This window comes from Lactuca saligna, chromosome 3 (assembly GCF_052625555.1).
Source record: "Lactuca saligna cultivar CGN05327 chromosome 3, ASM5262555v1, whole genome shotgun sequence".
In the NCBI taxonomy this organism is placed as follows: domain Eukaryota; kingdom Viridiplantae; phylum Streptophyta; class Magnoliopsida; order Asterales; family Asteraceae; genus Lactuca; species Lactuca saligna.
In genome coordinates, this window is record NC_136419.1 from 121,728,823 (window position 1) to 121,800,911 (window position 72,089).

Genomic DNA, 72,089 nt, shown 5'->3' on the forward strand with positions numbered 1-72,089 from the left:
GTCCCTTACTCGAAGGATTATCCGAGCCTTATCACATGTGATTGTATTCAGGTAATGGCTAATTGGCATCACCAAGAGGCCTTCAACAGCTGAGGACTAGGTTGGGTGAAGTCAGAGGTTTCCTAGGGTAAGCATAGGATAGGAGCAGCAGAGATCAGCGGTAGTGAAAGGGACCTGGTGGAATCAACGCAATCCTTGGAGAAGGTACAGATAGATGTGGAATGTAGTATGGGCCCGTACTACTGAAAGCAGAGGATCCGTACCTGAATCGAGGAATGCCAAGATAAGACCAGGGAACTGGTAGTAATTGTGATCCCTCCAGAGGTATCAGTATCGCTAACAGTTGTCATTTCTTTTGTATTTCAGAATGGTGGTACTACGTTCGAGGCCAGCAGTTGGCAGTACAGGAGAGGGATCAGGTTCGGGATCAGGTTCCGAGCCCGTGGATGAGGGTCTACGCGAGTTCATCACGTCTGATATCACCAGAGGCATCCTTGAGTCGACCCCCATCATCTTCGGGTCGATCAAGGAAGGGATATTGGAGTTGATGGAGGATCGCCTCCGGGCATTCAGGAGCGACATGGCATCTGGCCAGTCGGGATCTCGCACGCTATCCTTCAAGGACTTTCGGGGTAGTGGTGCACCAGATTTTCATGGGGCGAAGGACCCAATAGCTGCCAGACGACAGATTGTCGACATTGAGTCTGCCCAGATGATTAGCTTCTGCCCTAAGGGGTCGAAGGTGAGGTTCGCAGCGGGGTGTTTGCGAGATCGACCTAGGGATTGGTGGGAGTCTGTGGGGGACTCATTGGGAGCCTCGGCTGTCGAGGCTATGACTTGGTCGGACTTTGCGACTAGGTTCAGGGCGGAGTTCGCGCCAGCTATCGAACTTCAGCAGCTGGCCAGGGAGTTCTTGGATATGAGTCAGACAACAGAGACTGTGGCGGAGATCACTGCCAAGTTCCGGGAGAGGGCATTGTTGGTGCCCCAGTATGCGGGTGATGAGGATATGAGGAGGACCCGTTATCATGACATGATGCGTGCTAACATTCGGGAGCATGTTAGCTTTTCAGCTTGCCCTACCCTGGAGTCCATGATTTCCAGGGCGAGGGAAAGGGAGATTGATTTAGAGCACACACGGAAGAGGAAAGCAGAGGCGGGGTAGGTGGTTGGGGCTTCGGGGAAGAAGCCTAAAGGATCAGATGGGAGGCCGAAAGGCCAAGGAGGACCGGGCCGCTGTGGGAAATGCGGTAGGACGCATGAGGGAGCATGTAGGATGGGATCAGCAGGCTGCTACAAGTGCGGCAAGATAGGGAACTTTAGCAGGGATTGTACTACTCCTGTTTTTGCTATTCAGACATCGGAGTTGCTATGTTTTCACTGCAACCATAGGGGCCACAAGAAGGCCAATTGCCCCCGGTTGACAGCATCAGCACGACAACACCTGTTAGGGCGCCGGCCCCAGCTACCCTACGGATTACAGATGGCCAGCAGGGTAAGGCAGAGGCTCCAGTGGTGAGGAGCCGGGCATTTCAGCTGATGATAGAGGAGGCACGCACCGCACCCGATATGGTGACGGGTATGATTATTTCCCTCTACTTTATTTTTATGATGCTATGATATTGATATGTGCTCTATGTATATGCATTAGGATCGTTCCATGTGAATGGTATTCCTGTCCAGGTGTTGTTTAACTCAGGTGCCACCCGATCATTTGTTTCCCTTACGCTTAGCAAGAGGTTTACTGAGTCTTCGAGCATGTTGGATTGCCCTTTAGAGGTAGAGATTGTCGATGACGATCGGTGCGAGCATCAACAGTGTTCAAGGATTGTGTTTTGAGGATATTTGAGGGGCGCTATTTAGTGGATTTGGTTCCCATCCTGTTGTGGGGGAACAAGGTGATTATAGGTATGGATTGGTTGAGCCCTTATGGGGCGGTGATAGATTGCACGCAGCAGCTAGTGCGGATCAAGACCCCGAGTGGGGGAGAGTTGGTGATTCTCGGTGAGAGGCCACAGCGCGGACCTGCGGTATGTTCAGCAACGAGAGCTAGGCGCTACCTTCAGCAGGGTTGCGCTGGATACATCGCGTATGTTATGGATACCCAGGAGATGGGTAAAGCGACGGCGAGCGAGGTTCCAGTGGTGCGAGACTACGCTGACATGTTCCCGTAGGAGCTTCCTGGGATACCTCCGGAGCATCAGATGGAGTTCAGGATCAATCTAGTGCCTGGTACGGCTCCAATAGCCAAGGCACCCTATCGGTTGGCTCCTCCCGAGATGCAGGAGTTGTCTACGCAGCTGCAGGAGCTGCTAGACAAGGGGTTTATTTGACCGAGCAGTTCACCCTGGGGAGCCCCGATCCTGTTTGTGAGGAAGAAGGACGGGTCACACTGGATGTGTATAGATTATCGGGCGCTGAATAAAGTAATAGTGAAGAACCGTTACCCACTCCCGAGGATTGATGACCTCTTTGATCAGCTACAGGGAGCATCTTGGTTCTCCAAGATCGATTTGCGTTCGGGTTATCATCAGATGAGGGTCAGAGAAGAGGACATACAGAAGACCACGTTTCGAACGCGCTATGGACATTATGAGTTCGTGGTGATGTAGTTCGGGCTCACCAATGCTCCTGCCGTGTTCATGGACCTCATGAACCGCGTGTGTAGACCGATGTTGGATCGGTCTGTGATAGTTTTCATTGATGACATCTTGGTTTATTCCAAGACACAGGAGGAACATGAGGAGCATCTGAGAGAGGTTTTGGAGACCCTGAGGAGGGAGAGCTTGTATGCCAAGTTCTCCAAATGTGAGTTTTGGTTGCACGAGGTGCAGTTTCTTGGGCACCTCGTCAACCAGAACGGGATTTCAGGAGACCCGACCAAGGTGAAGGCCATGATGAGGTGGGAGGTTCCGAAGTCTCCATCCGAGATTCGGAGTTTCCTAGGATTAGCAGGATACTATCGGAGATTTATTCGGGATTTCTCCAAGATAGCCGTACCCCTGACACGGTTGACTAGGAAAGCCGTGGTCTTTCGTTGGGGGCCTGAGCAGCAGGCAACATTCGAGATTCTGAGACAGAGATTGTGCGAGGCGCCTATCTTAGCCCTGCCCGAGGGCGTAGAGGATTTTGTGGTATATTGTGATGCGTCAATCTCAGGCTTAGGTGCAGTATTGATGCAGAGGGGGCATGTCATTGCTTATGCCTCGAGGCAGCTGAAGCCTTACGAGGCAAACTACCCGACGAATGATTTGGAGTTGGGGGCAGTGGTTTTCGCCCTCAAGATTTGGCGACATTACCTCTACGGGGTTCGATGTACCATTTACACGGACCACAAGAGTTTGAGGTACCTCATGGATCAGCCGAATCTGAACATGAGGCAGCGTCGGTGGTTGGACGTGGTGAAGGATTATGATTGCGAGATCCTTTACCACCCAGGGAAGGCCAATGTGGTGGCCGATGCACTTAGCCGCAAGGCGGCACCGATCAGGGATATTTGTATGAGGATGACTGTGGTGAATCCCCTGGTTGGAGCGGATTCGGGAGGCCCAACAGGAGGCTATGAAGGAGGAACACCGAAAGAGTGAGCAAATAGTGGATCAAGTCACCTCCTTCGATTATGATAGTCGGGGGTTATTGACACTACACCGTAGGGTGTGGGTGCCATATCATGGAGGTGTGCGCCAGATCTTGATGGAGGAGGCACACAAATCCTGATTCTCTATTCATCCAGGGGTGACAAAGATGTATAGGGATCTTCGTCTAGACTATTGGTGGCCCTGCATGAAGCGGGACGTGGCGTGGTACGTCGAGCGGTGTTTGACCTACAGGAAGGTCAAGGCCGAGCATCAGAGACCGCACGGCAAGATGCAGCCGTTGGATATCCCGTTATGGAAATGGGAGGATATTACAATGGATTTTATCACAAAGCTTCCCCGGACGGCGCGAGGAGTGGATTCGATTTGGGTCATCGTGGATCGATTGACCAAGAGTGCCCATTTTATTCCGATTCAGGAGAGTATCTCGGCCGAAAAGTTAGCCAATATCTACATCAGGGAGATCATGGCACGGCACGGGGTGCCAGTGTCAGTGATATCGGATCGAGATGTGCGGTTCACTTCCGGGTTTTGGAAGAAGTTTCATGATGAGTTGGGCACTCGTCTGCACTTTAGCACCGCCTTTCACCCGCAGACGGATGGTCAGAGTGAGCGGACCATCCAGACTTTGGAGGATATGTTGCGGGCTTGCGGGCTAGACTTCGGTGGTAGCTGGGATACCTATCTTCCCTTGGCTGAGTTCTCGTACAACAACAGCTACCACGCGAGTATTGAACATCCTCCATTCGAGATGTTGTACGGTCGGAGGTGCAGGACCCCGATATGCTGGGGTGAAGTTGGCTAGAGGGTCATGGGGAGCACCGAAGTGGTTCTCAAGATGACCGATAGAATCCAGTAGGCTCAAAGCAGGCTTCAGACTGCGCAGAGTCGGCAGAAAAGTTATGCCGACAAGCGTCGATCAGACCTGGAGTTCCAGGTCGGGGATATGGTTCTCCTACAAGTGTTGCCTTGGAAATGCATCATTCGATTCAGGAAGCAGGGCAAGTTGGGCCCGAGATACATTGGTCCGTTCAGGGTTGTAGCTCGGGTGGGCAAGGTGGCATATAGGCTGGATCTGCCAGCCGAGCTCAGCCAGATCCACAACACCTTCCATGTCTCCCAGCTGCGGAAATGTCTCGTGGATGATTCAACGGTGGTACCATTAGAGGATATACAGGTTGATGACAGCCTGAATTACATTGAGCACCCAGTCGCAATCCTTGACCGGAAGTCGAAGGATCTGAGGGTGGAGTTAGTGAAGGTGCAGTGGCAGCACCGAAAGGGGTCCGAGTGGACTTGGGAGCCGGTGGAAGAAATGATGGAGCATTACCCCGAGCTGTTTCAGGATCGAGTAGCAGACTTCGAGGACGAAGTCTAAAATAAGTGGGGGAGATTTGTAGCACCTGGTTTCTGGTACGTAAAATTTATCTTTGTATTTTCATTTTTAGCCTTGGACTCAGCGAGTTATAGGCCCGACTCGCCGAGTAGAGATGGAATCCGGAGCATGTTTAAGTTGGCGACTCGGCGAGTCCATATTCCAGACTCGGCGAGTCACCGCTGTCTGATGAACCCTAATTCCAAGGGTTTGCCCCTATTTAAGCTAGCTTGTGCGACCCAAGCTCGCCCTCTTTCACCCTTAGAGCGCCCTACATCATACCCTAACTCGTTTCTTGTGAGATTGAAGTGATTAGAGTGATTCCTTGAAGTTTTGGGGAGAAGAAGGAGAGTGGAGCAAGAAGAGGAGAAGGAGACCAGATATCTTGGTGCTATTTCAAAGTTCTCTGAGGTATATCTCTACTTCATTCTGTTTGCATGCTTAAAACCCCATTAGAGCACCTTTTGAGCTCTTCTTGAACCTTTTCCAAGCTTGTGCATGAAGTAGAATTCGTAATAGGTTGATTATCCACTAGGACTAGTCATGTTTGAGCTCCAGAAGCTCAGATCTATAACCTTTATGGGAGTAAATTGCTTGAATGTCCTAGATCTACCTTCTTAGCCATTATTTCGCCTATAATCCCCATTCTATGCATTTCTACACGTAAAGTTGGAAACTTTACGTGTAAATCCTGCCCTAGGAACCCAGATCTATGAATGGCATGAGCTGGATCCAAGCAAAATCGTGTGTATAGTTTTTGCATGTGGCCGACTCGGCGAGTCCAGTCGCGAGTTTTCGCATTTGCGGGTGGAGAGTAGTGAGTCATTGGCTGTGACTCAGTGGGTCGGAAGCCAGACTCACTCATGAAGTCACTCGGTGAGTCAATGCCACGACTCGGCGAGTTCAAGGCAACCTTCTTGTCTCAAGAACAACTCGGCGAGTTGTTCATAAAACTCGGCGAGTCACAGCTTAGAGTGTTCATCGGATGAAGACGAATTCGGCGAGTTGTTCATACAACTCGACGAGTAGAGACGGAATTATGGTCGGACGAAGGGAAAGGGACTCGGCGAGTTGGCAAGCCAACTCGGTGAGTCTAGTCAACTGGCAGTTGACTGTGACTTAACTCTTGATTTGTAAGGGTAAATGGTCAATTTACCCTGAATTCGGTTAGTAGTATTTGACTAAGGGTTTTGTGGAAATTATAGTCGGAGGATTTCCGGAGCGGCAGTAGCAGCAGACAGTCAGTTCCCACGTAGATCGACAGTTACTTAGAGGTGAGTTTCCTACCAGTAGGAACGGGTCTAAGGCACCAAGGCCAGCCTGTATAGACGAGATGTTAGTATTAGAGTGTGGGTCGAGCTCGTATCTCTTGGTTGAGTTGATTATGATATATGTCGGTATGATAGAGTTGTCTATACTTGTTGTCTGTGTGATACTTGTATATTATGGGATAGCGGCTGAGTGTGGGCAAGGCTCGTATCTCTCCGAGAATGGAGTGTGGGCGAGGCCCGTATCTCCCAGATAGTGGAATGTGGGCGAGGCCCATATCTCCCGGTTAGTGGAGTATGGGCAAGGCCCGTAACTTCATGAGTGTGGGCGAGGCCCATATCTCCTAGTTGTATGTTGTATGCTTGCATGGTATGAGGTATTATGGGGGAACTCACTAAGCTTCGTGCTTACAGTTTTCAGTTTTGCTTTCAGGTACCTCTTCGTCGAAGGGGAAGGAGTTGGCGCGGTAGTGGTACATCACACACACACCTGCTTGTATTTCGCATTATGACATCTACCTGGGAGATTGTACTCTGACATTTTTATGATTATGACAATGTTTTCTGACATGCAACATCTTTTGTGAAATGAAATGGTTGTTGAATGATTTATCTCTAAATGTTTTGCTAAGTACATGTTTTAAAAACGAAATTCTTGGCTTGTATTTTTGGGATGTTACAGGTAAAATGGTCATTTTACCCTTAGAAGGATTCTTAGTTTGTTTGACTAAGCATTATCGTATAGAGTTAGTCGGGTAGTCGTGGGAGCAGCTAGCAGATATTCCTCACGCATGAGTTAACCATTCAGTTTGAGAGGTGAGTTTTCTCTTATAGGAACGGGTCTAAGGCACCAAGGTCAGCCCGTTTATGTATGATTGTATGTGCCAAGGTTAGCCCGATGTAGGTTTTATGTTCTGGACTGCAGTCTGATGTCCGGCGGGGCCTGGTGCAGTTAGTATGATTGATGTCTTCGTGATTCTTGCATGTGTATGATCGTGTGTTCTGGACTTTGGTCTGATGTTGGGGCAAGCCCGAGGAATGTTAGCTTTCTTATTGTGCTTATGTCTATGTTTATGTTTATGTTATGCTAATGATATGTATATTGGACTTTGGTCTGATGTCGCGCACGGCCCAATGCAGGGGTTAGGCCCAAGTTATGCCGGACCTTGGTCCGATGCCGGGCGAGACCCGATGTCAGACTCATCTGATGTCGGGCGGGGCCCGATGCAATGGGCTAGTACCAATATATGATTATGTGTATAGTATGTGGTAGCTTGGGGAGACTAACTAAGCTTTGTCCTTACAGTTGTCAGTTTTGGTTTCAGGTACTTCCACTAGCAAATGGAAGGGCTCAGGATGATCGCATGACACACACCACAGTTTCAATTTGGGATTGTTTTAGACTCTGATGATTACTTATATGATTTTGATATAGTTTCTAACAGGATGTATTCAAGATACATGATTCTTGATTTTTATAACGATGATGGATGGTTTGTGGTTTTATTAATGATTTAAAAATGAAGTTTTCGGCTTGCATTTTTTGGATGTTTCAAGTTGGTATCAGAGCCTTGGTTTGAGGGATTCAGGCACACTTTCGGGTGTGTCTGAACTCAAACTAAGGAATTGGTATAGAAATTTTCAAAAGAAAAAACATTTTTACAAAAGGATTTGAGAAAAGGAAAGAGTTTTAGAAAAAGAGAAAAGAACTTTTAAAAGATAAAAAGGATGTGGTGCATGCAATCAGCCGAGCTCAAGTAAATACTCCGAAATTCCCCATACAAGTTATGTTGTGATATGATTCAACTGTTGGATTTTACCTAAAGCAGCTTGGAATTGCAGATGCTGAAGCAATTTTCATTCATGTGGGGGATTGTTGGAAAATTAATTTTGTTAATTTACAAAAAAAAATGGATTTTCTCCATTTTTTAGCACAAATTTTGGACTCTAAATATAATCAAAACGAGTTATTGATTATATATTCATGTTCTCCTCCGTGATATCTTCATTTTGATATATCACACGTCCAAAACAGATTAAAAATGAATGAGAAATTACTTTTCAAAGTAGGGCAATTGGAAGAGAAAGTAATGAGTTAAGTGGGTTCTAAAACTCATCCCACATTGGTGGAAGAATGAAAAGGAAATTGGTTTATAACTACAAAGACTAGCTACCTTTGTAAGGCTTATTAGAACCAATGCTCTCTCTTACGCGTGCACCCAGAGGTGGGGTGCAAATGCAAGCCAAATTGGCTTCAGGCCACTGAACTTGTGTGCAAGTGCGCGTCCTGCGAGCACGAATGCACCACCACTCGACCAGAAAAGTTCAAGGACCTTTTTTGCATTTTTTCCTTTTGGTTAACAGTTACAAAAACGAATTAAGAGTAATTAATCATAGATTACGGTTTTGATTTCTTGATTAATTTTCTTATTTAATTGTGACAGTTACAATTTCGTTTTAATTACATCGGTTACATTGGGTAGTATATATACAACGCCTATGTGACTGATCCAACACACCGGATGCAACGAAATCACTCTCTTCCTCTCTTACGTTTCCGCTTCATCTTTTCTCTCTTGCTGCAACCAAGGTATAATCCAGGCTAAGTGAAGGTTCGGACAATCTAGAAGAATTGTTTTCTACTGTTGTATCTTGGGAAGCAAATATCCATATATGGCAAATTTGTTTTAAGTAAACTGTGTTAAACACAGGCCTCAGTCAAGAATTTTGTGGTTTTGTTCTTTCGTACAATTGTGGGTTATATTTTCCTAACAGTTAAAATCTTGTTAAGAGGAGTCATCGCTTGAAATTTAAACAATCACACACACATGCTACAACAGATCTCGATCGATTATGAAATGGAAACACAAGAGGTGAGCATCGGATTCTCAGAATATCGATTCCGATTTCTGAAATTGAAATAATCAATTAATCAATAATTTGAAATTGAAGATCGCTAGGTCTTTGGCCTGACGAGAATGAGTGACTCTTTTAAATGAGAAGTTATAAGTTCAAGTATGTGACATAGGTGGTGTTTAGGTTAGTTTGTCATTTAAAAAAAATCTAAAATTGAAGGCTAAAAGCAATTATAAAATTGTGATCTTATTGGATTTTAAAACTTAAAATTTTGAGTTTTGAATACGATGGTGTACTGATTTTGAAACAATCACTGAATCAATAATAAATAAAAAAAAAATCAACTTAACGAGTTCGAGAGAAGGAGGAGCGACATCAAACTTTGATTGGCGAGAATGTGGGGATGAATTTGACCCGGTGAAAATACATTTGAATCAATTTTGTTTTGGGCATGTATTACTAATCTACTATAACAAATTGTATGTAAAAATTAGCCCCCCTCACAACATGGACCCGTTGCGTTCGTCTACCTTGCACACCCTCATAAACGCCCATGTCCATGAATACTTAACAATCAATATATCTCGTAATACAACAACAGGCGTACACAAATGTCATATGAAATGAGGTAAGAGAAAGATTCAATATAGACATCTTGTCTCTAAGCATAGATACAAACGTTAGCTTCCTAGAAATTCTTCGATAAGAAACATGCATGCAAAGAGAAAATGGAAAAAAGGGTGGGGAACTAAAAAATTAGAACAAACAATAAAACATAAAGTAAAATCAAATAAAATATATACCAAATTTGCTTTTTTTATGAGTGAAATGTTTTAGTTTTTTTAGTGGACCACACAAAATCTTTAAAATACATGGTACATTTTGTATATGTTTTATATGAAATGGATATGAGACAAGAAAATTGCGTATCACATGCGGGCCAATACACACAATTATCAAACTATCCACGATAACATCTCCAAAAAAGTCAAATCTTCACTTTTTCTCGATAAAAACAAAAAAATATACTTTTTTATAATTATTATATTTGATTTTTAATTTAGTATTCAATTTTGATTAAAAAAAATATGCACCTATTAATGAAATGCTTATAGATAATTAAGTAGATGATTTGTAATTATAAAAATAAAATTGATTAAATGGGCACGTTTATGTCAAAAAAAGTTTTGCAATATTTTGATAATTACCAAAACTTTCCGTTATTTTTAAAACTTACCCAATTCATCTCACCTATCAACTTGCAAACTAATCTAATAATTTTATATAAATTATCAATACTTATTTTAATTTAAATCTTTAAACTTTTTATAATATAATAATACTTTTTCAATAATTTTATATTATTCCATTTTCATCTTTTTTCCAATAATAACATAAACATGAGAATATTAGTACAAAAACAAAAAAGCGTGTTTAATACTTTAATTCATTGACTCTTTCTTTTTCTTCAATTTTGAGCTAAAAATGGAAATTAAAATTCCTTTAAAGCATGAGCGTTGTCGGTTTTTCTTCTATACCAAACCCTCCATTGAATTCAATTCCTGTTCTTCAAAGTCGCTGAATCCAGTGGGCGCCTCCATTGAAGTATTGAACGTGACCCGATCCGTTTACAGACTCACCATATCATATCTACCCTTCTTGATCAGCTCAAACTGGTTCTTTTCATTTTCAGATCAAAAAGATCATCGCGAACTTTCTATTTCATAAACCCTTCTTTCCCTCTAATAATTATCGAAAAGGGTTTTTGAAGTTCCATCATGGGTTTTCGAGCATTCTTCATTCCTTACTTCCTCTGTTCCCTCCTGTTCTTCCCCAATTTCTCCATCCAGTCTTCAGGATTACGCAACATGTATCTCTTCTTTACTAAATTCTCGTACAATTAACTTAATTTTGACTTTTCGCTAATGAGATTTCAATTTTTTTTCCAGACGTGGGTCGATTATCAGATTGCCGAATGGTGATTCTTATGGCCACCCTTTTGATCCCACTCGAGTCACCCAAATTTCGTGGCATCCAAGGTTTGAATCATCTATTTCATGTTCTTGGTTGTCTGATTGCATGAACATCAGTTTAAAATTTGAAATCTGTACAGGGCGTTTCTGTATAGAAACTTTTTAACAGACGAAGAGTGCGATCATCTCATTCAATTGGTTAGTAACACTATCAATTTCTGATCTCCTTCTATAAAATCTCTTTGTATTGTAACCAATTTGACATGAATTTGGACGATCAGGCGAAGGATAAGCTCGAGAAATCCATGGTTGCCGATAATGAATCTGGTAAGAGCATAGAAAGTGAAGTCCGAACAAGCTCCGGCATGTTTCTCAACAAAGCTCAGGTAAACCGATTCATCTGTGATTCTGTTCATAATCAAACCTAAACATATGGAAACATCAATGAAGAATTCTGAACAATATATGTAATGTTTGATCTTTGATTTGAAGGATAAAGTTATCGCTGGAATTGAATCAAGGATTTCTGCTTGGACATTTCTTCCTGTTGAAAATGGAGAAGCTATGCAAATATTGCATTATGAAAATGGTCAAAAATACGAACCACATTGGGATTACTTCCATGATAAAGCCAATCAAGCCATGGGTGGACACAGGATCGCTACTGTTCTTATGTATCTCTCTAATGTCCAAAAGGGTGGTGAGACTGTGTTTCCAGAGTCAGAGGTACGACCCTTTTTTGTATATTCAAGAAATAGCAATATACTTTCATTTCATTATATTACAACATTGCCCTTTTAATCTTTTTTATTTATTTATCAATGCATTGAAATTGTTTCGTATTTTGAATGACATTGTTATAATTGGGTAAATTTTTTAAAGTACAATGCTATTATAATCTTGTTTTTTAAACCTTTTTAAAGTTTTAGCATAAAGTCATACATTATATAATTTCCACCATCCGAAAGATGATTTATTATCAATTTGTAATTTTTTTTTTTTTAAATCTTCGCAGATAAAAGAATCTCAACCGAAAGCTAACGAAGATTGGTCCGAATGTGCTAAAAAAGGTTACGCAGGTATTAATTTTTTTCCTATTCCATGAAAATTCTACTTCAAAACACATTATTTAAATTCGTAATCGAAATCCAAATCAACTATCCACGATGGGACCCACACAACACGATGTGACATCCCAGGCACATGTATCAATATATCGACTTTCCATGAGGTCACCCATCCTGGTAGTACTGCTCTCGCCTGAGCACGCTTAACTGCAGAGTTCTGATATTATACTGTGTGTTACATTTGTAGTGAAACCGAAGAAGGGGGACGCGTTGTTGTTTTTCAGTCTTCATCCAAATGCTACAACCGATGTATTAAGCTTACACGGGAGTTGCCCCGTGATAGAAGGCGAGAAATGGTCAGCAACAAAATGGATCCATGTCAGGAGCTTTGACAAGTCAGATAACACAAGTGATGACTGTACGGATGACAATGCGAATTGCGCCATGTGGGCGGCAGCTGGTGAATGTAAAAGGAATCCTGTTTATATGGTTGGGTCTCCGGAAGGTTCCGGATATTGTAGGAAGAGTTGCAAAGTATGTTAGTAGATACACTTTCTCGTGTCTATATTTTTCGTGTGTGAGAATTTGGGTATAAAGGTAGTTGGTGTGTGTAATCTTTGAGTTAAAGGATATGGGGAAAAGATATAATATAAGATGAATTTCTTTTTGAAGCGAAATAACAAAATAACAAAATACATTTTATGAGGTTTAAGTTATACATTGGTATTATACTATTATGTGTTAGTCGAATAAAATGTAAACTATAAGAGTAAAGTTACGTTATATTTGTGAAAATATAGGAAGAATTAAAAAGGGAAAATGTAGGGTTTCATGCCACCTAATTCTGAGTTTACAAAACAAAGGAAGCTCACTTTTATTCATTTCATTGCCTTTCACACAAAGCACCTCTCCTTCATATTTTGAATCTTTCTGAGTTATACACAACTAACGTACAACTTGTGTTGCATAAGGTACAAGTCATCACAACATTACTATTTCGGTTTACAAACCATTCATATAGTAATGCAAGAGGAACCAAGCACATGAGAGAGAGAGAGAGAGAAATATTTTTCATGTCATGTTAAGGGTGAATGAAGAGATCATGCAAAATGTTCATTAGGGAGCCAATTCTACATGCTTTTGTTGCCTTAGCACTTGTTAAATGTAGCCTCTCACATCCCCATTATATGCATTCAAATTGCATCACCATTTACATTCACATTCACCATTTTTAGTCTTTTTTGTGTGTAATTATTGATGGGAAGAAGGCCTCCTTGTTGCGATAAATCGCATGTTAAGAAAGGGCCATGGACAGCTGAAGAAGATGCCAAGATTCTTGCATATGTTGCAAGTCATGGAATTGGAAATTGGACTTTGGTTCCTCAAAAAGCAGGTTCTTAATTAATGTTATGTTCTTAACAAACTTTTGATTATTTTTGTGAAGTTTTGTAATGACTTGTAGTACATTATGCATTTATACTTGTAACAGGTCTTAATAGATGCGGGAAGAGTTGTAGGTTGAGATGGACGAATTATCTTAGACCCGATCTTAAACATGATAGTTTTACTCCTCATGAAGAACAACTTATTTTGAGGTATCATCAAGCCATTGGTAGTAGGTATGTTTCTTCTCTACATTTCATGTCACTGTTCCCAAAACAAGAAAACATGTTATATTACCTAAAATCAGTCAAATAAGTGTAAGGATAAAAGAAAACATATTAAATTACCTAAAATTTTCTTGATTTGGATTTTGTATCATGTGACAAGTCAAATGTTATTTAAATGCTTACAACTTGGCTTTATTCGTATAATAGAGTATTATTTCAACAATATAATTTTTGTAAAAAGACATTTGTTATTTTTCAAAGAAAAATTGTGGTTGGTAGGTTAACCAACCCAAGTTGTTTTGATTTGCACTAACAAAAAAAAAACTTATGTTACCGGTCTATTTAACATCTCAAAAGAACCAATCGATGCAAGTAATGTTTTTTTGGTTCAAGGATTCCAACAAAATTGGATGGAATTGGAATTCAAGATCGGTTGATAAATAGATAAAATTCAATTCCATCGGCTTAACTCAAATTCTTTTCTTGATTGATTTCACCATTCCTAAATTTGGATGGAATCTCATTCTAATTTCTTATATTAAAACACCAAGGATTCAAGCGAAATTATATAAAATTGAAATTAACGATTCCATTTCATTCCATAACATATACATATTGTAACAAAACTTAGTTCAATAATTGATTGCTTTCTATCATTCCTAGATATGGATGGAATGAATTCAATTTCAGCCTTAATTTTCATATTAAAAACTTTTCTTTCACATATATTAAAATAATAAATATATATTTCCAAGTGAGAATTGTAAAAGCTATTTATTTGTTATCAAATTTCATTTCATTTTCTATCGACCAAATACATAACAGATTCCAACTCTTTCATATTCTACAAACCAAACGCCAGCTAAATTTCTATGTATTGTATCTTATCTTCAGATGGTCTTTAATCGCAAAACAACTACCAGGAAGAACAGACAACGATGTAAAGAATCATTGGAACACAAAACTAAAGAAAAAACTTTCCAAAATGGGAATCGATCCCATCACCCACAAACCCTTTGGTCAACTCCTTTCCGATTACGGAAACATCAACGAAATCATCCCAACCACCACCCCCCGCCCCACCACCACCACCACCGATCACCTCCACCCCGAACCGCTAGATTTCTCACACGCAGACAGTTCATTAACCATAATCGACCCATTCCAAGACCAACACCACCAACTAAACCTCCTCACCCCTCCCCATTTTCACATCAATGAAGCCGCCTCATCTTCCACGTCATCACCCGCATCAAAGACCCCCCATGTGAATTTACCATCTTCTCCCTCCATTTGGTCCGACTACCTCATCGGTGACCAAGAACAAGAGTACACAAACGAATCCGACCTTGGGATTATTTCAGGTGAAAACACATATAGTTACAATGGATCAGGATCAGGATTAGGGTTAGGGGTAGATCCATCAAAGAACATATTAGACATCCCGACTAATTCTATTTCTTTTGTGGAGTCTATCTTAAACCGAGACCGGGAAATGCAATTGGACTTTCCGCCATTATTCGATGGGTATTCCGAGTACTGAAGGGTATAATCGTAATTTCAATTTATATATGTAGTTTTCTTTTTTTCTTTTTTTAAATTCCGTTGTTTATGTTGAATGTTGAATGTTTAACGAATCGATATGCATTGTTTCCAATTACATTATTTTATTTAAATTTCAGAGTCTAGTTTCCTGTACACTCCGGAAAATATTCTCATTGAAATTCTTTTTTCTTTTTCAAAGAAAAAAAAAAGAAAATAGTTTATTATTTTGCTTGGCTTTAAAACCCGAGTAGATTGTAATTGTTGTAATCGATTTCTTTCAATTGAAGGCAGCATAAAATACACTCCGGTAATTCTTCAGCCTTAGTTCCCTGTTCCACAAATTAATAAAAATATCGTTTTAGAATTTAGAAATCACCCAAAACAATTATTTAATAATAATAATAATATAATAATACCTGAATTGTGAGACCGAAATCTAGGATACAATGTTTTAGTCTCTGTTGAAATGCTTCAAACCCTTTTCTTGAAATGTAACTGAATCTATGCATATTTAGGTCGATTTCAAAGTAATTTTCTCCCTGTGTATAATACCGATATCAATTACTATCCAATTCGCATACTACAAAGCAAGGGTATAAACGTAATTTTACCAAGAAAAACTCATGTTGAGGGCGAGAGAGAACGGGTTTTTCATTATACGCGTTCATGAGTTTTCTTTCAGCTGAACTTAAATGAAGATCTTCTAAATTTGTTACACGACCCAAAATCTTTAATCTTTCTCTACATGGTGAAATCGTGTCTACAGGGAATCCTTTCACTCTTTCCACCTCATCGTCGATTATTTTCTGTATTTTAATTTAAATCAGTAAATAGTGGAGTGAAAAAAGGGTTTGTGGAAAATGACGATTTTACCCTTATGTTTTCCTGAAAATGGATTGGGAGTTGTTCGTAGTTTTCAGAGATTTTGAAGTAGAAAACAAAACTCATTCCTTCTCCATCGTATTCATGTTGAAATATTCCAGGGGGGTATAATGGTATCTGCACAAAATTCAAGGAAATTATTATCTTCGAATAAGTTGCGATTTTGGTCCCCGAGTTTAGCACGTTTTTACAGATTTACAACATACTTGAAGATTTACAACAAGTAGAGGAGGGATTTTTCCAGATGATTCGACTTTTGGGAGTTGAAGAAATCTTGCAATATGATCAATTTTACGAGGAGATAAAAAAACATCAACACCAATTGGGTAAAAAGCAGCTTGATTTGAAGCATTTTCTTTCTTTTTATCTCTGTAAAAAGAAAAAAAATAACAATGCGAAAAAACCAAAAAGTAAAAACTCTTATATTTAGAATTAGAGTAAATTACTGAAATCATCCCTGTGGTTTGGTCAAAATTGCACGTTTGGTCCCTAACTTTTTTTTTTGCACTCGGATCGTCCCTGTGGTTTGATTTTGTTGCGTTTTTCATCCCTATGGTTTGGTAAAAGTTGCATGTTTGGTCCCTAACTTTATATATGTAAGGGATGAAAAATGCAACAAAATCAAACCACAGGGACGAAAAACGCAACAAAATCAAATCACAGGGATGATCCAAGTGTAAAAAAAAAGTTAGGGATCAAATGTGCAATTTTGACCAAACCACAGGGACGATTACAGTAATTTACTCTTAGAATTATTTTTACCTTATATAATTATGTCCTCTGACTTTAAAAGTATTTGGATCAAGCGTTGACCAACAATCAGACATTTTCTTCTCTATTGGACAATATGGAACTTGAGACCCTGCAATTGGTCTTTGCAATATAGCTTTTGGTGACACTGAAACATACAAAAAAACATGTAACAAATATTTAAAACAATAACTAAAAGAAAGAAAAATGATTTATATTAAATTGAGAGTCTTACAAATTGAAAGATTTGATTGGCCTTCTCTCCATTTAAAAGAAAGTCTTGAAGTTACTTTCTTTTTAGCACTTTGAGGACTTGAACATGATGATTTGCTCTTTACATCTGTTGAGGTTGTGCAATTAAGACATGGAAGACAATTATTTTGTAATCCAAAAATGTGAGATCCGTTTTCGTATCCAGCTGATGTGGCGACAGGTGGCAGGTCATTCGGTTTTGTTAAAGATTCAGAGGTTGAAAAGGAAGCACCATTGACATGATCAGAAAATCTTGGAGTTACTGATGCACTAATGGAACTGCTTTGAGATACAGTATCTGGAAATTTTATTTTTTTTTTTCAAGAAAATCATAATTAGTGGATTTTCAGATGGTTTTTAAGAAAACCCATGAATCAAAATCAAAATTTTAGTAATTTTCGTAAAAATCTTTGACAAAAACTTCTTTTACCATCTTGAATGCTGTAAAAATCTTCATCACCATCGGATTCAATCCCTGTTGCAGTATCAAACCATTCTGTACTTCCTGATGAAAATCAAATAATTTAAGATGAATTTTTTTTTATTTTTTTTGATGTACAGATTACAGAAGAAAGAAATTTAAAGATGGGAATCAAGAGTGGACCCTAATTCTGAGAGTTGAAAGGAACCCTAGTTAATTAATATGGTAGCTACCAATTGACATAGCCTTTAAGGGGTTGTAGGGGGAATGGGATAAAATCATAAAAGTCATTATTTCAACTTGAAGAATGAAGAATCATAAATCATAATAATAAAATCAGATACCCAATTAAAGCTATGGATGATTCTCAGATTCTTGAATCATGTCTTTGCAGCTGCTTTAAAAAAAAAAGTAATAAACAGTTTTTACCAAGCAATGGTCAACTAATGTAGGTGTAAATCAGAAACCCTAATCTGAAACTGGATGTGGATTGAGAATCTGAAAGTGACAAAAGGAGATTTTGAATTTACCTTGAAATGTAGGGTTGCGATAAGAACGATCAATGGAATTACAGGCATCAGCAGAAGGATCGACTTTGCTCCGAGATGAATAGCGATTAGTAACACCGTTTGTTTTCTTCCTCCCTAATCTTCTTCTTCTTCTTTCACGGACTTTTGGTATTGCGTCTCCATCTGAACGATCTTCATGTTTCTTCTTCTTCCGAGAACCCAATCCAACTCGTATGCAACCGGTTTCCTTCGATCCGCATACTCCCATTTCCCCTTCTCTGTTTCTTACACAGACGTCACCTAAACACCCAGGGGAGCAGCAGGAGCGGTATATGATCAATCTGATCTGGGTATTCAAAATTGATGATGATAAAAGCTGGAAATGGATTGAATACGGATGGAATCGAACAAATGTGTCTACGCGTTTCACCAATCTATAGATATAACAAGACGTATGTATATACCGTTACGCGAAATGAATCGAAAACCTAAATTAGTTTGGGGATACGAGAACTGGATGCTCAAAAGCTTGATAATTGCTTCGACCTACAGTGTCAACAAGATGATCAGCAAAGCAAAGCAGCTATATGATGCTTCGAGAGATAGGGTAGGGTTTTTATTAATCTGGTAGCTCTGCTCCACCATTATTGTCTGGATTTCTTGATTTTTTTTTTTTTTTGGAGGAGATGATGGATTACCCGAAACGTTTTTCAATGTAAACGACTTTTATTTTTTAAAATTATAGACGAAAATGAAAACTTAAAAAAATATATATGTGTATGTATTTATTCAATATCTAAAACAATTTCATGTAACAAAATAAAATAAAAGAATTTTGGGTTGTAATCAATAAATATATAGATTTCGGAATTTTTGTTATGAAGGTATTTCTATATAAAATAATAAAATAGTTACAAAAACTGAAATCTTATCTTATACTAATAAATACATAAATAAATGTTGTATATTTTGGTAAATTTTACCACAAGACGATTTAGAGGATTTTTATTTTTTTATTATTTAATAAATGTTTTTCAATTTCAAGAATCCAATAATTGACTCATTTTCCTTATAAATTCGATAATTTACTCATTTCTCTAATGTGTTCAAAATTTCCAAATTCAATGAAATTTTTAAAATTTGTAATTGAGGAGGATTCTTTAAAATATGTCAAAGATTTTTTTTATACATACTTATTTAAATATGCTTAATATTTAAATTTTATATATAACTTTTTTTAATGGATTCATATAATCAGAACTCTAGTTAATAAAAGTTGTCATATTTTATCCATTTTATGGTTTAGTATATTTAAGTTGTTTTATTAAAAAATCATCTAAGTTAGATATTTTTCTATTATAACTTGCTAAGACGGTTATTATAGAAAATTGTCAACTTTAATGCTTTTATGAAAATTTTGATTAACTTTGATACGCTAAAGTTATTAAATTTTGATAAGTTTTCTATTTTAATTAGTATAGCATAACAAAACGGTCCATATAAAAATTATCAAATTTGGATGGTTTTTATTAACGAAACTTAAATATAATAATCAAACCACAAAATATAATGAGTTATATATATTTTTGAGTTGTTAATGAATTAAATAAATATTTTCGGGTTGGCAATGAATTAAATACGTTAATACGTAAATGCGGGAGATCTTTTGTTGAAAGTTTTTCTATTTATTACAAATTAATATCGTTGAGGAAAACGAAACGTGAGAATAGACTATATTATTATTAGCATTGTTACTGATCATAACTGAGATACATTTACCTTGATTGTGTGAGTTTAATCTAACAAATAAAATTATTTTTTTCATAACTAAAACCAACCTAATCATTTATTAAAATATATTTTCTCTTTCATCTATATATATCTAATCAAATATAACAATTTTTATCAACTCCATTAACCAATCCAACATTTTAATATTATAAAATAATTAAAACTATATAAAACATAAGAATATTGGTCTTTATTTGTAGAGGAAAAAAATTATAAATATGGGTCTATTTTTTATTTTTATTTTTAAAAAGATTGTTAGGTGTGTCAAACCCAACAAATAAAGGGGTACAATATACTCCAAAAGAACACTATTATATTGCACTAAAAGGTAGTACAAGGCATGTAGGATCGATCCACAGAGACACAGGACAATCAGTATATACCTCTTTGCGCATGATACTTTGGTCATCAACACTAAAGAGGGAATTGGGGGGGGGGGGGGGGGGGTGATTGCAATGATTAGAACAAATAATTAAAGACACAAGTAATTGACTAAATAAGTTAATTAATTCAGAAATTGTAAAGACTCCAACTCTATTTATGACAACTTAGCAATACAATTCAAAGATGACAAGATATTTGTTCAATTCTATCTAAGTTGGTACTTGAAAGTGTTAACAAGCTCTAACACTTCCCATTCACCACAGTAAGTAACCAAGACAAACTCTTTAATTAACCCTAACCTTACTAACCTAATCTAAACAAGCTCTTAGAATTAGATTAAAAGATTGCATTAAGCTTTATGTGAATGTTTCCAAGAACACCCAATACTCCTCACAAGCTCAGGAGTGTAAGAATGTGTGAATAAGCAGGGGCGAACCTACGGGTGGTCCACGGTGGCACCGGCAACCCCTAACTTTTCCTGCCATAGTGGAAAATTTTTCGATAATTTTCGAAAATTTTATTTTTTCTACTACTGTGCAACGCGTAACTCTCCCGTGAAACCCCCACTGTAAAATCTTGTGTCCGCCCCTGTGAATAAGACTTATACTAAATTCATTCGATGGAAATCAGTTTAGTACTTGTTACTTAGTCCAATTCACAAAACAATTACGAATTTTACAAAATAGATAACTGTTAGATGCCATTTTATGCATTTTATAGGGTAGTTTTCATTATCATTTTAGCATCATATTTCGTACATTTTCATGTCATTTAGATAAATAATGTTCAACTCATGTATTTTGTTAGAATTCCCGTACTGCTCATGTTTTATGTTGATTTCAGATAGTGTGACATCCCCAAAATCACGGCCAGAAAAGACCGGTTTTGTTTATACTTTATTTCAAAATCAGAGTTATCTTTTAATAAAAGGGTTGCGGAATATGTCCCAAAACAATAATATGATAAAGATTTATCAAAAGCATTTCCATAGAAATGTATTTCATTAAAAGACTCGGGATGTCATGCTCGTACAGATCAAAAGTATAAACAGTACAATATAAGCCTTACTACATTATTTCATATCTACAGGCCTATATCCGTAATCCCTCGTCCAAAACATCACACCTATGCTCATGCGTCACTACCTGTAATACATAAAACTGAGTGGGTTAGGCTTGGGAGCCTGGTGAGCACATAGGGTTTTCAACCCACAATAAATAAGTTTATTAATTTCATCAATCAACAATAACCCGATTACCCGTTCCCGTTATCCTCACTTTACGTCCCTAAACACCTATCATAAGGGACCTAGCCTAAGGATCATCATCGGGATGGACACTACTGCTAAGGGGATTCCTCAGCAATAAATGTCCTAATAGGCAACCATGTGGGGGATGGAGTACACCGGTGAACACATCGTTCACAACACCTACAGGTTGCGACCCGGCTAGTGTTCCACTGGACTGTCTAGAAGAGTCTGTGGTCGTCATCTATACTCCTCTAGATGACTGGATCAACAACAACAACATTGAGGCCTCTCATCATTTTATCACACATCGTCTTATTACATCTACCCATGTTTTACCCCAACATTTTTGTAGATATAAAATACATATACAGTTTAAATCATTTAAAACTTGTATAAAAACATTCATCCAGCATAGATAACAAGTATATAGATAATATGCACACATAGCACGTAATATATAAAATACTTCATATCTATGTGTAAGATGAAAGTAACTATGCACTCACTTGAAAAGGTGGTGATTCCGAACTCTGACAGCGCTTCGCTTCTTAAATAGAATTTTCTTTGAAGAAACCTAGTATTATTACCACTAGAGTTTAGTCTATTATTCGCCGAGACTAATTAATAGTCTAACTATTATTATTATTATATAAGCGTTAAAAAAAAATACTTATATAACCCATAATAATAGCCCAAGTATTTATTATAAGTTCATAATAACAATACTAATTTTAAATATAAGCTATATTAAAATAAGGTAAGCATAACTTACTTACAAGGGGGTTTTAGCTAGGAGTCGGGCTCTGCAGGGGCAGAACTTCGTCGATGAATCTTTCTAAGAAAGATTCGTGGAGCGCTTCAACGCTCACCTTACTATACTAAAGTACAGAAAGAGAAGTCGAATCATGAGGGACCGAAATGCTCGGGGGATAAGGAGAGAAAGACTCTTGAATCAAGAGAATGGTGCAAGAAATATGAGAGCCCAAGGCTCTTATTTATACTAATTAAATTTTCAAAAACTACCCTCCATAATTACTTAATGACCTTTTAGTTATATAAACAACTAAACACCCCTCTATAATACTATTTTAAATGGATTTAATGATATTTGTACTAAACTAATGTCGAAAGAACTCAACATTAGTCTTATAATGACCGCATCGTCGATACCTTTCTAATGATATATACATATGTATATATATGTGTACGTATACATGATTTATACTTTATTTTAATACGTAAATATGTTATTATAATTTGTAACTCGTTCATACGAACTCCGTTTTTGACGTTCTTTATATCTACGCGTAGGTGGAGACGTACTCTACAACTTTTGTTTAGACTCCGTCGGCTAATTTTGATTTATTTATAAAGTTATATTTTTAACAGGCCGGGACAGGATTGGTCTGTTCAAAATCTCATAACTTCTTCATACGAAGTCAGATTTGGGCGTTCTTTTTATCGATGTTCTTAGTTTAACATATTCTACGACTTTTGTTTAGATCGCTAAGGCTAAATCTCGCTCTATCATAAATTCACTATTTACGCTTCCCGGTATCGTGTCGGTTCTGTCGTGAAACTTCGACGGGTCATAACTTCTTCGTTATAACTCGGATTTCGGCATTCCTTATATGCACGGAAACCTTGAGACATATTCTACAACTTTATGTAGAGATATCGGGATTATCTCACACTTTAATTTTGACGCTCAGTTTTATTCTTTATTAATTATACATTTATAATTAAATAATAAACACATAAACACACATAATTCACATAATACTCAAATATTTCACCTTTATTGCTTCAAAAAGAATTACAATGGTTGACCGAGACTATTACATTGACAAAAATGCTTAACCCTGAAACCCGGGCGTTACAATTCTCTCCCCCTTAGGATGATTCCGTCCCGGAATCATGCATCAGCAAACAGATGTGGATAGCGACTCATCATGTCATCCTCTGTTTCCCAAGTGAGATTCGGCCCATTCGAATGTTTCCATCGGACTAGCACTAAGTCGACCATCTTACGTCGTAACTTCTTAGTCTTACGGTCAACAATTGCCTCAGGCTCTTCGATCAGCCTTTTATTCTCATCCATCCTTAACTCTGAGATTGGAATTATGTCGGGAACATCTCCCATGAATTTCCTCAAATAACACACATGGAAGGTGTTATGAATACCATTGAGTTCTTCGGGCAATTCCAGCTTGTAAGCTTGGTTCCCAATCTTCTGAAGAACTTTGAACGGTCCAATAAACCTTGGACTCAACTTTCCTCGTTTCCCAAATCGTATAAGTTCCTTCCACGGTGAGACTTTAAGCAAAACGGAATCCCCGACTTCGAAGGTTATCGGTCGTCTTTTCTTGTCGGCATAGCTCTTCTGACGATCCTGAGCTGCTAACATTCTTTCCCTAATCACCTTCAATTTCTCAGCAGTCTCATGGACCATCTCGGGGCCCATAAACTGCTTCTCTCCGGCTTCAAGCCAACAAGACGGCGTACGACACTTCTGTCCATACAAGGCTTGATAAGGTGCCATCTTGATGCTCGAGTGAAAACTATTGTTGTAGGAAAATTCTACTAGAGGTAAGTGCTCGTCCCAATTCCCTTGGAATTCGAGGGTACATGCTCTCAGCATATCTTCTAACGTCTGAATCGTTCTTTCGCTCTGACCATCAGTTTGCGGATGGTAAGCAGTACTCAAACACAACTTTGTACCCAACTCCTCTTGTAGACTCCTCCAAAACCTCGACGTGAAACGACTATCACAATCTGACACAATCGTAAGAGGGACACCATGAAATCTTACAATTTCCTTCACGTAAGCATTTGCGAGCTTATCCATAGACCACTTCTCGTTGGCGGCTATGAAGTGTGCACTTTTGGTGAAACGATCCACGACTACCCAAATCATGTTGTGACCATTCTTCGTTCTGGGCAGTTTAGTCACAAAATCCATGGTGATGTCTTCCCATTTACCCATGGGTACAGGTAAAGGTTATAAACTCCCATACGGTTTCTGATGTTGTGCCTTCACCCTCGCACATGTTACGCACTCGGCCACGTACTTCGCAACATCGAGTTTCATCGTCGGCCACCAGTAGTAGGGTTTTAGATCCCTATACATTTTAGTGCTACCGGGATGAATCGAGTACATGGTCTTGTGTGCTTCTTCCATTAGAAGATCTCTTATTCCTCCCATCTTAGGTACCCAGATTCGATCTTGGAATACCTTCAGTCCTTGACTGTTTGTTCCGAATACTAATGTTTTGCCCAAACGCTCTTCCTTTCGGACATTCTTCCCTAAAGCTTCTTCTTGAGCTTTCCTGATACTTTCCACAATCGTCGAGACGACTTCAATTCTTAAAGCTCTTGGCCTTTTCCTTTCAAGATTGACTTTCCGACTGAGAGCATCAGCAACAACATTTGCTTTACCCGGGTGGTAAAGTATCTCACAGTCGTAGTCCTTGAGAAGTTCTAGCCAGCGTCGTTGCCTCATGTTCAACTCCTTTTGATTAAAAAGATACTGGAGACTCTTATGATCAGTGAAGAGCTTGCACTTTGTGCCGTAGAGGTAATGCCTCCATATCTTTAAGGCAAATACTACCGCTGCCAACTCCAGATCATGAGTGGGGTAGTTCTTTTCATGCTCCTTCAATTGTCGAGATGCGTATGCTATCACCTTTTCTCTTTGGGTCAGAACACAACCCAACCCGACTCCAGATGCATCACTATAAACCGCGAAATCTTCGACTCCATCGGGTAGAGAAAGTATTGGTGCTTCACATAACTTCTTCTTTAGCTTCTCGAATGCCTCATCGTGTTTCTCACTCCATGTATACGTAGCTCCTTTATGGGTCAAAGCTGTTAATGGAGCAGCTATCGAAGAAAAGCCTTGGATAAATCATCGGTAATATCCGGCTAATCCTAGAAAGCTTCGAATCTCCGTGGGACTCTTCGGACGTTCCCACTTCATTACAGCCTCGATCTTGGCGGGGTCAACCATTATTCCTTCTTGGTTAACAACATGACCCAAGAATTGGACTTCCCGTATCCAAAAGTCGCATTTTGAGAACTTTGCAAAAAGCTTCTCCTTCTTTAACACCTCCAACACTTCTCGTAGATGCTTTCCATGCTCCTCCTGGCTTTTCGAGTAGATGAGAATGTCGTCGATGAACACTATCACAAATTTATCGAGGAATGGTTTACAAACCCTATTCATCAAATCCATGAATGTTGCGGGAGCATTGGTTAGTCCGAATGACATAACCAAGAACTCGTAGTGTCCATATCTTGTTCTGAATGCAGTCTTCTCAATATCCTGCTCTCTCACCTTCAACTGATGATATCCTGACCTAAGATCGATCTTTGAGAAGTAGCTCGAACCTTGCAGCTGATCAAATAGGTCATCAATCCTCGGCAATGGATACTTGTTCTTCACCGTTTCCTTATTCAGCTCTCGGTAGTCTATGCACATCCTCATGCTTCCGTCCTTCTTCTTCACGAATAACACCGGAGCTCCCCAGGGTGATGAACTAGGTCGAATGAAACCACTGTCCAACAGCTCCTGAAGTTGCATCATGAGCTCCTTCATCTCCGTCGGTGCTAATCGGTAAGGTGCCTTTGCTATCGGCGTTGTTCCTGGTAACAAGTCTATACGAAACTCCACTTGCCTATCAGGTGGTAATCCAGGAAGATCTTCGGGAAAGACTTCCGGATAATCACACACAACCGGTATATTCTGCACCTCTTTCTTTTCTTTCTTAGCATCGATTACGAATGCCAAGTATGATGCACATCCTTTGGACAAACATTTCCTGGCTTTCATCAGGGAGATGATTCCAGAATTCACTCTGCGTTTGTCCCCGTACACCATAAATGATTCATTTCCGGGTGGGTTTATCCTAACTATCTTCTTTCGGCATAATATCTCGGCATCGTTGGCGCTAAGCCAATCCATACCCAAAACGATGTTGAAACCGTTTAACTCTATGGGTAATAGTTCTGCAAGGAATTCATTTCCGTTTAGGTCAATGACGATGTTCCTAATACGATTACTAACAGGTACGAATTTGCCACTGGCAACTTCTACAATCAGGGTATTATAAAGTTTTTCTACAGGTAATGCTAATGTTGCACTAAATTTATGCGACACAAAGGAGTAGTTGGCTCCGGAATCAAACAGTATATTTGCAGGCAAACCATTTACAAGAAAGGTACCTGAAGCGACGTCTGCTGCCTCCTTCGCAGCCTCGAGCGTCATCTGGAAGGCTCTCGCCTTCGGCTTTGGTGGTATGTTGGGTCTTCCTTCCTCCTTCTTCTTCGGGCAGTCCTTCAAAATGTGCCCTTCTTCATTACACCCATAACAGGCCTTCTGATTGAGGGTGCATTCATTGGCATAGTGCCCAGGCTTTCCGCATTTGCAACAAGTGACCCCTCCATCACACTTCCCAAAGTGCTTCTTCTTGCACTTGTCACACCACTTTGCTTCTGATCCTCCTCCTCTCGAACCAAACTTCGAGAATTTACCTTTCTTACCGGACCTCGAGGATCCGTCAAATTTCCTTTTCTCTCTCACTTCTGCTCTCTCCAGACCCTTCTCTCGTATCTGGGTCTCCACATTCTTAGCAGCCCAGATGGCGGCTTTCAGAGTGGTAGTTTGCTTGACCATTGGACCGAAGTCCGTTGGTAATCCGAGGGCAAATTTGTTAACCTTGGAGAGTTCAGTTGGGACGAGGTGAGGAACAAGCTTCATTTTCTCAGTAAAGATTGCAGCGTATTCAGTAACGCTCATTCTTCCCTTCTTCAGATTCTGGAATTCGTTGTTGATCTCCAGAAGATCCTGCTCAGAGCAGTATTGCATCTTCAACTGTACCAGAAAATCCTCCCACGACATTTTGCTTGCTTCACCTTTGGGCATCGAATCAGCTAATAGCTTCCACCAGCTTAGTACTCCATATTTTAGTAGAGGAACTGTGAGAGCGGTCTTCTGCCTATTGCTACACTCGCAACTCTCAAACATTGTTTCCATCTCAGAGATCCAGTTCATGACTTCCACCGGCATCGGGCTTCCAGATAGACTCGGTGGCTTGGATGCCATGAAATCCTTGTATTTGCATCCACGTCCATCATTTCCTCCATCCTGGTTATTTTGCCTAACTATCGGTGGGTTGGCTTGACCAATAGTCCCACTGTAGTTTCCTTCTTCAGTCTGCCCTTCGTTAAACTCGGGTTGTTCGATCTGAATAGTCGCTTCCTCTCGATTTTGCTGGAGCAAACGCCTGGTTTCCTCCATTTGACGATTCAACATTGCCTGGATCATCGCTTGCACTCCGGCCATCGTTATTGGTCCGGCAACGGCTTCCACAACTGGTATTTGCTCGATCACTGGGGGTTGGTTCCTACCTCCATTCGCGTTCACGTTTCCGCTACGGGTCCTTGCCATCTTGATCTATACACCGAATAAGGTGAATTTAGATCTTTATTTAGGATAGACATTTAAATCGTCCTTATCACTCCGAAACGTTTACATGCTAGTTTTAATATCGTAGTCGTACGTTTAGAATCCTGAACACATAAGGTTTCCAGATCCGGTCGGCAACAGACCATAGATCCGAACAAAATAACAGCATATCATGCATAAAGCATTTAGCACATAAAAGCATTTCAGGCACAATTCCTAAAATAAGCTAGTGCTCACACCTCACAATCATCACTTAGCATTCTAAGTTTAAGTCTAGAAATCCTACAAATTCCTAGTTCGCTTAAACTAATGCTCTGATACCAACTGTGACATCCCCAAAATCACGGCCAGAAAAGACCGGTTTTGTTTATACTTTATTTCAAAATCAGAGTTATCTTTTAATAAAAGGGTTGCGGAATTTGTCCCAAAACAATAATATGATAAAGATTTATCAAAAGCATTTCCATAGAAATGTATTTCATTAAAAGACTCAGGATGTCATGCTCGTACAGATCAAAAGTATAAACAGTACAATATAAGCCTTACTACATTATTTCATATCTACAGGCCTATATCCGTAATCCCTCGTCCAAAACATCACACCTATGCTCATGCGACACTACCTGTAATACATAAAACTGAGTGGGTTAGGCTTGGGAGCCTGGTGAGCACATAGGGTTTTCAACCCGCAATAAATAAGTTTATTAATTTCATCAATCAACAATAACCCGATTACCCGTTCCCGTTATCCTCACTTTACGTCCCTAAACACCTATCATAAGGGACCTAGCCTAAGGATCATCATCGGGATGGACACTACTGCTAAGGGGATTCCTCAGCAATAAATGTCCTAATAGGCAACCATGTGGGGGATGGAGTACACCGGTGAACACATCGTTCACAACACCTACAGGTTGCGACCCGGCTAGTGTTCCACTGGACTGTCTAGAAGAGTCAAAATAACATCCTACTTCATTAAAACAACATCAGATGTGTTTATTTCAAAACCTGCGATCGCTGGTTGTGTACATGCGATCGCAGGTGCGCCGTTTTTGCTGCTTTCCAGTAACCTAATTTGACGATTCCAAAGGTATCAAACGACGAAAATATGATTTTGGAGGCATTTCTTCTCTGATTTCATTAATTTATGAAGATCTGAAGACTGTGGATCATCTCCTTCAAGTAGATTAGTAAGATTAGTTGTTTGATGTCTATTTTTATCTATTTTTATCAGATTTTGGCCATGTCTAGCTAAACCCTAGTTTTCAGTTTTGCATACGGCAAGTACTTTTCATGTGATTGATCATTAGATTTGGTTTTTGATTTGTGTTTCTATCTAGATTCTTCAGTTTTGAGCTTAATGAATGTTTGATTTTGATTCTTGTTAGTTTGATCACCTAGCTAGGGTTTTATCATTCCAATTAATCAATTAATAGAATCCGTAATTGTTCTTGTCAACTGGTAAAAGTAACAAGTATCAGATTGGTTCCGTTTTGGGATTTAACTCTGGTATAAATTGTAAAAATCATATATTTACGCTTCCGAGCCAGTGAGAAGTATTGTGTATTGCTGGGAATTTTACATAGACTATAATGCAACTTTTTTGATTTAATTAAGAGCTTGTTTGATTAGACAGTAAAAAGTTAGGGTTAATTGAAGAGCTTATTTTGATTAACTAATTTAGGTAAAAGAGAAATTACTAGAGCTTGTTAGTTTTTCTTAGTACCAGCTTAGATAGTGTAACATCCAAAATTTCAGGTATTATATTTATTCTTTTAAATTTCAAGTTTTGTGGAAGGACTCGGCGAGTTGATGCGTAGACTCGCCGAGTAAAGACGTGAATCATTATCTGGGTGGACGGATGGACTCGACGAGTCGCCCCAAGGACTCGGCGAGTCCACGCTGTTAAATGAAACCCTACTTCCTCGGGTTTAGGTCCTATTTAAAGGGCCTTATGGTTGTCATTTGCGGCTACCAGACCCCAGAGAGGAACCCTAAGTGTGCTAGAGCGTTTGTGAGAGGGAAAGGAGCTATTTCTTGATCTTTGTTGGTGTTTTTGCAAATAGAAGAGGACCAAGACAAGAGGAGGCTGAAGAGGGAGCTAAGCTAGTGATTCCAGAGCTCATAGACTTCATTTTGAGGTATCCATTCGAACTCTTCTTCAGTTTATGATGTGATTCTTAGAGTTAGGGCTTTTTAGCCCCATTAAAGGATGATTATATGGAGTAATTGGTCCCTTCTCGTGTTGGTGTTGTAGATCTGGACGCAAAGAGGTCCAGAGACCCTTTCCCTTTGAGCTTTATGAGCATTAATGGAGGTTATGAACTTAGGGTGTCACCTTAGAGGCCATATCTTCAAAAAAGGCCTTTGAGCCTTTGCATGAGCACCAAGATGTTAGATTTATGTGATTATAATGCCTTGGGAAGTTGGATCTATGGTTTAGAGAAGTGGATCTGACCTCAAGAGGTTAGTTCAGCTTGAGCATGGCATGGACTCGCCGAGTCCTTTAGCCGACTGGACGAGTAGGACGAGGGTTTTCCCGATAATCACACAATTGGTGACTCACCGAGTTGGGGAAGTGACTCGGTGAGTCAGATGGAATCTAGAGGACAGAGTGCACGATGGTACTCGCCGAGTCAGGAGCCGGACTCGGCGAATTGGGTCAGGACATTTCACAGATTGTGATCAGTGATGATTTGCAGAGTTGAGGTTGACTCAGGGAGTCAAATGAAGACTAGGAGTGTAGCGCCTAGTTCCTGGTATGTAAATCTTCATTGAGTATTTTTCCTTTTTAAGCCTTGGACTCGGCGAGTCATAGGTTCGACTCGCCGAGTAGGGACGAGACACGGGACACGCTTAAGTTGGCGACTCGGCGAGTCCATATCCTGGACTCGGCGAGTCACCGCTGTTGGATGAAACCCTAAGTTTATAATGAATCCGTTCATATATTGAACTTCTGACGGTTTAAGTCTAAATATCAATCTGTGGTATTTAGTATACTTAAACTAACGCTCTGATACCATGATTGAAAGACCCAAACTTTCATATGATTAAGAGAACCCCTCTCTAAAATTTCACTACATCATATTACTCCAAAACATGCTACATGCATATTTATAAACAATATTTTACATTGATAGTTTAATTTTCAAAGAACGGATACAAAACCAACTATTAAGACTATTACAAAGTATTATATTTATTACAACTACCCAGGATATTATAGTTTTATACATACATGAACACTAATTACAAAAGTAACAGTATTATCTATTCAAAATCTTCTAACAGTATATGTCTATACTGGATCCTTATACCTGCAATGGTTAAACACAGAGAGGGATAAGCGGTGACGCTTAGCGAGTTCAATAATAGATACAATATAATGTTATGCCATATATATACTTCAATATGGCAGAAGCAAATAGGAAAAAGGAACAACAAAGACATATGTGAGTCATGCGACAAGCTTTCCATATCAATCAATGATTTGATTCAAAGATATACAATCAATGAGACATAACAATTTCAATACTTGATATCCATCAATAAAGTTTCGGCCCAAATGGCACAGAAGACATACACTTTTTTATTAAACATTTTGGTAGATTTCAGGTTTTTAGTCCTATCTAACCTTCTGCCAATGCCATAAGGGTAGAAGTGATTCTCTTACGAGACATGATCTACACAGCCAGAGGTTACATACCAATACCACTGTGAATATAAGTGCTTCCACTAATCATATGGTCAAAGGTACAGCTTTGCTACCATAATAGCACGGAATAATAATACAGAAAAGCACATAGCACATATGACACATAATATACAATTGTTCCTATATATTGAACTCACCGAGAAATAACCGAAGGAATAAATGATAATTTAGACAACACTTCAGCTCTAAATATGACTTTCTGCGATGAAACCGGGTATTTTAGTTGAAAACCGAGCCTTACTCGGGCAAAGTTTCGACTTGAAAATATGATTTTCTTGGGAACTTCGGAGCCTTGGGACTTTCTTCGAGTGTCGGGGATGATATCGGTGCTTCAGGGGGTTAAAAGTGGGCTAAAGAAGGTTTAGAGAGTGATAGATATAAGAGAATGTAACCAAAATTACGACTGCTTTCGCATTCCTTTTATAGGGTGAAATTTGAGGTTCACGTCGTGAACAAGTATGGCTCACGTCGTGAACTCGGTCCTGATTAGCTCTTAGCTCCAACATCTGTCTTCCTAGCTTTGGAAGGTGTCGATCAACAAAACTCACATCGTGAATCTCTTGTTCATGTTGTGAGCCTTGAAGTTTGTGCTCCGAACTTCATAAATTCATATCTGTTGTATACGAGCTCTGTTTTTTACGTTATTTATATCCACACGTAGGTGAGATTATACTCTACAAATTTCGTTTAGACTCCGTCGGCTAATTTTGACTTCATTTTTTAGTATTATATTTTTAACAGGACGGGACAAGATAAGTCTGTTAAAAATTCATAACTTCTTCATCCGACGTTTGTATTTGTCTGTCTTTTTACTGTTATACTACTATTAATGAGACCTTCGATTCTCATTTAGGTTGTGTCGGCTAAAAATCACTCGATCTTTATTTTGAGCTTTTAGCTGTCTACCGCTATACAGAAACTTAGAAAAATCATAACTTACTCCTACGAAGTCAGATTTTGACATTCTTTTTATGAAAATTCTCGGTTTAACGAATACTACAATTTTCATTTAGATCATAAGGGCTAAAAAGTAGTTTATCGAAAACTCACTTTTTACGTCATACGACGTCGTGCCGGTTCTGTCGCGAAACTTCAATAAGCCATAACTTCCTCGTTATAACTCGGATTTCGATGAGGTTTTCGCCTACATGTTTCTAACGAGATTCTTTAGAACTTTCATTAACATTATTTTCACTTATTTCCAACTTCATATTTTTGTTAATTTTATTAACTGATATTTGATTGGAATCTCATAACACTTCTAATACATTTCAAATGATTTTAAACATAGTTTTACTTTAATTCTAGTAAAAACTATTTATTAAATATCAATACTCAAATTCATATAATATTTCATAATATTATTCATTATAAAACACGATAATTGAACGTGTATGTTACAAAAGATGATGATACCTGTAGAACCACCAATGATTTCTCAATCGAAATTTTGAGATGACGATAGTATAAGGGAGAGATGAAGGTTAGAACAATATATTAGATGACGATAGTGACGTTAACAAAGGCGTATTTGTAGTTACATTTTTTATGATGACATCAACGAAATTGATCCAATAGTTTAAAATAATCAATAAAAAACATTAAAGGGTCAGATTGTTTTAGGTGATGTAATTAGGTTTCTGGTTTAATATATACAGAGATACCTGAAGGTATGTTGTTTTAGATGAATAGTCGTTTAAGGAAATTTTTTGATTCATTTATCAAGTAATTTTAAGTAGATAAAAATATTAAAATGTGATTAGATTCGATGCATATTATATGTGGATAATGCATTTGAATTTTCATTGTTTCAATTAGACATTTAGACCTCATGATAAATCGACCGAAATTCATAAAATCAACAACTATTAGAATTAGGCCCTGTCAAGTGGTCAATCTGGCGGTCCTTCAAGACAAGGGGCCCAAAATCCTAGAACACATAGTATATATATATATATATATATATATATATATATATATATATATATATATATATATATATAGAGAGAGAGAGAGAGAGAGAGAGAGAGAGAGAATCAACTTATCTAAAAATGTTGGGAAAAATATTTTTCTTTAAATTAGTTGTTTTTGTAATGTTGTGCCATATTTTTGCTTTTTAATATTAATAGTGAATTTTATAACGGATTGTTTATTTTTAACTTTAGGGTCTATTTTTTATTTTCATCCTCAACCCACTATATTTTTTGACCGGTCCTGATTAGAATAAGTGACTAAAATTTAGGATAAAATACACTAATGATCCCTAAGGTTTTGGGTAACATAAATGTTTAGTCCTTCAATTTTTTTAAACTCGGATCATCCTTATAGTTTTGTTTTGTTCGATTTTGGTCCTTAATCATATTTTTTTGGATTAAATTTCAAGTAGGGAGTTGGATTATTATTGCCCCGCTCCCACCTTCAAGGTTTTATATGTTATGGTTTCAAGATTTTGCTTTTCATTAGGTTTCGTAATTTTGTTTTAAATGATTTTGGTTTCCGTATTTTCGTTTTCCGGTGCCCGATAATGTCGTAAGCAATGTTGCTGCAAGTGATCAACAATGAGGCGCCGACAACGGTGGTCATAAGAGGCAAATGATCTACGGATGGAGGGTGAGAAGTGGTGATGGAATGGTTAAAGCTTAAGGCTAAGAGTACAAGTGTTTATATATATATATATATATATATATATATATATATATATATATATATATATATATATATATATATATATATATATATATATATATATATATATATATTACCTTATAAAGCATTTCTTTGACATGTAATATTTATGAAGAAGTTATAGAAACATGACACTGTTTTCTTTTTACCAATTGGTTTTAAACCCATCATCTACATGTAATATATGTGTCCAGTTGTTTGATTATATGTGTGAATTGTCTTGGTTCTTTTTTTTTTTGTCTTGTGGAAATGGAAGTTCAAAGAAAGTGGAATGAATGTATCTTTGCGACCATAGAAAGTACCATGGAGCATATGGAAATTATCATTTTTGGGTAAGGCATGAGTATTTGATCTTTTAATTCTTATGTTTGGAACCTAAAATGACTATATGTAAATTGATGACATTGCAAATATGATAATTTATTTATTTATTTATTTTTTATAATCTTTTTGCAAGAAGATATGTCCAACAAAAATATATACAGTGTAAATATTATACTTTTTTTTTTTAATGTATTTGTATATTAAAATTGTAAAAACGAGTCATAAATAGTTGTACCATTCCATATTATGCGTCTTCCTGTTTTTAAAATTTTGAATAATTAGCAGCCAACTATCAAAAAAGCTATCACTAGAAACATAGATTATGAAACATCCTTCCTAGAATTAAATTCAAAATAACAAACTAAGTTTTGTCATGTGTAAATGTCAAAATCGTATTTACATTTATAATTTATCTCTAACCAAAATTTACTAAGCGGTTTATGACTCCAAACATTTTCCAATTTTTTCTTGAATTTTACTTTTGCAATATGTAAAGGTAAAAATACAAATAAAAAATATACCACATATGGTCATAAATATTATTGACATAAAATAATAAAAAAAAAATCTAGAAACCAAAGAATAAAAACCGTAAAAAACAACAATTTAGTTCTTACAAAAAATGGAAAAACGTAAATTTTTTAGTTTGGTTTTTGATATAATAAAAATGAATAGAACAGAAAAATTCAAATAAATTTCCTACAAGATTTATGGATTTGGATAATTTGGAACACCAGTAACTAATTATATAATCTATTTGATTGTGGTGGTTTTCATATGGTTATGAACATTAGTATTATGTTTAGCGTTACGAATACACTCTAAAAAAACTAACCTCTATAAATTAATTTCTGAAAAAAATTATATTCACCCGTTGCTTATCGCGAGTAAACGGCTAATGTGTGTGTGTGTGTGTATATATATATATATATATATATATATATATATATATATATATATATGGTTAAGTTTAAATGTGAACACTATTTAATGTGCGAACATGAGAACACTACTTTATGTTACTATTATACTATAATATATATATATATATATATATATATATATATATAGTAATTTAGTAAATTCTAATGATAAATATGTGATTGTTTATATATTCGGTGATGAATAATGTCATAAAATTGTACATATAAAATTTTAATGTGAATATTAATGTGTGATTGTTCGTATATTTGTTGATGAATAATATCATATCGTTGTATATACGTACAAAATTCATAGTAGAATAGTAACATAAAGTAGTGTTCTCACGTTCTCACATTAAATAGTGTTCTCATTTGAACTTAACCCTATATATATATATATATATATATATATATATATATATATATATATTAAAGAAAAAAAAAATTACAAATGCATATTAATCATTTGAAGTTGTTTTGAGACCAAATATGAAACAAAAACTAACTACATGGATGGTCAATTGTATAGATTATTAAAGAAAATAAGAAAAACCACAAAAGCATACCCGTGGAATTTAACCTTAAATTCATAGCCAAAATATATAGATAGATGATGTTGGGTCCATATCCAAAATGAAGAACAAATTATGATCCCTTTGGCATTTTTAGTTAATTGACCACTTCACAATCTACATTGAGTAATTTATTTAACAAAATATTTAAAAATAACAAAAATCCAAATATATACATTTTGAATTTCGAATATCTAAATTACCTGAAAATTCATAAAATCACCGATGAATTCAAATACGAAAAATCTATATAGGCATAAACATATTTACTTAAATAATCATTTCTCATTTTTTTTCGTAAATTTATAAAACTAATATCTGAATCTGGAGAATTTAATCGAGCAATAGTTTACACCTTAAAAATTGTGTATCAGAAACATAATGTTTCTGTATAAAACTAATCATCAAAGAAAACAATTACTAAAATAAATTATTTGACAACTGCTGGAAAGGAAAATACTCACAAATAAAAAATGATTTGTTAAAATTGATTATTTTTCGACTGAATGAAATACTATTCACCGTCTGATGAAACAGAACTAATATCCGAAAGAAGTCAATGGTCGTTGCTGCATTGCGCTGATACTATTCGTTGTCGCAAAACCAACCGATAATAAATAATAATATGGGGGATGATTCACTTGAAATTAAAACAAAAAATAAAGATCTTTAGATTCAACCTTAGATACATATTTCTCATGTGTCGCTCTAATGCTCCAGCGTAACGGTAGCAACGGGGTATGTCTAATCATAAATGATTTTATGACAGAGAGATATAATCATATATGATTATATATGTTTGTACGTATATGCCTAATCATAAATGATTATAAATATATGTCTGTTCACAGATTGAATAATCATAAATGATTATGACAGTTGGTGGCAGAAGAGGTGGTGGTGATAAAGGTGATGATGGTATAAATAACGGATGTGATAATGGTGAGGTTGGTTGATGTCAGAGATGGTAGCTATGGCGGTTATGGTGCTGGGAATGGTGGCGGAGGAGAAATGAATGGGCGGTGTTGTATAATCATTTATGATTATACTAGGCCTGCCGTGCAGGTATGTCGGAGGGATAGAGCGATATATGTGAAATACGTGGCTAAAATTGAATCTCATAACATTTATTTTATTTTTAATATCAACCGAATATACCCCTAATAATATGAGTGTCCTCAAAATATAACATATTTTCCGGATGAAACTACCCATACAAACTATCTACATTGAATAATAATATATATATTTTTTAAATTTGTTAAAATTTTTATTTTTTTATTAGGGTTTTGTTACTTTCACTGCCGTCACTTTGAAATCAAATCGCTGCTCAATCACCCACTTGAATTGAAAATCGCTGCTCCTGCCTCCGGTAATCGACGGATGAGAGTCAAGCGGCTAGCCGAAGTCGGAAATCGTCTACCCTGTGAGCTCTGAACTTGGATTCGTGAAGAGGGAAAGGGAAGCTTCAAGCTCGTAATTGCCAGTCATCATCCCTGACGTTGTAACTGACCATTGCATGACGCCACCTGCCGCCGTCGACGAGCTGCTTTCTTCTCCGCCTCTATGCTCCGGTAATCTTTTTCTTATTTTCTGATAAGTTGGTAATCTCTTTCCTGTAGTTCATAATCAATGTTTCAAACCATGAAAATGATTAATTACCATTTCTAATTCGCGTTGGTACATTTTCCAATGTTTTTTTTTTTTTTTTTTTTTTATTTATTATTTTTTTATTTTTTTATGCTGATTGTTGCTAAGTTTTTTCGTCTTCCAAAAACCTTTCTACAAACTTGATCATCAATCATCCAATATTCAAATGCTTTGGAAAATTGTTCATGATATATTTCATTTCCTTAAACAAATCCCACCATTGAATCCATACATCTCTTTACCCTTAACTAGCCATGGATTCCTAGATGAAGCTTCAAACATATAGAATGGTTTCCATCAAAGGTTCTCATGGTATTGAGGATTTAATATATGTGATTTGATCTCATTTCAATGAGACTAAGTTAAATTCACCATCTCGATCGTTAAATCCCAAATTCCCAATCATATGAGTTTCTACCATTCATGGAGCCTGAAACTTTCATTTCTCCCCAAACTCCACCAAAATCAATTAGGGTTTGATCTAGTGAAGTCAGTGTTATCGATAGGTGTATAACAAAGAAATAAAAAAATATAGTTTAACTTTTACCTTCTTGTCAAGCCCACGACTCACGTTATTTAGAACCTTGATTGGAAGCATTAATCGAAGCATCAGAATTCACAAACGAAATCGAAAAGGTTGTGAAGCGCAACTTTTTTTTTATTGTTCTTCTGAGCGATGGTTTTCCCACCAATATCGAAATCAGCGAATCCAAACTCCAAATTGGGGATCCTAATCATGAATTGGACCAATTCCGATTGGAAAAAACACACTCCAACAATCGTTTTTGCCATTTTATAAAAAAATTGATTTATATCAGATTAAACAAAAAAAACTTTATATCGCTACGTTGCTTTTACCTTGCTATAAACCCCATAGCAACACACCATCATCTCGCCTCGCTATTCGCTATATAGTAATCATAATGATCGCTATTGATAACATTGAGTGAAGTTTAGGTGATCTAGAAGAAAACATCCATAGAAAACAACACACATTATTATGGTTTCATTTTTCAGATTTAAAATCCACCCAAACCCTAGATACGAAAATAGGGAAGAAGAAATTCAGTGTTATCGATAGCGAGGAAATAGCGAAAACCTACCTATGACTATTTCATATTTAACAATTGCCTATTAAAAAGTTGATACTTGATACTATTTTTACTTTCACCTATATAGCAATTATAACTAATAAATAAGCTAAAAACCGATACTATTAGATCAAACAAGTTCTAAAACATGAATATGACAAAAAATGTGTTATTTTTAGACTCTAAAAATAAGATTTACAAATCGTCCAACTGCTTGCACCACTAATTGTTCCACAACCTCTTTATAAACTCCAACATCATTTTTCCCTTTATCTTCGTCTATCAAACGTTATCCTCTAGAGATCGTGAGCTTCTCATCCACTCCTACAGCTTCTGTATTTACATCCCTTCTCAAGTCATCACCCTCAAACATGGGAACATCTTCTTCCTCCCCTAACCAATCGTTCAGATTTTGAACTTTCAAGTCATCCAATCAGAGTCATCCAATCAGAGTCATCCAATATGATTGGGTCAACCTTGGTTTAAAAAGGTGTGCTTGATGCGATGATGCGTCCGTTGCGATGGGTTATGGGCAACATACCTGTTGGGCGATGCGACCTACATGTTGCTAGGCAATGCGTCCGCTTCCAAGCGCATCTAGAGCATCACGCATTGGCGCATCATGGTCTGGCCCATTTATTTAATAATGTTAAAAAAAAAAGCTCATGCAACTATTAAATATTTCTGGCCGGCCCTACTTCTACCCTAGAGATCTACGTACCATTGTACCAGAATACAAAGAGGCACGGCAAATTGATCACATGATCACAGTCTCACACGACAATCTTGTTCTTCTCTCTTTCTTTATCTATTAGTCTTCCACTCCTTTTCCCTCCTCATTCTTGATCGACAGTTAAGTTAGTAGTTAACCTTCTCTTCTCTTCTTCTCTGTTATTCTTTCTACTCTCATTCATGGATACTGAGAATGGAGTTAATGCTTCATCCGACTTCAAAACAGATCCTGTAAGAAAGTATAGTGTGCAAGACCCTATCATTAGAAGAAGATATTGGATCTAGTGGACTTAGGTTGGTTGATGAAGAGATTGAAGAAGATATTGGCATGTCTGGTGATGAGGAGGGAGATATGGATATGGAGCTTGGGTTTGACTTTGATGATGATTGATGAGGGATGACTTAGGGTCTTTATTTTTTGGTTTCATTTTGCTGATTGCATAACTATTAGATTTGTTTTCATTTTGCATGACCATTAGATTTTGGTTTCATCTTGCATTGACTATGGTAAACATGCATTTTGCATTTTGGTTTGTGCATTATGGTTTTTGCATTCTGTTTAACTAATTATCATTACATTTGGTTACATGACTTTTATCTTTGGTTTTCGTTTTATATTTTTATTGCTTTTTAGTATATTGTAAACATATATTGGTAATTACTACTTGTGCGCCACACCTACGTGTTGCCAGCGCATCCGCATCTCGCATCGCGCATCGACCTCCTGGACCTTAATCGCATCAGCGTGCATTGCGCTTTTTTAAACCAAGGGGTCAACTGTATCGTGCATGTCGTACCTCCTTCTTAAAGCCCAATTATATTTGATGTAAACTTAATCATTTAGTTTTTGTCGTTCAAGTCGGTTTCTTTTTTAGAATGAAGCTATAGAAATAAAATATAACCATTAGCAAATATTATAAGACTATGTTTGGCATACTAGCTGAAAAGCTAGCTGATAGCTGTAAAGTTAACCGATAAAAAATGATGTTTGGTAAAACTAGCTGAAAAGCTAGCTTAAATATATAAAATTACATAAACGGACATTTAAGAATATGTGCTTTTATAATTAATTAAGGGGTATATTTGGAAATTTTTTTTAAAATCTCCTAAAAAACTAGTCTAAGTAACTTTTCAAAAAGCTAGCTTATAAGCTACTTTTTGGCTTGCCAAACATGACAACATAAAAGAGCTCGAAAAATAAGCTAGCTTATCAGCTAGCTGTGGCGCACTAAACACAACCTAAGTTATGATATATTTATATATTTCTAATGATTTTAAAATTAATGAGCTACTTACATGCTCAAATGCTCTCCAATTACACTCACACCCCGATGAGCTAAGTCTTCTACTTGTAAGACTTAGCACCTTAACGACAAACTTTTTAAGTGTCAGTGCCAACAATCCATGTTGCATCCACCACTTCTCTAGTAACAAAATAAAGAAATAAGTAAGTTAAAATTTTTTAATATCTTTAAAGCATACACATGTTATATGGTTATACATGGTGAAAGCATTACTCTCATTTTTGTAGCTATTGAAGCCCCAAATATAGGGAGCTTGGTGTGAATCTTCGACTCTTCTTCTTCCGACAACAACTTATGTAATATGTATGCATGCCATCAACCCCTTAATCACCTCATTAATTTTAACCTTTTAAAACTAATATCTTGTTAAGTTAATTTTATATTTGTATCTTTTCATATCACTGAAATTAAATGCATTTGAAATATAATTAATTGAACATAAAATCTCTTTCAATATGGATCCTCATATCGGGTCCTCTAAAATGGCTTCTTGTTAAGCTACTAACATAAACTTATATAATAGTCTTGACTGAAACTCATTGGTCATTACTCAACTCTCCATTTTGCAACTTACTATTTTATTCCCATGATTTTATCTTTCTGATTTTGTTTTTCTTTTTGGGTAAAAAAAAATCTGGAAGAGAACAGCAAGATTAGTCACAGTAGATGATGGTCACATTCGCCCCTCAACCCCTCCAATTAGGGATACAAATTTTGTTTTGTTAGAGAAAGTGGATGCTTTTTATGATTTTGAGTGGTGGACTGGAGTAATCACCAAAAAACTTGCTGATAATAGATATATTGTGTTTTTTAAACACAACAGTAAAGAGAGAGAATTTAGTCACCTTGAATTAAAGCTGCATGTTGAATCTAACTCTGTGAAGCAGCATAGTATTGAAGATAAAGCATCAATGATGAAGAGAACAAAGGTGACAAATGGTGGAATTGGAAGCAATGATAATAAACATTTGAAGTCTTGTAGTAATAAATTAAATACTGGAATCACTTTTGATGATCAAATCCTATCAGATGTGGGGCCCAGTAAAGAAGTGAACAACCTAATTGTTGGTGAAACTGAGCTACTTTCTCGTGGAAAGAGAATGGTGGGTTGAATCAATGAATCTGTGATATTAAATCTAAGAAATGTTTTATTGATGATAAAGATTGTATTTTTTTTTTAAATACATGTGCAGCTTATTAAACGAGAAAAAAATATTGGATTCAGTAAGAGTCCAGTTCCGTTGATGATTACTTCTGCAAGAAAGAAGGGGAGATCATCGGATGATTCTAGAGTTGTGAAATCTTTTTCACCCAAAGGTTAGAAATTTTAAATTTGGTTTTTGTATTTTTCTCATCTTGGAAAATATAGCAAGTTAAAAATACATTTGGCAGGAGGTGAAGGTGATTCGATGAAAATAAAAACCCCGAAAAGTGTTGAGAAAGTGGTGCATGTTAGCAAAGAGGTGCATCCTCCACCTATTACATGTGTTATGGGTTTGCAATGTAATGTGGTGACTAGTATGTTACAAACTAAGAATGTGAATGTTAATTTGCCTACCATGATTCCTCCCAATGTGAGATTTATTTATTTATTTATTTTAATGAAATGTTATAAACCATCTCAATATTCATCATATCACATTGTGTAGGAGGGGAAGGAAGCGGATGGAGTTAGTGGGACTCTAAAGAGGAAGAGGGGAAGACCATTCAAATCAAAACTCAAAAAACCTAAAACACCCTTGGCAGGTATAATTTTTGAGTAAATTACACGAATGGTCCTTATGGTTTGGGGTAATTTGAACACTTGGTCCCTAACTTAATTTATTTACTCGGAAGGTCCCAACTATTTGTTTTTGTTACGCGTTTGGTCCTTACTATTTGTTTTTGTTATGCGCTTGGTCCCTGTCTTACCTAAAAAGACTATTATTTAAATAGGGAAAATTAAGGGGTAAGGTGAAGGGGATGGGGTTAGGGTTAGGGTTAGGGGTGCGTTTATTTAAATAAATTAAAAAATCAAGGGCAAAATAGTATTTTTAGGTAAGACAGGGACCAAGTGTGTAACAAAATCAAACAGTAGGGACCTTCGGAGTTAAAAAAATAAGTTAGGGACCAAACGCGCAAATTATCCTAAACCATAGGGACCATTCGTGTAATTTACTTAAAAACATATCATTTTTGACAAAAAAGTTATTCGAAAATTTTCAGTAACAATGATCCATGAGAATGAAGATGCATTGCCATTGACAAAGACTCCAGTAGAGAAAGCACCAAACAGAACAATAAAGAAGTATCAATCCATAAAAGGAAAACGAGGCAAACGCCGCAAAATAAAAAGCATTAACATGGTATCTCCACATTCACTTGAAGATTCATCACCAAAATTAAAACAAAAACAAAAAGAAAGGTTAGGGTTAGGGTTAGGGTTAGAATTGACAACCTTGGATGAGGATCAACCTCTATCAATGTGGTTCGAAGGAAAACAAAGAAACGGTGGTGAGAAATTACCATTCGAGAAACGAAGCACCACACTATGGGAAACATTGGAATCAATGGACATATTCCAGAAGCTTCCACAAAACCCACATTTTCGTCCACTCGAGAAAGAAAAGGAATGCACGCGCGAAGGACACGCGATCAGCAAAATGGTAAGTTACGTCCATATAATGGAGTCAATCTCACAACAACTGACACTGGAGGACCGAAGAAGCGCGTTTGAGGAAAGCCTTGAGGCATTGTTGGATTTGGAGTCACATGGGTTTGATGTGAAGGTGGCGAAGGAGCGGGTGAGTGGGTTGCTTAAGATTAAAGAGAAACAAGAGTTGCTTGAACAAGAGTCGAAGAAAGTGAAAAAGCAAATGGAGGCGGAGAAAATTGAAGGGGTGAGGATTGATAAGGAGATTGAGTTGGTGGATCAACAGGTGGTGGTGTTGTTGGAGAGACGAGCACAGGTGTTGAAGAGGAAGGAGAAGAAGGATGCGGAAGTTGAGGGTTTGGAGGCTCAGATGGAAGAAATTTATCGGGGGATATCGGAGGCTAAATGTAAGTTTGATGGTTTGGCTGCATCATCTTTGTGTGGTTGACTTTTATTGTTTGTGTATTTATTGTGTTAGGGCTAACTAGTAGGGGATTTTAGTTGAAGAGCTTGTAGTGTGTAATGCTCTTGTTTTAGTTATGAGTTATTAGACCTTTAGCTAAATTAAAAGGTTTTATGACTTTATCACCTTAACATCAAGACTGTATGTTTGGTTAACATGGAATTACAACATAGTGTTTGTCACTTATAACCAGAAAAAATAAAATTAACGTAAAGTAAACTAGTAATAATTATAATAATAATAATAAAGATATAAAAATATTATTTTAAAAATCCTGTTAGTTTTGATATTTTTATATAGGTACAAGTCGTTGAGGCTAAAATCTCAAATGTGAAAAAGATTGATGGGGATTTTTTTTTCATAGATGTGGTCAAATTTGGAGGATTTTCGAAAATAACTCTATAATAGAAAGTACAATCTAAAATAACACCAAGAAATTTCGAAAAAATCGTACGTTTTTACTCATTATCTAAAGAACCACTATGAGTTCTTTCAAAAAAAAAAAAAACACATTGATGATTTGATTTTTTTTTTTTTTCGTTTCCTATTTAAGTTGTGTTTACATGAATTGGTGGATTGTTTTGGACAGATTATTTTAAATGATATGGGTTGTATTTATAAGAATTTTTAACATGGTTAGGGATTTAAGGATTGAGTTTGAAAAGTATTTATTGATTTATTAGATTTTCAAAAAGGCTATAAATTTTTTTTATAAAAGAGAAAATTGTGTAGGAAGCACCATTGGAATCCCATAATAAATTAGCCAAAATAAATACTTTTGAAATAACATTTTACTATCGTCAAAAATTTATTTTTTAGAAATAACACTTTTTTAACTTTTTAAAACAACTTATAACTTATTAGATTAAAAAAAAAACAATAATACCTCAAACATATTTACCATTTTAGTAATTTACTCATTTTACAATATGTAAAAAATAATAAATAGGTTAAAATATGTAAGCATGTATTTTTTTTGTATATATATATATATATATATATATATATATATATATATATATATATATATATATATATAAAAGGTTAGGTTTATTTGACACTGTCTAATTTTATTAGACCGTAATATGTAATCCTAGTTACTCATTTGGTAGATAAAAAAAAACATTTTTAAAATTCAAAATAATTGAAAATTTTTGAAATTTTTTTTTCAAATATTATTTTCGGATTTTTATATTTTCCAAAAAAATATAAAAAAATACATATTTTTACATATTTTAGTAGAATATTAGAACATTCTAAAAATCACATTTAATATTTACAGTGTAATTTTCTATTAGAATATTTCACATATTTTAATATTTAAAAAAAAAACGATAATTTTTTTATCTTTTATTTTATTTTTTTAGGTAATTAAAGTTCCGAAAATAATAATTAAAAAAATATTTTAGAATGGTCTCAAATTAATCTGAATATATATATATATATATATATATATATATATATTAAAAACACAAAACAAATATGCAAGTCTGTATGTTATATATATATATATATATATATATATATATATATATATATATATATATATATATATATATATAGGGAAAGGTTATTTGGAAAACAGAAAAACCCTAAAAAAACCCTAAAAAAACCCTAAAAATGCATAAAAAAATTACCTAGAGATCACAAAACTTTTTTTTGACATTTTTTTAAGAAAAAATCGCAGATTTTTAAAGAAAATCCCTGAAAAAAATTTGAAAAAAAAAACTTTTTTTTTTTACAAAAAAAAAAATTATTTTTTATTATTTTTTTAACGAATTTTTATAAAAAGCTGCGATTTTTTATAAAAAAAATTCAAAAAAAAGTTTTTTGATCTCTAAATATTTTTTTTATGCATTTTTATGATTTTTAGGGGTTTTTTTAGGCTTTTTTTGTTTTCCATAGAACCTAAACCTATATATATATATATATATATATATATATATATATATATATATATATATATATATATATATATATATATATATATATATATATATATATAGCGGATGGTTCAATTGAGAAAAAGAAAAGATTGAGAATGAGGGAATTATTCTTAGCCAATCATTTATTTTTGCCGTAAAAGCGTCGAACGTACCGGCGGAAATGGGAAAGGAATACATATGTGTTTTCCAACAAAACATATTTCCTTAAAATATGTTAATCATTACCTTAATATATATAAAAAAATAGTTTTTTTTTTTTTTTTTTTTTTTTTTTTTTTTTTTCGTTTTTTTAATTTTTAGAAGCTATTTATATCAAAAAATGATTTTAAATATACCAAAATTCATGATTTTTTTATTCTCTACAAATAGACATCCATATTGATATAGTTTTAAAATAAAATAATTTTTTTTTAATATTTTCAGCTATTTTTATTCATAAATGAATAAAAATACATCAGATTTTATTACAGGACATTTGTTATTCACTTATGAATAAAAAATATGATTTTTTTTTTAATTTTTAATTTTTTTTTTAATTTTTTTTACAATTTAAGTATCATTCATATATGAATATAGCATATAATAAACATAGTGTATTCATATTTTAATATTTGACGATGCATTCACTTGTTAATATTAACATAATATATTCACTTGTGAATATCAGATGGTATATTCACTTATGAGTATTAAATGATATTTTATATGTGAATATTACATAGTATATTACATGGTATATCACATGTGAATATTACATAATATATTCACTTGTGAATATTATATGATATATTAACTTATGAATATTACACAGTATATTCACATATGAATATTATAAGGTATATTCACTTGTGAATATATTCACTTATGAATATTTGAAGGTATTTTGACAAATATATATATTTTTTATATGTTATTCACATATGAATAACATACAGACTTGCATATTTGTTTTGTGTTTTTAATAATCATATATTGATTCAGCTGAGAAAACATATTCATATGTGAATATAACGTGGTAATTTAGTTTATACATTTCATCAAACAGTTGGAATGCATACAAGTTAACTATTTTAAAAATGTTAAAAACATCAAGTTATCAATTCCAAATCATCATATACTTCTGATTTCGACTTCAGATGCGACATCTTATGTCTGATCGATTTCTCATTTTGATTTTGATTTTCGAAAATCCGATTGGGAACCTGTGAGTACCGATTCTGAGTCCTTCAATGTTGACTGTGACTACGAGTCCAGAACTTCAATTCCAATTTCATGAACAACGAAGAAATTTCGGTTTAGTTGAAGAAATCTGGATGATTATTGAAAGTTGGAGGAAAAATTTTAATAATGAACGAACTGTTATCGAATTCTCTATAATTACATATTTAAGATTGAAGGTTATTTACATATTTACAAGTTTGCCACTGTGTCTTTTTATTCTTAGATTAAATGAGTCGCTGAGAATGATTCCTCCATTCTCAACCTTTTTTATTTTTTCAATTGAATCCACCTCTCTTTTTCTCTCTCTCACTCTCTCTCTCTCTCTCTCTCTCTCTCCCTCTCTCTCTCTCTCTCTATATATATATATATATATATATATATATATATAAAATTGCAAAATTTTGATAACTCTTTCTTTTTTTGGATTAAATTTTCTATTTTTATTTTATAATTTTAGTTATTTATGTTTTTTTAATGATTTTATTATTTTGATTCAAGTAAATAAACTTAAAGTCGATAAACCATATCGAAACGTTTTTATTTATGAATTGAATTGTTAATGTTTTTTTTTTTTTTTTTTTTTATGTTGTTACGGTTTATTATTATTTTTTTTACTTGGATGCTCCATAGTTAATATCGTTAGCAAGTTTATGTTTGCATTTATCATTATCCGTATTTCACATTTTGTTTTCTATTTTTTTTTAATAATTTAGTTATTTATTTTTCTTCTATTCTTTTTATTTATATTTGTTATTGTTTTATTGTTTTTATTTATTTTGATTCAAGTAATGAAAAATAGAAAAACAAAAAAACTCAAACACCAAAATTGAAATATAATGTAATATATTAATATATTTTACACTTTTCATCTTCTTTAGTTTATTTTTTTATTTTTGATTTTTTTTTTCATATTTTTTTATTAATTTTTTTGTATTATTTTTTAGTTTTTTCCTATTTTTAGTTGTTTTCGTTGTTTCGTTCTATTTTTCATTAATTTGATAGAAAAAATTAGACCTTTTTTTTAAAAGTGTAAAATATATGAATATATTAGAGTATATAACAATTTTTGTGTTTGAGTTTTTTTGGTTTATTTGTTTTTTTATTTATTTATAGTTTTGGTTATTTATGGTTTTTGTAACCTTTTTTATTTTGATTTGAGTAAATAAAAAATTTATGTTTGTTTTCTTTATTTATATTTGTAAATATAACTATTTTATTTACTCGAATCAAAATAAAAAAGTTACAAAAACTATAAATAACTAAAATTATTAAAAAAAAAATAGAAAGTCAAAAAAAACTAAACACCAAAATTGTAATATACTCTAATATATTCATATGTTTTATACTTTTAGAAAAATGTCAAATTGTTTTTATCAAATTGATGAAAATAAAACGAAACAACAAAAAATAAAAAAAAAAGAGTAAAAACTAAAAAATAATACGAAAAAATTTAAAAACTTACGAAAAAACCAAAAAAAAAAAAAAATGAAAAATGTAAATTGTATAAATATATTAGAGCATATTATAATTCTGGTGTTCAAGTTTTTTTTGTTTTTTTTTTCATGACTTGAATTAAAATAAATAAAAACAATGGAAAAATAATAAATAACTAAAATTAAAAACAAAAAACAAAAGCTGAAATAATGATAACGATAAATGCAAACGTAAAGTTGTCAACGATATTAACTATGGAGCATCCAAATAAAAAATAAAAACATGAACTGCAACGACATAAAACTAAAAAAAAACATTAACGATTAAATTCATAAATAAAAAAATAGTTTCGATATGGTTTATCGAATTTAAGTTATTTACTAGAATCAAAATAAAAACTAAAATTATAAAATAAAAATAGAAAAAAAATGTTAAAAAGATATAAATTGTTGAAATTATATATATATATATATATATATATATATATATATATATATATATATATATATATATATATATATATATATATAAAATTTCAAATTTACAAAATGGTCCTTGAGGTTTGTAGTATATTGCAAATTTGATACAAGGGTAAAATAACATTTTTCATAAAAATCTAACAACTGAAAAGTTAAATTTAACTGGAGGACCATTCATGAAATTTTGCAAACCACATGGACCAGTGACATGTTAAAGTCCTCAAAATGAGATATTTCACAAACCACATGGATAAATTATGAAATTTTATCAAAAGTAAATCATAAATAAATAGTTAATCTTTTTAGGTCAAATAGGAACATGCAAAAACAAATATCTTAGAGACCATCCAAGTTAAAAAAAAAATATTCATGGACCAAAGGCAAAGATAATCCAAAACCAAAGAAATCATTTGTTTAGTTTACCTTGAATTATTAGATTGTTTTGGACCGTTTTAATGGTGGTCCTCATTAGAAGTTGTAACATGCTAACAATTTTAGTTTGGAGCATGGGGTTGAGTTTGAAAAATATTTATTGATTTATTAGATTTTAAAAACGTCTATAAATCTAAAAAAATTGTTTGAACGCAAAAAAAAAAAGTATATTTGAAAATACCTTTTTACCATCATCAAAATAATTATTTTTCCAATGTTATAATTTTCTTACTTTTTAAAACAATTTATAACTTATTAGATTAAAAAAACAATAATACCCTCAAACCTATTTATATTTTGTGGTCATTTACTCATTTTACATATATGTAAAAAACAATACTCAACATGCTTAAATATGCAAGCATGTGGTTTTTTGATCGTTCTACATGTATAACTTAATCTAAATACTTTCTAAAGTGTTGTTTATTTTTTCATATAGAAATTTTATAAAGTCTGTAGACCATCTCTGCAATTCTCTATAGCAGAAGAGGTGAAACAAACGGTTGCAGCTTATAATAAGAAGCATGTTTGTTTTTTAATTTCTGCAGACTGTTACAGTAAACTGAAATTTGAATAAATAAATTTTATAAACTAAAATTAGTTTTCAAAACTGAAATTTTAATAACTCTAGTCTTAAAACATAGAAAAAAAAATACTAAAGTAGAAAAATATAAAAGAAACTAACAATTTTATTCTAAAAAAAACTAATTTAAAAAAATAATAATAAAAGAAAGTAATAAAAGAAAAATTAAGAAAGTATTGCAAAAGATGTCTACAAAATTCATAAAAAATTATACATGTTAAAAGGATGCAACTGAAACTAAAAATATTATTAATAGAAACGGTAAAAAATTAAAAAATCAAAGTTTTCTTTTTTAAATCAAGTTTCAAAAATGTGTGGAAACTACAAAAAGAAATTGTATCAAATCCATAAAAAATGAAAATCGAAGAGGTTTGAAGATGCAAGTCAAGTGATGCGTCACGCAGCACACGGGCAGAGCTTTTGTAGTCTGAAGTCTTCCAAAAATAAACTGCCGCGAGAGGGAAAGTGATGCGCGTATGCTGCGCCGCGCAGCAAAAAGTGGTTTGAACATGTTTTTTTAAAAAGCAAACAACACCTAATTTTTTTTATCTAACTTATAACTTTTTTTCATCACATAAAATAATCCAAACATTTGTTTTTTCAAACTCATTTTTATCACCATGTAAAGTAATAATTTTTTTAATCAAAAAGTGCTTACTGAGTTAAATAATCCAACCAAACACCCTCTTAGTAAATAATAGCTTAAATAAAGAAAATTATGGGTTTTCTAGGAAAAAAAGTATAATCCCTTTTCGGATAAAAGACTGAAAAATACATTTTTTTAATATATATATATATATATATATATATATATATATATATATATATATATATATATATATATATATAGGTTATAATGTGGATAACGTTTATTGTGTGGTCGTAAAGATAATTCTGGACCAATAGATAAATAGAATAAATAATCATTAGTTGAGGGTCTATGATATTACTATGAGATATCATGTACTATATGATCACATAAATTTTAGTATAATGGTATTATAAACAATTACACTACATTTAAAAAAGGAAATTTCGGATTTTTAGGGGTAATTAATTCTCTTAATTTGAAAAATCTGATTTTAATAGATAATGATTCTTTTATTTCGGGTCATTCTAACTGAATATGTTTATGAGTATCTTGAAATATTCTTGAACGATAAAAGAATAAATATTCTGACGGAATACATATTTTGACGGAATGAACTTGTTGAAAAATAACACGTTCTAAAAGAATATTGTTACTAAGAATCACCTTCAATTATGCAGTTCGTTCTTCAAGTATCTGTGAAACCAAATCCAATTATAGTTTAGAACCCAATAATACATTAACAAATAAAAAATAAAAAACTAAACTTTTTTGTACAAATGTGGAGAACTGTGAATTGCACCAAAATCCATAACCAAGAATTGTAGAAAATGCTTAAATTAGTGATGAAATATCATGATTCTATTCTAGCATAATTGAAATTCGTGATTCCATTCTGACATAACTAGATTCAATTCTGGCAGAATGACCCATCACCAATATTATCTATCAATACAAAATGAAAATTTAGAATGTTAAACAAACCATAAAGGGAATCTAACATGTAAGAAAGTAAACAAAATATAAAAAATGGAAACAAGCCATTAATTGATGGTCGAGATAGTTCATATGAGTTTGGGGATCTTCATTTTTCATGTACATATAAACGTAGCACAAATTAGTATAAGAAAAAGCGTTCAATCAACTAAAAAACAAAAAACAACAAAACTAGAAATAAAGAATTTAATATAACAAAAATCACAATTCACAAAAGAATAAAGAGATATATGATTTCAAAAAGGAAACATAAAACACAAAAAGAGAAAACCCGGTTTTTCATTTTGCTATAAGTGCTAAATATTGTTCATTCTAATTTTATGTATTAATTAAAGATATACACAATTCACATAAAGAAAGTGCTAACATGGATTGATATATTATAAAATATCTAAGTGGTGTAAGTGTAACATTTTAAAAATACGGGTCAAAAATTTTATTTTTAAATTAACAAATACAAACCCATTTGTCTGAGAACCATAAAGGAAATACACACACACACACACACACACACACACATATATATATATATATATATATATATATATATATATATATATATACACACAATGTATCCATAGTCAGAACATGTCATAACAAAATCATGTCAGACTATAAATCCCATAGATCTCTGATGCGGAAAATCGTATGTGTGATGCGCTGCTACAGTGTCGGCTCCTTTTTCTTCGAGTAAGAAGTACCTAAAACCAAAATTGAAAATCGTAAGCACAAAGCTTAGTGAGTTCCCCCATCATACTACATACCATATAATCACATAATGCCTACAATATCTAGGTGTTGGCCTCCACTTCGGTCTCTTTCAACCGGTAACATGCCTAGCAAATTTTGGTGCTGGCCTCCCCTTCGGTCTCTTTCAACAGGTAACTGGGGATTATTTTACCCCTACCACTACCAGGTAACAATCTAGCATAAATATATCAATCGTATACAACCTAACATATCTGGGTGCTAGCCTCCCCTTTGGTCTCTTTCAACCGGTAACCGTGGACTATTTCAACCCTACCTTTACCACATAATAACATAGCATACTAGCACATAAAACATATCAGATAGTGGTATACTAGAAAATTATCAGAAAGACAATCATCTCATCTACAATCACCTACTAGTGGGACAACATTGGTGCCTTAGACCCACTTCTACTGGAAGATAACTCACCTCAATGTCGTGCAGTAATTGAACTGTCCTCGGTGCTGGGATCAAATCTCCTCAAACTCCTACACACAACATCCTTTTAACTACTCTTTCAAACTTATAAAACCTTTAAGGGCCGACTCTGGTCAATGGTTAAGTCAAAGGTTAACACCCTGGTCAAAGTCAACCTTTTGGTCGAGTTCCATGATTCATAGAACCTCGAACTCGCGATCTAACTCGTCGAGTTACCCTCTAACTCACCGCATTTCTCCTTATGAAAAAATCGGGACTTTCCGTTCGAACTCGTCGAGTCCTTCCTTGGACGCGTCGAGTTCTCCTTCATACAAGTCGGGACATTTGCTCATCAACTCGCTGAGTCCATCTTTGGACTCGTCAAGTTCTTTGATCTTCCAGTCCTTAAACACGTCCAACCTGCTGAGTCATCTTGTAGACCGAACATGTTTGCTCAGAAACAGTAAAGGTTGGGGAACCACGACCCAACTCGCTGAGTCCTAAGAATGACTCGTTGAGTTCCCCAAAGTGTAAATCCATACAGTCGATTTTAGTCGGGCTTAATTCATCCAAAATGTAGATCTGGCCTCCTAGGTTTGATATAACACGTAAAGTTACAAACTTTACATTCATGCATGGGTTATCTAGCTCAAAGGGCCCTAAAATGAGGTTTACAAGTTGCATGGGACTCTCATGCCCATAAACTTGGCACCTTTATGCCATAGGGCCACTCAAAGGTTCCAAATCTGAATTCAATACCCCAAGACATGCTTGCATTCATGAATGGTTCCAAAAAAGGCTCCTTAAAGCCTAAACTACTCCAAGAAGAGATCTAATAGATGATTGGACAAGGTATAAACTTTATAGCTCAAATGAGCTAGAAATGAAGCACAAACTCTAGATCCACTTGCTTCTCTTGAACCCCCAAGCTTCTTCTTTTTTATTAAGCTTCAAAATGACCAAGAGTGCTGACAGACGCCGATCAGACCTGGTATGAAATGGGCACTCTTGGTTAATCGATCCATGATGACCCAAATCAAATCCACTCCCCGTGTGGTCCTGGGAAGCTTCGTGATGAAATCCATAGTAATATCTTCCCATTTCCACATAGAGATATACAATGGATACATCTTGTGTGAGGTCTCTGGTACTCATCCTTAACCTTCTAGCAAGTTAAGCAGCTCTCAACGTACCAGGCTACATCCCACTTCATGCAGGGCCACCGATAATGAAGACGAAGATCTCTATACATATTCATCTCCCCAAGATGGATGGAAAATCTGGACTTGTGTGCCTCCTCCATCAGGATCTGGCGCACACCACCTGCGTACGGAACCCACACTCTACGGTGTAGTGTCAACAGCCCGCGGCTATCATAGTCGAAGGAGGAAATCTGGACCACAATATGCTCACTCTTCCGGTGTTCCTCCTTAATAGCCTCCTGTTGGGTTTCCCAGATTTTCTCCAAAAGTAGAGTCGTCATCCTCGAGCAAATATCTTTGATCGGGACTGCCTTGTGGCTGAGCACATCGGTCACAACGTTGGCTTTCCCCGGGTGGTAGAGGATCTCACAGTCATATCATTTCACCACATCTAGCCACCGACGTTACCTCATGTTCAGATTCGAATGATCCATGAGGTACCTCAAACTCTTGTGATCCGTGTATATGGTGCAACGGACCCCACAGCTCCGTTGTAAATGCCGCCAAATCTTAAGGGCAAAAACAACCACCCCCAGCTCCAGATCATGAATCGGGTAGTTCGCCTCATGAGGCTTTAGCTGCCTCGAGGCGTAAGCGATGACGTTCCCCCTCTGCACCAATACCACACCTAAACCTGAGATAAATGTGTCACAGTACACTACAAAATCCTCTACGACCTCTGGCAGGGCTAAGATCAGTGCCTCGTACAATCTGTATCTCAAAGTCTCAAACGATGCCTGCTGCTCAGGCCCCCAGCAAAAGACAACGACCTTCTTCGTCAGCCAAGTCAAGGGTACTGCTATCTTAGAGAAATCTTGTATGAATCTTCGGTAATAGCCTGCTAACCCGAGGAAACTCTAAATCTCAAATGGAGACTTTGGAACCTCTTATCTCATCACGGCCTCCAGTTTGGCCGGATTAACCAAAATCCCCTTCTGGTTGACAAGGTGCCCCAAAAACTATACCTCGTGCAACTAGAACTCACAGTTGGAGAACTTGGCATACAAGCTCTCCCTCCTCGAGGTATCCAACACCTCCCGCAAGTGCTCCTCGTGCTGCTCCTGATTCTTGGAGTAAACCAAGATGTCATCCATAAAGACTATCACAGACCAATCCAGTATCGGTCTGCATATGCGGTTCATGAGATCCATGAACACAGCAGGGGCATTAGTGAGCCCAAAGGGCATCACCACGAACTCGTAGTGGCCATAGCGAGTTCGGAAAACAGTCTTCTGTATGCCCTCGTCTCTGACTCGCATCTGGTGGTAGCCGAAATGCAAATCTACCTTGGAAAACCAAGATGCCCCCTGCAGCTGATCGAAGAGATCATCAATCCTTGGGAGTGGGTAATGGTTTTTCACCTTTGCCTTGTTCAGCTCCCGGTAATCTATACACATCCGATACGACCCATCCTTCTTCTTCATAAACAAGATCGGTGCACCCCAAGGCTAAATGCTCAGCCTGATGAATCCTTTGTCTAATTGCTCCTGTAGCTGTGTAGACAACTCCTGCATCTTGGGAGGGCCCAACAAATATGGTACCTTGGCTATCGGAGTCGCACCAGGGACTAGGTCGATCCTGAACTCCACCTGTCTCTCTGGAGGTATCCCAGGCAGCTCCTCTAGAAATACGTCTAGGTACTCCCGCACCACGGGCATATCACTCACAGTCGCTTTACCCGCCTCTTGGGCATCCGTAATGTAAGAGACATACCCTGGGCAACCCTGCTGAAGGTAGTGCCTAGCCCTCGCTGCCGAACACATAGCTGGTCGCGCTGCAATCTCTCGCCCTAAAACACCAGCTCTCCCTCACTTGGGGTCCTGATATGTACCAATTGCTATGCACAGTTAATCACTGCCCCATTAGTGCTCAACCAGTCCATGCTGACGATGACCTTGTTCGCACGCAATGGAATGGGAACCAAATCCACGAGGTATCGCTCATCATACAACCTCAACACGCAATCTCTGAAAACCTCTGATGCTCATACAAATCGGTCGTCAACAATCTTGACCTCTAGAGGACAATCAATTATCCCCGAAGACTTAGAAAATCTCTTGCTAAGTGCAAGAGAGAGGAATGATCGGGTAGCCTCCAAGTCAAATAACACACCTGTACTGGAATGTCATTCACATGGAACGATCATAACAAAACACATAAAACATATAACATAAATAACACAACCAAAATATAATAAGAGTTAGGGAGAAAACATACCCGTCACCACATACAGTGCGACATGCACCTCCTCGGCGGTCAACTGGAAGGCTTGTCTCCTCACCACTGGAGCATCTGTCTTGCCCTGTCGGCCATCCGTGATCCGCAGGGTCGCTGGAGCTGGCGCCGCCACTGGCTCTCCTGATATCAGTTGAGGGTAGTTGGCCTTCTTGTGGTCCCTTCTGATTGTAGTGAAAGAAAATCAGGTCTGATGTCTGGAAGGTGGGGGTAGGGGCAGTATAATCCTTGCCAAAGTATCCAAGCTTGCCGCACTTATTACAGCCCGATCCCCCTAGCACACTCCCTCGTGTGCCTTGCAACATTTTCCACAGTGGCCCCGGCCCTGCTGACCCTTCGACCTAGAGTCGGATCCCTTGGGTTTCTTCCCCCAAAACCTCAGTAACCTGCCCGGCCTCTGCTTTCCTCTTTCGGAAGAGCTCTTTGTCAATCTCCCTCACCATCACCCTCGCAATCATGTCCTCCAGAGTCGGGTTTCCCGAGTAGCTGACATGCTTTCGGATGTCAGCCCTCAAAATGTCGTGATACCTGGTCTTCCTAATCTCCCGTATAATGAGGCACTGGTAAGGCCCTCTCCCGGAACTTGGCGGTAATCTCCGCCACCGACTCAATCGTCTGCCTCATATCCAGAAAATCCCTGGCCAGTTTCTGCAGCTCCACAGCCGGCACAAACTCCGCCCTAAACCTAGTCACAAAGTCCGACTAAGTCATAGACTCGATGGCTGGGCTCCCAATGAATCATTGACTTCCTCCCACTAGTCCCTAACTCTGTCTCTCAAACAACCTGCAACATACCGATCCCTCAGGGCTGAATTTCTTCAACTGGGCAGACTCGATGTCTGCAATCCACTTCCTGGCCACGATGGGTTCCTTCACCCTGTGGAAGTCTGGTGCACCACATCCCCTGAAGTCCTTGAAGGGATTTTGCGTGTCCCTGACTGGCTGGACGCCATGTCACTTCGAAATGCTCTGAGGCAATCCTCCATCAGCTCGATAATCCCTTCCTTAATTGACCTGAAAATAACTGGGATCGCCTCAAGGATGCCTCTCGTGATCTCAAACGCGATGTTGTAACACCCCGAATTCAGGAGGTCTAGAAAGGAAAGAAAACCTAAAATTAAGGAAGGGACTCATCGAGTAGATGGGGGTGACTCAATGAGTATGAGCGCGGATAGGGTCGCAGATTAATTGAGCTATTCGATGAGTCAGAGGACTAACTCAGCGATTTGACCGGTTTTGGGAAAACCCTAAATTGGGAGTTGGTGCCCTAATTAAGCATATTATTCTCATTCTATCAGCCTCATTTGTAGCCTCCATTTTCTAGAACCTGTCCCACAAAACCCTAGTGTTCTCTTTGAGTGTGTGAGCCTTTATTGAAGGATTTAGAGTGTTCTTGAAGTCTAGAAGAAGAAGAAGGAGGTTGGAGGTCCAAGGAGAAGGTTGTAGATCCAAGAAGTTTGCTTCATCTTCTTCATTTTCTAGTAATCAAGTTCTCACCTTGACTTCTAATTTGTTTGATCTCCTTATGTCCCTTTTTATGGAGTTTATGGTCCAAGAAGGATGTCTTGTGGGAATTGGACATCCCCAAGCTAGATCCTTCCAGATTTAGAGGTGTTCAGAGTAGTAAAGACATAAAGGTGGGAGCTTTATGCCATTATACCTCTCCATGCATACATTAAGTGGTTATTATGGCTTTTTGAGCAAAAAGGGACATGCATGGGTGCAAAGGTAGCATCTTTGTGTGATATCCCGACCCTAGGAGGCTAGATCTGGGTCTTGGATGCCTTGAGCTTGTATAAAATCGTCTGAATAGTGTTGGACATATAGAGACTCGGCGAGTCAGTTGTGGAACTCGGCGAGCTAGGAAAGTTTTTGCCCCAAAACCCTTCTGTTAAGGGTATGAGTTGAGATTGGAAAGTTACTTAGCCAGTCTGAGTCCATAATGGTCATGAAGTTCATCGTACTCGACGAGTTCAAGGAAGAACTCAGCGAATATAAGGTAATCTCCTTAGTTTATGAAGATGGACTCGACGATTTGTTCATACAACTCGGCGAGTCACAGACTAGACACATTCATATGTGGACGATGAACTCGACGAGTTCAAGGATGAACTCAGCGAGTCGGTTGAAGATGGTCCCGATTGTATGGGTGAAGGAGGACCTGTCAAGTTCTTACTAGAATCGATGATTTGAGTCGAGGGGTGTATTGGGTTGTAGGGGTATGGACTTAACGAGTTGGTAGAACAACTCGGCGAGTCAAGTCAACTGGAATTTGACTTTGACCAAGTTTGACCAGGGTTGACTTTTGGAATATTATGGTCTAAATGTTGTTTGGGTATTCATAGTTAGGGAAGCCAAAGGGTTAGCGGTTCAGAAGTACTGGTTAACAGTCAGAAGTGTTCAGCGAATCTTCAGCAGTGCGAGGTGAGTCTCCCCACTGTGTGCATGGGTCTACAGCCACAATTCCGGCCCATTATGTTCATGTTTATGCTTATATAAAAGGAAGACCCGGGGGTTAGCCCTAGGCACTTATTGATATATGTTCTGGGTTACGACCTGATGCCGAGCGAGGCCCGAGGAATGTTAGGATGCTAGAGGTCTTTTTGATTCTTGCATGTGTCGGTATGATAGGTTCTAGACTGAGGGTCTGATGTCGGGGTAAGCCTAAAGTATGTTAGATAATAGTATGTTTTAGGGCCGGGGTATTCCCGAGGAAGATTCTTATGTAGTGCGTTAGATTATACTTATTGTCTTCGTGATACTTATATGTGCCTGGTAGGGAGGTGAGTGTGGGCGAGGTCCCATATCTCATCACTAATTGAGTATGGATGGGGTTCCATATCTCGATATTAGCAGAGCAGGGGCGAGGCCTATGGTAGGAAGGATGTGAGTGTGGGAGGGGGCCCGTATCTCATCACTAGATGAGTATAGATGGGGTTCCATATCTCGATATTAGTAGAGTAGGGGCGAGGCCCGTGGTAAGAAGGATGTGAGTGTAGGCGGGGGCCCATATCTCACTACTAGTAGGAGTGTGGATGGGGTTCCACTACTTCAGTAGCAGACTAGGGGCAGGGCCCAAGTTAGGTGAGGCCTTACATCAGGGTATGGTTAAGGAATGTCTGTGTATGTTTCAGTATGTTATTTGATCGTATGTATGGGTATGGAGGGCGAGGCCCAGAGACAAGCGAGGCATAAGGGAAACAAATTTGTATACCGAGCGGGGCTCGATGCCAGGTGGGACCTAATGCCAGGCGGGGCCTGATGACGGACGGGCTCCGATGGCAGGCGAGGCCCAATGCAGCGGGCGGGGGCCCAGTATGTGATTATGTGCACACAGTTGTTTATGGCATGTTTGGATCAGTAGATATGTATGGTATGTGGTAGGTTGGGTAACTCACTAAGCTTCGTGCTTACGGTTTTCAGTTTTGGTTTCAGGTAATTCCGATAGCGGAAAGAAGAGCTTGGGATGATCGCATGGCACACACCAAGAAGTTTAGCCTGGGATGTTACTCTGATAAAACGAATAAGTGTTTTTGGAAAAATATTCTGATTTGTCATATAACCCTTTTTAGTAAGTTTGAAATGATTTAATGCTATGTTTTAGTAATGCTTTTAAAAGAAATGTTTGGTCATGATTTTTGGGATGTTATAAGTTGGTATCAGAGCCTTGGTTTGAGGGATTCGGGCACACTCTCAGGTGTGACTGAACTAAAACTGAGGACTTGGCAAGGAAATTTGCAAAAGAAAATCCCTTTTATAAAAAAGGGGGGGGGGACTTTGAAAAGAAAGGGGATTTCAGAAAGGAATAAGAACTTTGAAAAGAGAAAAGGGTGTGGTGCATGCAATCAGCCAAGCTCAAGTAAGTTCTCCCAAATTACCCATACAAGTTTATGTTATCATATGATTATGTGATCAACATGCTAGATTAGGAGTAAGGATATAGGAGGATGACTTATGTGCCTGTTATATGCGCTTATTGAGCTGCATGCTAGTGTTAGTTAGACAATGGTAGGATAGCCTGTTTAGGTTATGCATGATTATATGAGCTCAACATCGCATTCTAGTACAAATTCTTGTTGTGTGGATAGAATTGCTTGATTATGTTCTGGTTAGATTTCCCTTTTTTTTTTTTTTTTTTTTTTTTTTTTTTTTTTTCTGAATGCTACTTTCTTTGTGCTTTGTGGGACTCTGAGTGATGAGAGTAAGCCATTAGGTGAACACGTCAAGTCACATGTGATCAGGGTTGAATAATCTCATAGTGTTGGATTTGGCCATATTTCGCAGCTCTCGTTTGAGTCTAACCGTTGTAGGGACGAGTCCTTTACTCGAAGGATTATCAGAGCCTCGTCACATGTGATGGTATTCAGCTAGTGGCTAATTGGAATTATAAAGATGCCTTCAGTAGCTGAGGACTGGGTGTGGGTTGGAGGTTACCCTAGGTCAAGCCTAGGATGAGAGTAGTGTTGGGAGCAGTGTTAGTAGTAGTCAAAGGGACTTGGTGTAATAGTGTCAGTTCTTGAGAAAAGTACGGATATATGTGGAAGGTAGTAAGGGCCCATACTACTAAAAGTAGAGGATCCGTACTCGAACCAAGAAGGGCTGAGATGAAACCAGGGAACTTGTAGAGTGTGTATGATCCCTCGACGGTGATGTGTATTTTGATGATTATTATGGAACGTTTTCAGTATGGCGACATTGCAAGATAGACCAGTGGATGGGTTAGGTGTCAGAGAGGGATCATGCTCGGGTTCAGGGACCGAGCAACTCAAGGAGCGGATGAGGGAGTTTGTATCAGTGGAGGTTAGACGCAGTATTCTAGACCAGACTCATGTGATCTTTGGCACAGTCAAGGAGGGCATCCTGGAGATTTTTTTAATGAGAGGCTTAGAGCCTTCCACACAGAGATGATGGCCTTGTTGGGAGCGCGTACATTGACATTCCGGGAGTTCAGAGTTGGTGGAGCTCCAGACTACCTTGGGGATAGGGACCCCATTGCTAGTGGCAGATGGTTGGCTAATGTTGCCAACTATTTTCATTCTAGCCGGTATCCCGATGGGGACAACGTTCAACTTGCCTCCTGTCTTCTAAAGGACAGAGCACGAGATTGGTGGGAGGAGGTTGGTCATGCTATCGGGGATGATGTCGCGTTGGACGCAATGACATGGAGTGATCTATCGGCCATGTTCAAGGCCGAGTTTGCACCGGTGATTGAGGTGCAACAGTTAGCCTGAGAGTTTCAGGATTTGAGACAGACTACAGAGTCAGTGGCGGAGATCACCGCCAAGTTTAGGGAGAGAGCCCTTCTGGTTTCGTAGTATGTGGCGGACAAGGAGATGAAGATGGCTCGGTACCATGAGATATTGAGGAGTGATATCAGCCAGTTTGTGAGTTGGTCCAACTGCAAGACGCTGGAAGACATGATCGCTTGGGCCAGGGAAAAAGAGATTGGTCTTGAGACATAAAGGAAGAGAAAGTTGGCAGAGGTTCAGATATCCATGGGATCGGGCGACAGGCCCAAGTCATCAGATCCAAGATTGAGAGGTCCTCAGGACCAGGGCCGCTGTGGCAAGTGCGGCAGGACGCACATGGGTGCGTGTAGGAGTGGCAGCGATGGTGATTTTGGTTGCTTGAAGTGCGGATGAATTGGTCATTTTAGTAGGGATTGTACTGCTACCACCACCCAAGGATCAGACCTGATATGTTTCCATTGTAGTCAGAGGGGCCACAAGAAGGCCCAATGCCCGAGTTTGTATTCAGCAGAACAGGTGATAGCACCTGCCCTGCAACCTTGAGGATCACCGACGACCGTCAGGGCCAGGTGAAGGCGCCTGCAGCAGGGAGCAGGGTGTATCAGTTGGTTTCGGATGAGGTGTGAGCAGTCGATGCGTCAGGTACGTATCTTTCATTTCTCTATCAACTTATGGTATGATTTCATCGTTATGTTTATGCATCGATATTGACAATGATATTTCAGAATTTTGTGGCCTTCTTGTGATTGAGTTATATACCATCTGCATACCTTGGATTTTAGAATGAAATACGAGGTCGTCTTCTTTAAAGCAGGTTACTTCAGATGCAGTAACTGTAGCATGCATGAGTGGGGCTCGGTAGTGTCTCACTAGTTTTGGGAAATTGTCGTTTGGGGATGGATCGGTTATATCCCCAGCCATGGTAAGCTTGGGTTTTCAGCAGAGTGGCCAGAGGATGATAGGGAGAATTCGTAATTCTTCCAAGTGTTAGCTGTGAGGAGCTAGATGAATCGAAGTGGGGGAGAGCCACCCGTGTGGCCAGGGATATAAATAATTGCAATACTGGGGTGGTTTCATAGTCTTGGTAAGGAAGGAAGCAACTAAAGTGGCTGTTTGGATTGAGGAGCAGTTAGGTTGGAAGTTGGGGAAACTTTCAAACCTTGAGTTCACGTCTTCGTGAATAGTTGATGGCTAGTTCGGGGAAACCAAGTCGGAGAGCCTTTGGTAGGTGCGAGTTTAGCCGGGATATAAGGTTGCGGGGTAGCCGCAACATTCCCCAGCAGCGAGTTAGAGAAGCGATGTAAGACTGCGGGTAAGTCATAGCATTCATTAGCAGCTTAGTTAGAGGAGTATGGGTGGGGCCCGTATCTCCGAGTTAGCATGATAAGAATCAAGAAAGTTTAGCTAGTTGAGATTATAGGAGGAGTGGGTATGCATAGCTTTAGATAGGTGAGTCCTGTGGGAGAGGCTGCTCCGAAGTATAGATGGGTGGGATGCATGGGCGAAGCCCATGTTCTTTTAGCAACGGGTGGGACCTGGTAGAGACCTTAGGGTAAGGTAGGGGATCGGGGATCCTAGATCTTCTAGAGCCAAAGTTACATAGGTTGGTAGAGCAGTTATGGTAGTCGCGGTATCTTCATGAGTCGCTGGAAGGGACTGAGGGAATGTTCTTGCGTCCGGTAACCGGTGGGGGACCGGTATTTCGGGTAATGGTAGATCAGTTGGGACCAGGGTGGTCTGGGTTCATCTAAAAGGTGGATGGTAGTCGGCAGGACTTCATACAGGAATGATGATAAGGTATTTGGTGCAGGAAGCAGTGAGCTTATCGGGTAATGCTAAGTTGCTTACCACGGAATCAGATAATCTCAAAGGATGGTCTGAATTCACACGCTGGGTGGAGTTTTTAGTATTGGAGCATCGTATGAGGGGATATTTCGTGAGTCCTGGTGTGATGGCCAGCACTGGGAGTGGCCGTGATTGCAGTTTCAGCAGAAGATTTGTTCTTTATGGAGATCGGAAAGATTGTTGCTTATAGGAAGTTGCCTTGGAAAGGCCAGTGGCAGTGCAAGGAAAAGGGGTGAACCCCTTGTGTATCAGTGTAAGTGCAGTTTGAGTACCGATAGGGCTACCGGTTTGGTAAAGGTGTTGTACTCGAAGGTAGTAATGAACAGATTATTCTGAGGATGATATTTCTAGGGATGGACCTAATGGGTGAAGTGCGTAAAGCTGTAAGCGGATTGTAAGGTAGTTGACCGTGGCGGACTTCGAGGACAAAGTCTAGTTTAAGTGTGGTAGAGTTGTAACACCCCGAATTCAGGAGGTCTAGAAAGGAAAAGAAAACCTCAAATTAAGGAAGGGACTCGTCGACTAGATGGGGTGACTCGACGAGTAGGAGCGCGAATAGGGTCGCGGGTTAAGTGACCTACTCGACGAGTCAGAGGACTGACTCCGCGAGTTGGCCAGGTTTTGGGAAAACCCTAAATCGGGAGTTGGTGCCCTATTTAAGCATCTTATTCTTATTCTATCATCCTCATTTGTAGCCTCCATTATCCAGAACCTGTCCCACGAAACCCTAGTGTTCTCTTTGACTATGTGAGCCTTTATTGAAGGATTTAGAGTTTTCTTGAAGTCTAGAAGAAGAGAGGTCGTGAATACCATTAGCTGCATAAGAAATCCTTGGTACCTTTACCTAACTAGCTCGTGAATACCATTACATATCACTAAGAAGAGATAATTCTTCGAATGAGAGGACCTACCCTACAATGGTGGGACTCAAACAAGAGCTGCAAAATAGGGCTAGACCTAACCTTCTGAAATTGTTTAGTCCTCAGAATATTGAACTTCATGTATTCGTTTACTAGTTAGTTAAAGATAACTAGAACTCCTAAAAGGAAAAAGCAAGCAACATTCGAGCGTTGAGTAACAAAACCAAGCATATCCTATTCAGGCCATCTTATCACTAACTAATTAGTACTAGCTTGAAGTACCTGAAACCAAAACTAAAAATCGTGTGTGCGATGCGGTGCTATTGTTCCGGCTCCTTTCCCTTCGAGGAAAAAGTACCTGAAACCAAAACTGAAAATCATAAGCACAAAGCTTAGTTAGTTCCCCCATCATACCATATACCATATAATCACACAATGCCTAGCATATCTGGGTGCTGGCATCCTCTTTAGTCTCTTTCTACCGGTAATCGGGGAGTATTTCACCCCTACCACTACCACATAATAATCTAGAATAAACATAGCAATCATATACATCCTAGCATATCTGGGTGTTGGCCTCCACTTCGGTCTCTTTCAACCGGTAACCGAGGACTATATCACCCCTACCTCTACCACATAATAACATAACTGGCACATAAAACATATCAGATAGTGGCATACCACACAAAGACAGTCATCTCATCTACAATCACCTACTAGTGGGACAACATTAGTACCTTAGATCCACTTCTACAGGAAGGTAACTCACCTCAATGGCGTGCAGTAGCTGAACTGTCATCGGTGTTGGGATCAACTCTCCTCAAACTCCTACAGATAACATCTCTTTTAACTACTCTTTCAAACTTATAACCCCTTTAAGGGCCGACTCTGGTTAATGGTCAAGTCAAAGGTCAACACTCTGGTCAAAGTCAACCTTCTGGTCCAAGTCAACATTCTGGTTAACTGAATTCGCCAAGTTGGTCCGTCAACTTGTCAAGTTCCATGATTCAGAGAAACTCGAACTCGCGATCTAACTCGTCGAGTTACCCTCTAACTCACTGAGTTTCTCCTTATAATAGAATCGGGACTTTCCGTTCGAACTCGTCGAGTCCTTCCTTGGACTCGTTGAGTTCTCCTTCAGACAAGTCGGGACATTTGCTCATCAACTCACCGAGTCCATCCTTGGACTCGTTGAGTTCTTTGATCTTCCAGTCCTTAAACACGTCCAACCTGCTGAGTCATCTTCTAAACTCAACAAGTTTGCTTAGAAACAGTAATGCTTGGGGAACTGTGACCTAACTCGCCGATTCCTAAGAACGACTCGTTGAGTTCCCCAAAGTGTAAATCCATACATTCGATTTTAGTCGGGCTTAATGCATCCAAAACGTAGACCTGGTCTCCTAGGGTCGATATAACACGTATAGTTACAAAATTTATGATCATGCATGGGTTATCTAGCTCAAAAGGCCCTAAAATGAGGTTCACAAGTTGCATGGGACTCTCATGGCCATAAAGTTGGCACCTTTATGCCATGGGGCTCCTCAAAGGTTCCAGATATGAAGTTAATACCCTAAGACATGCTTGCATTCATGAATGGTTCCAAAAATGGCTCCTTAAAGCCCTAAACTACTCCAAGAAGAGATCTAATAGATGAATGGACAAGGTATAAACTTTATACCTCAAATTGAGCTGGAAAAGGAGCACAAACTATGGATGCACTTGCTTCCTATTGAACCTCCAAGCTTCTTCTTTCTTCTCAAGCTTCAAAATTCACCAAAAGTACACAACAATGGCTCAAGAACACTCAAAATGGGTCAGGGTTTCGAATTAGGGTTTTCTGGACTAAGGGAGGTGATGAGGGAGGACACAATGGGGGTGTTAAGGCCTTTAAATAGGGTGCAAACCCTGAAAATTAGGGTTTCAATCTGGCAGACCTACTTGTTGTGTCGAGGCTCCTCGACTTGTTGAGTAGGCTTCAAGTCCCGCATCCAACATATCCAATTCCTACTCGACGAGTTTGGGGCCTCCAATTCGTCGAGTCCCTTAACAAATATGAATAATTCTTATTTAAATACGTACGAGGAACTGGGCGTTACAGTAAGTGGGTTTAAGTTATAATATTATAAAATCCAACCATAAAATCGCTAAGTGCTACAACCTAGAAATGTATTAAGTTCTTATATTATAAAATTTTTTAGCAATGAACTTTTGTCAATATGATATCCCCAAATAAACCAACGAATCTTCAATTGCAATTTCCAATTCCCAGAACATCTAAAATAAAAAAATGTATTAGACAATTAATTAAACAATTGAAAGTTCTATAAAGCTGACGAGGTACAGAAAGAAAATAGCATACAAGAGTAAAACCAAATACTAACAAAAGCTAAAATACATAATCCTTTGTTGTTAACAGGAATGAAAAGAGCATACAATGTTTGATTTTTTTTAACTTGAAGTAAAGAATGATTTAAGAAGCTTACGCACAATGTTGACTTTTGAGACTTGATTACTCGAAGACCGATTTAATTAAACCATGTACCTTCATCGATGTAAAATCATTTGTCAAACAAATCCTTTGTTCCTGCCATCAATACATAGACGACTGATTTCTTGCTACTCCTTGGTGGTGTTGGTAGTGGACACTTTGGCAGCAAGGGTTCCCAATGCAACGGGTACCAGGCAGTGGGGTAAGGAGGAAGGCAGCTGAAGAGGCGGAGAGAACATAAAGAAGAATATTGACGTTTTTGGGGCTTGATCGATGTGTATGGTTTTAATAATTAAACAAACTTGCCTAAATAAAAGTGATTAATGAATTAATTATTTAATTACCAAAATTAATTAATAGTTAAGATTAAAAATTTACCCTTATCTTGATTTTAAAAATGATTGGTCCATATTAATTTTTACATCCACACAATAATTATCTATCTACATTTGAACATCTCTCTCTCTCTCTCTCTCTCTCTTTCTATATATATATATATATATATATATATATATATATATATATATATATATATATATATATATATATATATATATATATATATATATATATATATATATATATATATATATATATATATATATATATATATATATAAAAGATCGGATGAAGACTCAAAATAAAGTGAGGACTCGTGAGGACACCTTAAAAAATTGGAAAAAAAAATACAAATCATAAAATCGAGCATAGATCTATGTCCGGGAGAAAGAAAATTGAAAAAAAATGGATCATTAAATTTGAAGCATGGATCATAATGATGCAAAATAAAAAATTAAAATTGAATCATTGATCAATTTTAATGATGCTAATTTTTTTTTCTCGGACATAAATCTATATTCGATTTTATGATTTGTATTTTTTTTAGATTTTTTTAAGGTGTCTTCACGAGTCTTCACTTTAAAATGAGTTCTCACAGGAACCGGACACACACACATACACACACACACACATATATATATATATATATATATATATATATATATATATATATATATATATATATATATATATATATCATTATTATATATAAAAAGCCTTAATTTTCTGGTGCCTCCTAGAACAAATTTATGCTTCTTTAAAAGTTCCACGTAATCTATACTGTAGACTAGGGGTGTTCATTTGGATGAATCGGTTTGATCCGATCCAATCAAGTGAATCCAAATTGATTTCGGTTTTCAAAACATGGATCCGAATAGTCTAAACTAAATTCAAATCTGATCCTATCCAATTACAATTCGGTTGGATCGGTTTTTATAATTCGGTTTTAAAAAATCGAAACATTTTAAAATGACATATAATTATAATATTACCGAATTTTACACAAGAAGCGATTTTTTTTTTTGTAGTTGTGATTTGAAATTTATAAGCAACTACTAAGCAAATATATTATAGTTAAGTATTTTATAGATATAAAACTTTTCAGAGATAATACATATTGATGTTTTTTATCGGGTGAAATATTTTGAACCTATTTGAAAGAATAAATTACAAAATTAATAGATAACTATAGATATATATTATAAATAAATAAATAATAAATGTTTATTCGGTTGTTTTGGACTATTCGGTTCTTATTTTATAAACCAAAACCAATTCAAAATAATAATTCGGTTTTATTGAAAACCAATCCAAATATCTAAATATCCGAACCATATAGTCCAATCCAAATTGTCCAATTGGACAATTTGGTTTTATCCACATAGTGAACAACCATACTTTAGATGATGCAACTTACTTAATACAACCCTTTATGTCACCGCTTCCCTTTTACCGCTTCACCTTCTGTATTTTGAAATTTCTGTCGATTCCCGATTCCTTCAACCACAAGTATCGGTTCATCCCCAACAATAAGCTCAACATATCTTCCACAAAAACAAAAACCCTAAATAATTTTGCGGAAAAAATAACTTTGCCAATTTCATGGGTTTTCTATTTCTTTTTTCTTGAGATTTTTCAAATAGGTTAGACTTTATTAACTTCTCAATTTAATTATAATTTTTTGTCTATAATCTTCTATGTTATCTTCCTATTACCATTAAATTTGTATGGAATTTGCTACTTCGTTGTGTTCAAAGTCAACCATTCATTTTGCGTCTAATAGAAATTGCATCAAGGATGTCATATTCTTCATATCTACATGTATTCGTTAACAAAGAAGTTTGTAATATATCAAATATGATATCCTTTTGGGCACTATTGATAAGTTGGACAAGCAACAATCAATCCCAGAATACGGACATTCCATCCCAAAGCTTCTACTTAGCATTATTATATGGTTAGGTAGCAGGTTCCCTACGTACTTGTCAATAACCCATTCACCCGAAAATTGTCCACCCCATCATCATGCACCCACTAACATTAATTAAAAGAAACTAATTTACTACAACCATGGCCAAAATTGAAATTAAATGCTTAAAACATAAACTAATGATAGAAGCCAATAAGAAAAGTAATAGCTAACGAGAATAACCAAACTGCATCATAAAGGTGCATACAATCACAGTAACATGGGCAAAATTCAATTCATTCTGCATTCAAATAATTCATTCGGTCTAAAAAACTAATCCCTCATGCATCACTAATGACCTTTAGCCATTCAGATCCTTAATTGGCATCCATCTCTTCCTCATTTGGTAGTTCTCTAGCTATGAAATTCGTGATCTCCATCATTACATCTCTTCCTCATGTAAAAACGTTTGAGAAAGTCATTTGAAGAAATATGTTTGGTAAAACAGCTAAACGTGTAGTAAATCCATTTGTATGCTAGTTATTAATCACATGTGATTGATGTACTAACTAGCATGATTAAAATTGTATTCCCCCCATAAAAGCATTTACAAGCATTTAAAAAGTTAATTAAGGGGTATGAACTCACCTGATGTGAGTGGATTGTATGGAAGTGTTGGATAAGTGCTTGGTGTCAAGTGAAGACTTAAACACACACAATGATCCTAATAACATATAAAGACATATGTATATATACAATTAGTGATTATAACACTAATTAGTCAGGTTAAGACATCCTAAGACATGCTAAACACTTGATTTAAGTGCTATAAGTCCTAAGGATTGCATCTAAGGGTTGTAGGACTTGGGTTTTGAGTTTAGGGTCCAAGGGTAAATTCCTTATGAGTTTATGGATTTTGGGACCAACTCCCTTGGAGTTTACGGTTGTAAACTCATGAGTTTATAGCCGTAAACTCATGGTACTTCTACTATTTTGTGTCTTGAAGCCTATAAGTCATAAAGAAGCATTCCTACTTCATGTCTAAGCCTTTGGAAGTGATTGTGGGCATCATTTCACTCCTTTGTGGAGTTTACAGCCCATGGACCATTTCTCCATGTGATTACGGCTGTAAACTCTAATGATTCATGGTATTTTGATGTTTTAAGGTCCTAGGTACATCAAGGATATGATCTAGACTAGTATCCAAGGCTTGGTAAGGGACTAGGGTGCATTTTGCCCCACTTATAGGGGTTTACGGCCCAAGAACATGTCTTGGCCATAAACTCCTTTGATCACATGTTTCTTTGTGATTTCTAAGCTATAAACATGTTAAACCTAGTATACAACGAGTTAGATCAAGAGTACTTACGATCTAGGAGCTTGAATGGTTGGTTTTGGCCAAGAACACTAGTGTGTGTTCTTGGTGAAACTTGAAGATCTACAAAATGGAATGATTTCACGGATGAAATCATGTAAGATCACTAGTTCATGTAAGATATCAACTAGTTAGGGCAAGAAACTTACGAGTTTTGAAGATCGGGGACGAAGATCCCGATGATACTTGAGAGAAAACTAAAGTTCTTGGGTTTGAGAAGTGAGAAAATGGCTAGAAATGATCAAAACTCATATATATAGGTGGGAGTTCATGGACCTCCATCTTATGGAGTTTAAGGCATGAATTTTAGTGCTTAGGCTTTAGCAGTTACTTTCTAACACTTATTCCTTAAGTGTACTAGGCTCGGAATGCTCAAACAGACTCCTAATTGTGCTAAAAGATGGCAGAAATGAGTTTGACTTTCAATGAAGTGTTTAACTGAACATGATAGAAAATTTCAGGTTGTCACATCATCCCCCCTGTTAGAGGGAATTTCGTCCCGAAATTAGAGCTTAGGTAAAGGAATAAGTATGAATAATCGAGTCAAGAGGTGGGAATACTTCCTAATCGATTGATCCTCGCGCTCCCAAGTGAATTTCAGGTCCTTTCCGGACATTCCAGTGAACCTTCACTAATGGGATGCGACGTTGCTTCGTCCACTTGACCTCTCGGTCCATGATCACTATGGTTCTTCCACGAAGGTGAGGATTTCGTTGAACTCAACCTCGTCGAGTGGGATTACAAGAGTCCTGACGGAAAAGGTACTTTTCAAGTTCGAGACGTGGAGGGTAAAATGTACGTTATTGAGTTCTCGAGTAAGTTGAATTTATGAGTTACAGGGCCAATCCTGGCAAGAATCTCAGAGTTCCTAACTATCTTGGATTTAGCTTTTCACGCTTTTTAAAGTGTATCAATCCTTCCCAGGTAAGATTTCCCAAAAGATTATGGTCTCTCACTTGCGATTCCAAAGGTTTCTTTCTCTTACTTCTCTTCCCAGTCAAGGGTCACTCCCTTCTGGGTCAAAGTCGTAAGAGGTTCCGTAATTCGTGAGGAGTTCTAAATGAACTAGGATAGTAGATCAGCGAGACCAAGAATTTGGAGAATTCCCATCGGCGTCTTCGGTGTTGACAAATTCTTAACGGTTTTGATTTTGGAAGGATCCTTAAGAATTCCCACATCACTAAAAATGTGCCTTAGGAATTCGACTCTTTAATTCAAAAACTCATATTTATAGAACTTTGCATAAATCTTCTCTGATCGTAATGTTTCCATGGTTTGTTGTAGATGCTCTTTGTGATTACCTTCTTACTACGAGAGTAGATAAGTAAGTCATTTACAAGGACAATGACGAACTGATCCAAGTAAGAATGGTGTACCCTATTCATTAAGTTCATGAATACTACGACCGCTTTGGTCTTATCCGAGGGGTATCACTATGGACTCGTAGCGTCTGCATCGAGTTTGGAATATTGTCCTCAGGACATCCTTCTCTAATACTCGCAACTGGTGATGTTCGGATCTGAGGTCCATTTTTGAAAGGTAAATCGTTCCTTGCGGTTGGTCACCCATTCATCTATGCGAGGTAGAGGGTAATGATTTCCTAATGGACTCCTATCGAGGTCTCTGTAGTCGGTGCACATACTAAACAATCCATA

General features: G+C 36.9%; 4 protein-coding genes and 1 long non-coding RNA gene across 11 annotated transcripts; 3 read left to right on the forward strand and 2 right to left on the reverse strand.

Annotated features, from left to right (window-relative positions):
- The first annotated feature begins 10,671 nt into the window (after positions 1–10,671).
- Positions 10,672–12,806, forward strand: LOC145037195 (putative prolyl 4-hydroxylase 7). Its single transcript, XM_078985797.1, has 7 exons — positions 10,672–10,965; positions 11,045–11,134; positions 11,209–11,266; positions 11,350–11,454; positions 11,561–11,794; positions 12,084–12,147; positions 12,383–12,806. Exons 1-7 carry the CDS (start codon positions 10,874–10,876, stop codon positions 12,676–12,678), a joined length of 939 nt encoding a protein of 312 aa, XP_078841923.1. The 5' UTR covers positions 10,672–10,873; the 3' UTR covers positions 12,679–12,806.
- A 312-nt stretch (positions 12,807–13,118) lies between these two features.
- On the forward strand, positions 13,119–15,288 carry TDF1 (Duplicated homeodomain-like superfamily protein). The gene is made up of 3 exons (XM_078985800.1): positions 13,119–13,528; positions 13,625–13,754; positions 14,640–15,288. The coding sequence occupies exons 1-3, from the start codon at positions 13,393–13,395 to the stop codon at positions 15,286–15,288; spliced, it is 915 nt and encodes a 304-aa protein (XP_078841926.1). The 5' UTR covers positions 13,119–13,392.
- A 104-nt stretch (positions 15,289–15,392) lies between these two features.
- Positions 15,393–18,815, reverse strand: LOC145037196 (uncharacterized). Of its 2 annotated transcripts, none has more exons than XM_078985799.1 (9): positions 18,126–18,815; positions 17,605–17,679; positions 17,158–17,472; positions 16,935–17,070; positions 16,379–16,445; positions 16,164–16,289; positions 15,902–16,096; positions 15,707–15,829; positions 15,393–15,619 (listed from the first exon to the last, which is right to left on the reverse strand). In XM_078985799.1, exons 1-9 carry the CDS (start codon positions 18,370–18,372, stop codon positions 15,527–15,529), a joined length of 1,377 nt encoding a protein of 458 aa, XP_078841925.1. In that variant the 5' UTR covers positions 18,373–18,815; the 3' UTR covers positions 15,393–15,526. The 2 variants fall into 2 exon arrangements, with proteins under 2 accessions (XP_078841925.1, XP_078841924.1); XM_078985798.1 differs by having other exon boundaries at positions 16,379–16,541; positions 18,126–18,814.
- Positions 18,816–21,248: 2,433 nt separating this feature from the next.
- Positions 21,249–22,469, reverse strand: LOC145033920 (uncharacterized). The gene is made up of 3 exons (XR_013677776.1): positions 22,301–22,469; positions 22,035–22,102; positions 21,249–21,424 (listed from the first exon to the last, which is right to left on the reverse strand). It is a non-coding gene; the product is annotated as an uncharacterized LOC145033920 (long non-coding RNA).
- A 15,033-nt stretch (positions 22,470–37,502) lies between these two features.
- LOC145037198 (DUF724 domain-containing protein 7-like) lies at positions 37,503–44,216 on the forward strand. Of its 6 annotated transcripts, none has more exons than XM_078985801.1 (6): positions 37,503–37,787; positions 41,639–42,093; positions 42,184–42,307; positions 42,383–42,564; positions 42,640–42,736; positions 43,196–44,216. In XM_078985801.1, exons 1-6 carry the CDS (start codon positions 37,733–37,735, stop codon positions 44,068–44,070), a joined length of 1,788 nt encoding a protein of 595 aa, XP_078841927.1. In that variant the 5' UTR covers positions 37,503–37,732; the 3' UTR covers positions 44,071–44,216. The 6 variants fall into 6 exon arrangements, with proteins under 6 accessions (XP_078841927.1, XP_078841928.1, XP_078841929.1 ...); XM_078985802.1 differs by having other exon boundaries at positions 42,383–42,453; XM_078985803.1 differs by having other exon boundaries at positions 37,505–37,787; positions 41,632–42,093.
- Positions 44,217–72,089: the final 27,873 nt, after the last annotated feature.

Excerpts from the sequence above, each read along its gene's own strand:
- TDF1 (XM_078985800.1), top strand. The coding sequence starts at position 13,393 with ATGGGAAGAAGGCCTCCTTGTTGCGATAAATCGCATGTTAAGAAAGGG. Across the intron at positions 13,529-13,624 it reads TTTGGTTCCTCAAAAAGCAG|GTCTTAATAGATGCGGGAAG; the intron begins GTTCTTAATTAA and ends TACTTGTAACAG. Across the intron at positions 13,755-14,639 it reads CATCAAGCCATTGGTAGTAG|ATGGTCTTTAATCGCAAAAC; the intron begins GTATGTTTCTTC and ends TCTTATCTTCAG.
- LOC145037196 (XM_078985798.1), bottom strand. The coding sequence starts at position 18,372 with ATGGGAGTATGCGGATCGAAGGAAACCGGTTGCATACGAGTTGGATTG. Across the intron at positions 16,290-16,378 it reads TACTTGTTGTAAATCTTCAA|ATACCATTATACCCCCCTGG; the intron begins GTATGTTGTAAA and ends AATTTTGTGCAG. Across the intron at positions 16,097-16,163 it reads ATTTTCAGGAAAACATAAGG|AAAATAATCGACGATGAGGT; the intron begins GTAAAATCGTCA and ends ATTAAAATACAG.
- LOC145037195 (XM_078985797.1), top strand. The coding sequence starts at position 10,874 with ATGGGTTTTCGAGCATTCTTCATTCCTTACTTCCTCTGTTCCCTCCTG. Across the intron at positions 10,966-11,044 it reads TCTTCAGGATTACGCAACAT|ACGTGGGTCGATTATCAGAT; the intron begins GTATCTCTTCTT and ends TTTTTTTTCCAG. Across the intron at positions 11,267-11,349 it reads GCGATCATCTCATTCAATTG|GCGAAGGATAAGCTCGAGAA; the intron begins GTTAGTAACACT and ends TTGGACGATCAG.
- LOC145037198 (XM_078985801.1), top strand. The coding sequence starts at position 37,733 with ATGACGCCACCTGCCGCCGTCGACGAGCTGCTTTCTTCTCCGCCTCTA. Across the intron at positions 42,094-42,183 it reads TTTCTCGTGGAAAGAGAATG|CTTATTAAACGAGAAAAAAA; the intron begins GTGGGTTGAATC and ends ATACATGTGCAG. Across the intron at positions 42,308-42,382 it reads GAAATCTTTTTCACCCAAAG|GAGGTGAAGGTGATTCGATG; the intron begins GTTAGAAATTTT and ends TACATTTGGCAG.